This window comes from Euphorbia lathyris, chromosome 2 (assembly GCF_963576675.1).
Source record: "Euphorbia lathyris chromosome 2, ddEupLath1.1, whole genome shotgun sequence".
Taxonomy (NCBI): Eukaryota; Viridiplantae; Streptophyta; class Magnoliopsida; order Malpighiales; family Euphorbiaceae; genus Euphorbia; species Euphorbia lathyris.
The window spans coordinates 131,601,995-131,674,083 of record NC_088911.1 but is presented as its reverse complement, the minus strand read 5'-3'; the positions used below and the strand labels follow the sequence as shown (position 1 = coordinate 131,674,083).

The following is a 72,089-nucleotide window of genomic DNA, read 5'->3' as shown; positions in this document are numbered from 1 at the left end:
TTTATCTCAGTTTCAGGGATTAATGTTCACATTAATGGCACTTAATTTTAAGAGGAATTAGTTTAGAAGTGTTAAAATCATCAAAAACAGTCCCAATTTTACCCAGATTTTTTAAAATCTCAGTTGAGACAGCGGAGGAAAATTTTTCAGCAAAATTTCGCCCCTCTCCCTACTTGCTGTCGCGACTGAGATTTTGAAAATCTCAGTCGCGACTTGCGACCTGCAGGTGCGGGATTGGGCGAAATTTCACCCTCTTTTCCTATTCCTACTCTATTTACTACCTATTCACCTATCCTAATCAATACCTATTACTTACACCTATTTATATCACCTATTTTTACACCAATCAATCATCTTTTCTTTTCCCAATACCAAGATTCACTCCTCTTCCCCATAAATATTTACCCTATTCATCTTCTTCTTCCCTAATTCACCACCATTATCTTTTACTCTTACCTTCATCCTTTCATATTTTCTTCATATCATTCACCAATTTCACTAAATAAAAATATGCCTAGACAAAAGACCGTTGCAAACAAAGCCAAGGCCACCGAGATCAATAGATTACGGGTTCAATATGGAGCACCGTTCGATATTACGACGAAAGCCGAAGGACGCAAATATCGCCGATTTTCTAATGTCCTAATAGAGTTCGTCGACATGCTTTTTCTTGACACCGACACGGTAAATACTCTTTCTTTTACCGAGCGTATTGATGAATTTCTTACCGTTCTTGGTTGGAAACGATTTGCTAGTATGCGTTTTTCTAGTCTTAAAACGCATATTATTGAGTTTTTGGTTACTCTAACCTATGACAAGAAGAAAGGGGTTATCTCTTTTCGGAGTGATGGAGTTCGTTATGATGTTGGGTATGCGGCCATGAACCGTTGGTTTGGTTTTCCTACTCGAAATTTTTATTCAAAACCAAAGCCTTTTGATTCACACACGGTTTGGCAATCTTTAACCGGTTTAGATGTTTTTAGTCCAAAGAATACATCTAGTAAACTAATTAAGGATGATTGTATCTTCTTCTTTCACAAGTTTTTTTATCATTTTCCTTATTTGGTCGGGTTGAAAGTTCAAAAGTGAAAGTTCGTGATTTGGTTGTGTTTGATGCTATTTTTACGGGTTTGACAATTGATAGTATTGAGATGATATTTACTAATTTAGTTCGAGCTTCCAAGTCCCGTAATAAGCAAGTGCCTATGGGTAATTTAATTACCGGCATTGTTTTGGGCGCTCGAGGTGAATTAGCGGATTATCAAAATATGCCTCATGTTGGTTTACCTTCATTGGATCTCACGGCACTTCAAAGGGCCAATTTATTGAAGAAATTGGGACCGCCCGCTTTTATCTCTTATGCGGATCGCACAAGACGTGTTTTTGCTACCATGAGTAGTGAAGCCTCGGGTTCTCAAGGTTTAGGTGCCCACGATGATGATGAGGAGGATGAAGAGGAATTTGATGAAGAAGAAGAGGAGGAGGAGAATGTTGATGTTAATACCACCGAGCAAGCAAATGTGGAACCAAATGAAGAAGAACAAGTTGGATGGCAACGTGTTTTGACACAAATGAACGAGCATAACCGTCACATGAATTTGCGGTTAGATGAAGTTGTTGCCAATAATGCCGAAATGAGTTCAAGGATCACTACGTTGAGTCGTGAGCACAAGTCTACTCGTCGCCAGTTGCTCTCTTTCTTCCGACGCCAAGGAGTTGAGACTACGCCTTCTCCATCACCTTCACCTTGATAGGTTTTATCCTTTCTATCTTTAACTCATTTTCGTTATTTTTATGTCTTGTTCAATTTGGTACAATATTTAAAATTATGTTTGGTACAATTTTCTTTATTATTATGTTTGAATGTTATGGTATTCTATTTTTCATTTCTAATTCGTATGATTTAATTTCGTACTATTTTTCGTGTTTTATCGCTTTTTGCACCAATGAGGACATGGTCCAAATTAAGTGTGGGATGAGATATTTCATATTCGTTTTAAAATTTTAAGTACGAATGAATGCAACGAATGATAATGAATGCTATTTATTTAAGTATAAATGCATGTTGTTATTCAATTTTAAGTAAAATATAATATGCAACATTTTCACACAAGAAATGCAACATTTTTATATAATGTGCAACATTTTTATATAATGTGCAACATTTTTTTTTAAAATATTAGAAATTTTTCATAAACATATATTTATGATTTCATATGTTTTCAAACATTTTAACTTTCAAAATAATGTTAAGCATATTTTAAGGTTATCATTATTGATAGAAACAATATTTCTATACGGGCTATATTTTTACAAATATTTTTACAAATCTCCGATACGATTTTATCAAAAACGTCTCGAGTGAATGTATATAAGTAAAATTTCTTTAGTTTCAAATCTCTACTTTATATCATGAATTCACGATAAATATAAATCTTATTTTCAATTTTCAATTAGGTTTATAGGCATAAATCAAACTAACAAATTTAGCTTTTTAGCTCGATATTATTTTTCGTCTTACATTAAAAACCAATTGAAGTTTTTAAGGAAACTTTAGCCATAATACATGTTGAATTTCAAGTCAATATAGGATGAATGTGCTATTTTCTTTCCCAATTTTATTTTCATATTAATTAAATCAAGTAGTCGTATTCTTAACTTTTGGCCACGATTGAGACCAACCTTATCACAATCGAGGTATGAAAGGGAAGAACATTAAAGCACCGTTTACTTTTGGCCACGATTGCGACCACCCTTATCACGGTCGAGGTATGAAAGGAACGTTAAAAAATTAGAGCAAAAATTAAACGTGTTTAAAGTTTTAAGTAACGACTGCGTCCACCAATGGCATGGTCGGTACCTCTTAAACGAACACGAAAGCAAATGCGTATAAAGTTACGATCGAGACCACCCTTATCTTGGGCGTAACTAAGCAAATATATTAAACTTAAGTCTTTAATAAATCCATATTTGTAATAGTTTAGGTTTGGGAAAGGAAATTTTGTGCTTAGAAATGCCTTGAGACGAAAGATTCGGAAACATGCGTGCTTACACCGTCCCAAATACTTCAATATAAAAATTGAGATACAAGACGAGTGATATATCTCTTTTCTACTAGCTAGTTTGATACTTTGTGTATAAATTTACCATGAAAGTTTATCTTTCGGTTTAACTAATTCAAAGAGGAATATATGGATATATGTTCTATTTATAAAGAGATTGATTAAAGAATAAATTCAGTGAAATTTTGCTCGGGACTAGCAAAAGCTTAAGTGTGGGAGTTCGTTAAGCCCAAAATATACCTAAAATATCATATATAAATACGTCGAATTTACATTAAAATCGTGTTAATTATATTCATTTGGAATACTTTTACGTCTTTATTTACTTCTTTGATGCAAGGTACTTAAATATTTGGTAAAATCCAAATAGGAGCAAAAACGAAGCTAAAACGGAGCTAAAATGGAGGAAAAACCTTAAAAATGTACCGAGAATGCATATCAGCCAGAAGAACGCTCAAGGAGGATGAAAAGCAATCGAGAGACGGGGAAACATCTCTCTGTCGCGACTGAGATTTTGAGAATCTCAGTCGCGACTTGCGGAGGTCAGCTCGGGAGAAAAACGAAGTTTTTAACTTGCCCCTATACCCCCTGTCGCGACTGAGATTTTCAGAATCTCAATCGCGACAGCGAACCCTTCTGCATACAAAACACATGTTTAAATCGGAAAAACGCGTCTGTTCGTTCGGATAAAAGCAACCCTTCACCAGCAGACACGATCCATCATTTACAACCCTTCAACAACTATAAATAAGTGATCCATTTCAGAATTGACCAGGTTGGAAAAGTTAGAGAAATTAGAGAAGAAAGTTGTTATGTTGAGTTTCTGATTCAGAAAAGAATCAAAAAGTTAGATTTCATTTCTGTAAACAATCGTGCTGTACACGAATTGTATTTAGATTAGTTATAAACACAGTATTAGTTTAGTTTTCATTCTGATAGTGGACAAGATCAGTCTCTATTCCGAAGATCCAGCGAGAAGAATTGACGGCTGAAGCGCATGAGGTTTGACGAACCTACGGAGTTTGAGAGAAAGATTGACGACCCGGATCTCAAAGTTTTCGTTGCAATGCTATCCAAGTTTCTACTTCTCTGTTAACTTGTGAAAATTCATGTTTCATTAATGATATACTTATTTATTCAATACATTCTTACTGTTGTTATTTTGATATTGTTCTGACAAAATGATTTTCAAAATGATAAATTGGTGTTTTTATTAAAACGTTCTATTCCATCTTATTCATATAAGAACTTTGTTGAACACTTAACAGATTTAGTTTTTATGGATGACATGATCGCTGATCGCGGCTTATCAGAAATAAAACACTAGTTTGATTAAGGTAGGAATCACCTCAACATCAGGGGGGTTTCTATGGTTCGAAGCCATTTAATTGAGTATATCGCTATATTGTTACATGTCCATAATCTCACAAAGTTAAAGTTGCCTTCTTTGCTTTATGAAAATAAGTTCTATTTTATTCCAATTACGGAAGTATCTGTTTTATAATCAAAATTCCAAAACAGAACTGTTCTCTAAACTCGATATAATCCTTCTATCTAATCCTAATTTACCAAAACCAATTCCATCAACTAAACGTATTTCTTTTATTAAACCTAAACACGTGATTAAACCGAATTAAATAAAGTTTTAGTTAAAAAGCGTTCCCTGTGGGTTCGATATCTTTTATTACTACAAGCGTATACCGTGCACTTGCGGAAATCGCTCAACATTAAACTTAAGGAGTAACCGATGGTTGATATTATAGCTAGATCTACAGAAAAAATCGCTTTTAAAATAGTGGTACGTCCACGGTGTATCAATTGTTCGATAAGTTTTTATTATTTTATTATTTATGTACTATCTATTTAATTGAACAAAATTAAGTTTGACATTTTGCATTTTTTAGAAGAGAAGGTTGTTAAGAAATGCTCTATGTCGAATGAGAGCTATACAAAGATATGTAGGTTTCTCTCTAGATTTCTAGAAAAAATGTTGCATGCATTTATCCAAAAATGATTGCAACAAACAAGATAAGTTTTCACTCTTTCTTGTTCGATTTTAATTAAAGAAATATGTAATGTACTACTTTTTGTGAAGGGTTAAGAATGTTATATATAATATTATGATAATAAATGTGATATTAACAATTATGAAGCTTAAATTAATCATGTTGTATAGGTGTAAATTTTTGAATCTACAATGATGGATCTTCATGAATTTTTCATGCATATTATGCATCACCTTTATGCATAATAGTTGTAATATGTCTTTATCATAGGATTGAAACAAAATGATGATATAGTCACACATTAGTTACACCTTATATTATAATGATTATCATCCAAATACATAAACTATTAGTCGTAGCACAGTTCATTATAAGATGTGAAAGTTATATCATGTTAATTTCATTCTTTGGCACTAGAAGGAGTGTCAATTCAGTTTGATCTGAATAAGTATATTGGGGTCTTAGACCTTATTCTTTTTGACTGAAATTAAATTAAATTAATTTAACTGAAATTAAATTAACTGAATTGAACTGAACTGAATACTACTGAACTGAACTGAATTGAAGTTAACTTAACTGAACTTAACTGAACTTAACTGAACTTAACTTAACTTAACTTAACTTAACTGCATCAAATAATTATAATTATAATAAATTATACATAATGATATATTTTATATATAAATAATTATAATTACAATAAATAATGATAAATTATATATAAAACATTATAATTATAATAAAAAATTATAAATTATATATAAGTAATTATAATTATAATAAATAATGATGAATTATATAAAAATTATAATAAATAATAATACATTATATATAAATAATTATAATTATAATAAGTAATGATGAATTATATATAAATTATATTAAATTATAAATTATATATCAATTATAATAAATAATAATACATTATTTATAAATAATGATGAACTATATATAAATAATACTAAATTATATTAAATTATATATAAATACTTATAATTATAACAAATAATGATAAATATAAATAATATTAAATTATAAATTATAATAAATAATAATAAATTATATTATAATTATAATAAATAATGATGAATTATATATAAATAATACTAAATTATAAATTATATATAAATAAAAATAAATTATATATAAATAATTATAATTATAATAAATAATATAATTATTGAAATTAAATTAACTGAACTGAACTGAATGTTGCTGAACTGAACTGAACTGAACTGAACTTACTTATGCTGAAATTAAGTCAAAAAGAACAAGGCCTTACTATAGTTACTTTTAAAGATTTTATATATTAAGATAAGGAGAAAATTTAATGTACGCCTGACATACCACCTAAAAAATTGATGTGGTATGCCAGACCACTAAGATTAAGATAACTCAGAGCCGGTCCTGATAATTTATGGGCCCTAGGCGAAATAATAAACAAAGGCCCCTTTAATACAAAAATATTTTACGTAAAAAAATTAAAATATATTTCAATACATGATAAATAAAACAATATTTTATTAGTAATTATACGGTACGTATTATTACGTTCATTAAATACAATTGTTTATAAAAAAAAAGATGTTTCACAATTTTATTATTTGGTTAATGTGGTATTATCTGATAATATTTACTTCTTGGAGTTTTTGGCTAAAAAAAAACTAACCGATTTGTTAAATTGTTTGCCAATAATTTTTTTATTTTATTTTTCTATATATACTTAATACGTGGATAAATGAGAAAAAAATTAATCCCTTATTTATCTATGTATTAAATTTATATAGTAAAAAATTAAATCAATTGCCGCGTGTATATATCGAGTGTCAAAAATTGTGTCATGTGGTAAAAATAATGTCACTTATGGAACAGAAAAATGTTACTAAATGATATGATAAAATTTTGGATACCATAAAGGTCAAATATGAATGTAATTCTTAAACTAACCTTCAATATATATTCAAAAACCTGTATATGAATAGGAACTAGAAAGGGACTAGAAGGGAAGAAATTAACCGCTCTCTACTCTTCCTTTGTCTGCTAGCTCTCCCCTTTGATCTGGATTCACTATGGATTCCTCTGAATTGTCTGAATCAAACAATTTCTCAACAAAAGTCGTTAGGCCTCCCACCAATAGTAAAGGGCTTAAACCCCCTGAAATTTAAATAGACCAAAGCCCTCTTGGACCTTTTTTGAGTTTAAAATATTAATTATTTAGACCCTTTAAAACCTAAATAATTTATACAGTTTATATGAATATTACAATTGGTTACAAAATTACAATTAAATCATTTCATCAAAATTACTTTTCAATATGCCATTGTTTTTTTTATATAAGAGCTAAAGTATGATTTTATATTTTAATTTAAAAAAATTAGTTCCCAATTCATAAATTCTAAGTATATTCACTAATTTTAATATTCACTGTGGGAATGTCTAAAACATTATGCTCATATAAAAAAAATATGCTCTTACTAGGAATCAAACACACCAACCTTTGGTTAGAGAGCGGGAGCTTTACCACTAGAACACTCATCTACTTTGATACAAATTGTTTTCTATGCTTTATATATACTTGGATACCTAATAAAATATTTGGGACCCCCTACGGGCTTGGGCCCTAGGCCGGCGCGCCTAGGCCGAGGGCCGGCCTTGAGATAACTGTTAACAAAATTTAAAAGCTCAACAACATAATTAAATTAATTATAAAAAAATCATCAAAAATCTTCTGTTGCCGCCTCTTCTCCTCCACATCTCTTCTTCTTCTTCATATTTCTTCTTCATCTGTAGAAAGTAGATCGACAAGCTCTTCTAACTTGACTGAGGTAATATCTGTTCCCAAAACCAAATCTCTCTTATCTTCTCCAAAACAGCATCGATCGCCAGTCCTCGATTTTCACCGGTAGTTACCACCATTTTTCTGTTCGTCCTCCTCCACTACCACCTATGTTCGCCCTTTTCCGTCCATCGCCTGAACCATGTATGATCGGCGAGACAAGAAAAATAAGCAATTTCCGGTGGTTACTATTATGGTTTAACTGAAATTTGGATAAATTTTTTGTTTATCATTTCTCTTGTATCTTCAACTTATTCCTAAATTTTTTATAAGCATTTACAAAATTAAGTAATCATTTGGAGTTTAATTACTATGAGCCATAAATTTTTGTTGCCATTCTTCACATTGGAGGAAAAAGAAAAAAAAAGATCAGAAATTTTTGTATCTTCAACTTATGAACCTCTTATATTTCAATACTTTTTGTTTTTGTCATGTATACACATGGACACATAGTTAAGGTTATGATATATTGCAAACTCTGTTGAGATTAAACTAAAGCTGATGGTTTGTTTATATAAAGTTTTAGTTGTGTTAAAAGGGGAACATCTTCTAATGGGTTTGATTTCATCCAAATTCAAGTGATTTTTAATCAGTTTGCAAGAGTAATAAAAGAGTTTAAAAAGTCATTCATCCATGAGGAAAGAAAAACAAAAGATAAGTTCTATTTTCTTGCTTTTAGTCAAATGCAATATATTTTTTATGATTGATCGAATACGATGGGATTCAAATGAAAATGTGTTGCGGTGCTACTTTGATTAATTCATAATAGTCTGTAAACTCCTAAGGAATAATGTAATTGCCTTAGATTATGTTTTAATCTTTCCTTTTCTGTTTAGGATTTTGTTTCGGTGCGGTGCATTACACGTCCTCGCTTACCACAAGGGTGTACTGGGGGCAAGGCTTCCCTTGTATTTTTTCTTTTGGCAAGAGTCGAACCCGTGACCGCTCCTAAGACTCGAACCCGTGACCTTCGGTCACACGACAACAACGTTTTACCGTTACGCCAAGACCCGCCCTCAGGACCGGTTTTTTTATATTTTAATAAAATGTTTTCTATTTTCAAAATTATCTAAATTTTGAAGGTTATTGATAGAGAATCGTGTGTGATTCAACAATTAGTAACAAACTTTTTTGGATTTTGCTGCGTCAATTTGGATTCTGGTGTCTATAAGAGAAGACGTACATAGAAATAATGAGATAAAACAAACTCCTAAGAAATAAAGTAATTGCTTTATAATATTTTTTAGTCTTTCCTTTTCGGTTTAGGATTTTGTTTTAGGATTTTACTATTTAAAACATTATTCTTGGTTGTAAGGGGGCAGTTTTTGATATTTTACTAGAACATTTTCTATTTTCCAAACTTCTCTAAATTTTTAAGGTTATTGATAGGCAATAATACGCGATTCAACTATTAGTAATGACCTTTTTTGAATTCTGATGCGTTAGTCTGGATTCCAGTATTGCCAGATTTCCATCAACCTTTTGAGTTACATTTTGATGCTTCCAAAATGGAAAATAAGGATGTTTTGAGTCAAAATAGCAGGCCAATGATGTATTTCAGTGATAAGTCATCAGGTGCCAAGTTGTGTTAATATATCACTTATGATGTTGAATTCTATTTATGGTTCAGGCTATTAAACATTGTCCACATTACTTGTTTCAGTGGGAGTTTATCTTGTATACATATCATGAGGCTTTGAAGCATTTGCATATTCAGATAAAGTTTTTGCTAAGCATGCAACTTGGGTTGCTTACCTTCATCGGTTCACTTTCATGGTGAAACATAAGTCATGGGCAACTAACGGGGTGGCTGATGCTTTGAGAAGGCGAAATGGGAAATTAACTCGACTCTCTATAAAGGTACTTAGTTTTGATTCTTTTGCTGAATTACTTGAAACTGGTCCCTATTTTCTAGTATATTGGCAAAGGTTCAAGTAGAAAAAAGGATAAACTTCCATTTGCATGATGGATTTCTGTTCAAGGGAAAACAACTATATATTCCATATTGTAGATTGTGGGTGAAGCTTATTAAGGAGCTGCATGGTGAAGGGCATGTGGGTAGAGACTAGACTTTGCAGTTGGTGCAATCTAATTACGTTTGGGATGTTATTCGAAAGGATATTGAGAAACTAGTGCAACAGTGTCGGTTCTGCTAAGTCTCTAAAGGAAGAACAACAAATGCAGGCTTATATATGCCATTACCGGTTCCATCATAACCATGGGTGGACATTATTATGGATTTTGTGCTTGGATTATTGCGTACACATCGAGGTAATGATTCTATTTATGTGGTAGTTGATCGATTTTATAAAATGGTGCACTTTATTCCATATAAGAAAATCATAGGTAATGTTCGGGTTGCTCAGTTATTATATAAAGAAGTTTATAGACTATATAGAATGCCAGTGTATATTGTGTTTGATTGAGATACTAGGTTTCTTATCCATTTTTGGTGTATCCTGTGGAAGATGGTGAACACACAATTGAATTTTAGCAGTACCTACCACCCACAAACGGATGGGCAGACTGAAGTAGTGTGTGCTAAAAGACATCCTATAGAATCGTTGGCGGCTGAAAGATAGAACTTAAGTGGCACTTTATCCTTCGCGCGGCACCAACACTAGAGGCTTGCTCAATTTTTTTTCTCTTTTCGCAATTCACTGCTTTGTGGTGGGAGAAGCCCTAAACTGAAGAAAGGAGAATGAGGCCCAGACTAAGAATGTCTATGGTGTTTGAAATTTGAGATCTCACGCTTTTACTAGATTTTTAGTTCAGTGAACTTTCTCGAGTCTACGATATAAAGCTTTTGGTAACAGTTCAATCGTTCTCAAGTTCTATTAGGTTGTTCTTTAAGGATGAGTTCTCTGCTCGGCAAGCAGACTTCTACTTTATGTGTAGATAGCCTGACCTTTCTGCAAGGTTCTATCTAATGTATCTTAAAAGGAGTTGTGCTTTGTTAAAATCTTATATGAAGTTGTGCTTTGGAAGGTTCTTTCTTTTATCTTTATTCAATTTTAAATAATTATACATTAATTTTAAAAACAATAATTATTGATAAAAAAAATTTGATTTTTTTTTTAAAAAAACAAAACAGAATAACCTTCATTAATGATCCAAAAGAAGTATATAAAAAATAAAAGAACATGGAGAATCCACTCAGTCCCAAGAACCAGCCTAAGAATAGGCTGCTCTAGATAGACAGTGGGCAACCCAATTCGCTAATATCCTCATAAAAGAAACACTATACGATCTAAAAGATTTAACAGTGACCTACGATTGTCTAACATGATCCCAACATACGAGTCAAATGAAGTTATTGTGGAACGCTTCAACAAGCATTTAAGAATTCGTCTAAAAAAGAATATTGTCTATATTGTAGTATTTGAACCAGCTAAGAGCTTCTCTAAATTCTGTTGGGATCATTAAATGGTCGGGCAAGTCAAGAAGATATAAATTATGGGCACGACAAGTTATCATCCCTAAGGACTATGATTTAGTTCACCTATCAAAAAACAAAACTACCATTATACAACAATTAAAATGGAAAACATTTGCTAAGGATACAACCAAATCTTCTACTACCTTGTGTGATTAGTAAGTTTACATATGATTAATTACTAATCTAGCCCATTAATATATTTCCCTTTCATTTACCAAATTAGACACTTTCATTCATTCTGGACAAAAATACCCTAACCTCCCCCAACCTCTTTCTCCTTTTCATTTCTTTCCAATTCTTACAACAAAATTCAATAATTCAACCCAAGATCAAAGCATATCCATACACTATTCAAATTCATGTAAGTATTCTTTCTTCATTTACATACATATTATTCAAGTACGCAGTTGATTAGTTGAATGTTTTTCGTTGAACCCGTCATTTCCGATTTGCTCTATTTTTGTCTCACTGATAATTGCTCCTGTCCCATTTGCGACGAAAGTTGTTGAATTTGCTACAGGAGCAACTATTGTCGCAAATGAGACAGGAGCAATTTTGTCGCAAATGCAACAACTGTTGTCACAAATGCAACATCTTTCATCGTAAATGTGAGAGGAGCAACTACCGATATGCCAAAAATGGAAGAAATTGGAAATTACGAATTCAACGAGAAAGCATTCAATTAACGAACCGCGTACTTGAATAATGTGTATGTAAAATGAAGAACAAAGAAGATGGAGAAGGGAGTGAAAAAGATAAGATGAAACAAAGAGAGGGTGAAGAAGACGTTTGAGAGTCTGGGGAAGAAAGTGAATTAAAATAAGAGTATTCTTGTCCAAAGTGGATGAAAATGTTTAGATCTGTAAAATGAAAGAGAAATATGTCAAATATGTTAATGAACCATTTCAAATGGGCTAGATTAATAATTAACCCGTTTACATGTGACTAAGTTGCTTAATGCTTACTACATCTACAAAAACACTTGCGAAACGATATAGGTAGTAACTAGTTTTTACCCCGTGCGATGCACGGATTCATCTTAATATATAAATATTAATAAAAATATAATCTAATAATTACAATTAATGATATAAAGGTGCTATATAAATTAAATATTATTATTTTATTTTCACATTTACTTTAAATAATCTTTTATAAATAAATATAATAATATAATTAAAATTAAAATATTATGTATTATATTATATTTTTTATCAGTAAAAAAGGAGGAAGTGACACCTCAGTTCCATCGTTACTGTTTTATATTATATATAGATAATAAGGAAAAAGAACATTTAAGGTCCCTAATTTTTTCAATTTGACATATTAAGCCTTTGATCAATTATAATTGTACACATTAAGCCTTTAACAGTGAGAAAAATAGTTTGTTGAGAAAAATAGTTTTAAATATATAACTCAGTTATTAAGTCGTTTATTTATTTCACTTTCATTCAAAATTTGCATTATTAAGAGTAACTTTATTTATGTTGATGTACTCATAAAAGAAACTGCAGGGACCATATTTCCAACAGGTTGAAAATACAACTTCACATATCGATGACATGAGTAACGATCTTTTAACTGAATAACGATCTTTTAACTGAATTAGATATTCAAATCTAACTAATTTGGCAAACATAGGCTTAATATGCGTGTGTTCATAAGAACTCAATGTGTCAAATTAAAAAACCAGGAACTCAATCAATAAAAACCGAACAGATTAAAGGCTTACGATGCTTTCCTTTTTCTATGGTAAAACAAAATTAAAGAGACATAAGATTTGCAAACAAGATTAAATTCATACCTAGGAAACACCATTACAAGTTCTCAAGTATGAGTGCGGGTGCATATGCGGCAAACGACATTTTTAAAAATACGAGACATGAGTAGACGGGAACACACCATAAATAACATTCACTAGTCATTATAAACCATAAATAACATCAATAATAAGTGATTAATTCATAAAAAAAAATTAATACTCATACTATTTAAACTACAAAAAAGAGGCCGACTGTCATATTCTTTTCATTAGATTTTGATTTCTTTATCTTTTATTAGGGTCATTCCATTTTATTTTTGTATATCTCAACTCATCTTTTTTGTAAGATTATTAAAAAAAATACCCCTATATTCTACTTAATTAACTTAGAATCCATGTCTCGGAAATGTTCCGGAAGTGTCCCGTTAAAAAAGAAATGAAAAAGAGGGGACACTTATTTTGGAGTGTCAGGCTCGTGTCCCCGGAGTGTCGAAGTGTCCGACACTAGTACATGAACCTCCTAGAAGTTTCAGTGCTTCCTAGATCCATTCTCTAGGATTGATGCAAGCATCTAGTAATTTCCACTCCTCACTTCCCTCTTCAGGTTTCTGTATGCCAAACAAAGAAAAACCTTCCAGTTTAAGCTTATTTCACATAGCAGCAGAATATAAAAACAAAATGCCTGTTTTGTGTAAACTTACATGGTCATATTCCCATCTTGCACTCAGCGGTAGAGAAACAAGAACAGTTTCGATCCGACCTCCTGACTTTAGCCCGAACTTCGTGCCTCCGTCATAAACCTTCGAATCGAAAAAAGTCAAGCAAAATGGCATTCAAACAATGATCTTAACAAGCTTTTTAAGTTCTTAGAAAAAGATCAATTTACGATACCAAGTTAAACTCTACAAAGCGTCCTCGCCGCAGCTGTTGCCAAGCTTTATGGTGTTCTTCAAAAGGCATATCTTTTCTTTTTTCTATAATGGGAAAGTATGCAGGCACCACAGAGTTTGCACATTCTGCAATGTAACTTCCACATGAAAACATGTTTGTCTCTTAAGAAACGTCATCGAAGAAGATGTATCACAATAATCTAACAATTAATTACCAGTGACGAACGAAAGAAGCATCTCTTGATCATAGTCATTTACATCGTCGAAAAAAATCCCCCCCAATCCTCGCCTCTCACCTCGATGCTGCATAAACAATTACACAGATATATAATAGACAATAGTGTAGGAATAACTAAACACTCCGGGGAACAATGGACAAAAATATGTTAAAAGCTAGAGACTTTTGCGGGACTAAGCATCTGCAACGGCTACTTCCCCCGCAAACTCTGTAACTAATGCTAAATGCGTTTCAAATTCTGAATATGCAGTAATTACCAACGGAAATTTTACATTTAGAAACGGAAATAGCTATTGTGATTAAATTTTTTCTTTAGCGGGGACGCGTAGTGTACCGGGCCGCCCTTTATCTTTTATAAAAAAAAAATAAAAAAAATAAAATAATGTATATGTATCTGAAGTATTACATAGTAGTATGATCAAAGGTCTACCTATACCAAGTCTGCAGTAATTCTCTATCACATATCATTAATGGGACTAAGCATCTGTAACGGCTACTTCCCCCGCAAACTCTGTACTAATGGTAAATGCGTTGCAAATTCTGAATATGCTATAATTACAGGGAATTTTTACATTTACGACGGAAATAGCTATCGTGATTAATTTTTTTTCTTTATTTTCCCCAAAGTTGGGGTCAACGGACGGATCCTCCTGACCTCCTGTAAATCCGCACCATATAATAGGGGAATTTCTAAGAAAAGCTTGAATAATAGTAATGTAAATGTATCCGAAGCATTACGTAGTAGTATGATCAAAGGTCTAACAAGATGCATACCTTAATATAGAAATAGTCGTCACACCACTTCTTGAACCGGGGATAAAAAGCAGGATCGAATTTGTCACAGACTTTCTTCTGAGTCTACAGCATAAGATAAATCTCAGTTTCATTATAGGCTAAGGGTGGCAACAAAACCGAATTTCAAATACAGGAAAACATAAATAGCTATGTAATTTGAGAGTTTACTGAATGGAAATGCTTCACATCTTCCTCAAAGATGTAAGCCGGAGTCAAATCAGTCCCGCCACCAAACCACCATTGTCTAGGTGCTCCAGGAACATCTGCATATCATGGTATTATTGAATCACACAACATTAATACGTCTTTTGTTCTTTTATTTTAGAATCTTTCTCTCTCGGTCTCTCTCTCTCTTTAATTCTTCTCTAAATGGACAAATTCATTAGTTTGAATCATTGCATAAAAATATATATATGCCCTAAAGCTTAATACTAGGCAGCTATTTTTCAATAGTGCTTCTGCGTTTCAAACACGTCTAATTCCATGCAAATAGCTGGGAATGTTGCACGGAAACAGAAACGGACACAGAAACGTTCTTTCTAAGCAAATTTAGCTAGGAAACAGTTACGGAAACGGAAACAGACACGAAACGCTAATGAAGAAGAGTTTCCGTGCAACATAGTTGGGAAGTAATGGCAGAGTAAGCATAAACAGCTTGATTTTAAGCCTCCTGATGAAAGTTGCTCTTATAAAGTTATCAATATCATTAACATCATTCATTGCATGAAAAGATGTCAAAAAGTAAGCATAATGCTATCTGGGTAGCTCCTAATACAGGTTCCAGAAAAGGGAGAAAATGTAAGAATTTCAACCATCCAATTCAACATAAGGCATGTGCAACGTTTAGGAATTGAATCAGATCGAGTATTTGATTAAACAAATTTAATAAGCGGAAAGATATTTCAAGCTAACTCAAAACAAAATCTTCACATAGTCGGACTAACTTTACTTACATCCACAAATACTCAAGAAAACCCTTTGAATTACACTCAATCCAAACAAGGCCTTAGGCTCCATGAAGTCCCAAGTTCTTAAAAGTTATAATCAGATAGTAATTAGAAAGTATAAACAAAACAGAAATCAAACTAATTTTCGGTGGAATAGGACGGAATTTCCATCGCTGCCAATGAACTCCCCGATCTGAATGACTTATGAGTATCCTAAAACTTATCCGTATAACTGATCCATTGTGTTTTCAAATTGCGCAATTAGGCAAGCGCTACTCATATACATTAAGGCATATGAAATGTAAGAATTCAGATTATCCAATCAGGCAGGAATTACTCAAATGCATAGAGAAGATTGAAGATCACATAAGATAGTACCTTTTGGAGCATCAGTATCGAAATAACGATAATTAAAATGCAGTGTTGGTGCAAACGGGTTCTTTGGATGCAGCGCCTATGGAAAATAAATAAATAAATAAATAAATTGAAAAAAAAAATAAAAACTCGGTTGAAACGAAGAACTTACAGAACTGATTCCAGCAGCGAAAAAACGAATAGGTACAGGTTTCTGATCGGAAGAAGAAGAAGCCTTAGTAGCTCTATTAGCTTCAGGCGGCACAGCTCCATAAACGATGGAGACATTGACTCCAACCTTCTCCCAAACGGCGCCGTCTTGCAATACTCTGCTGATTCCGCCCCCACCTCCCGGTCTAGACCAGACGTCCTCCTTGAACTTTCCGATTTTATCAATAGCCTCAATAGATTCGCAAATACTATCCTGCGCTTTTCTTATCATCTTCTCGAACCGGGATCGGATATCACCATCTTCCGATCCGCGGAGAAATGTGATGGGACGCTCGGTCTGCGGCATTTCTTTTTCAATAACGGCGGAAGGGCCCATGAGAGTGGATCGATTCGGCGATTGGATTTTGAGTGGTGAAAGGAAAATGCAATTTGATTTGATTGGGGAATTTAGCAGGAAAACAGAAGGAAGAAGACGAAGGAGAAGGAGAGGTGAAAGAAGATGATGAGGCGGAGAGAGTGGAACGGCATTTGCTTGTAATTCAGTTGAAGAATTTTGAATTAGACTCGGATGGGGATAAGAGATATAGAGGAATTCGACGATCGGAACACCATAGATACCGGTTACTGCAATACCGAGAAATCCCACCGGAAATCCCTTTGCCAAATCTATGGTTTTATTTTCTTATAGCGATGAACTGTTAATTTTGTTGCCTATGCAGTCGGAAGAAATTTAATTTTAACATTATATCAATTTTTTTTATATAAATTGAGACCGTTTGATGCATTTTGTTTGAGAGTTTTAATAGCATAATAAACAATTTAGTCAAAAAAAAAAAAAAATTGTGACTAGTTGAAGGTTGTAAAAAATTACAGGTGGTAGTCGGGCGGATAAGATCCTCGAGGATTAATCAAAGATTAATCGAAATTGTATTTTTGTACTTTATTTTGTTAATTAACATATTATTATATATATTATACTGTCTTTCCGTACCACATTCTTCCCTCCTTCTTTGCCTACTCTGAGAATGACTGGTTCTCCAATGGGGTTAAAGGTAGGTTAATGGCTAGCATGGAGCAGGGAGACATTTTATTTGCTATTATCTGCCACCACCTTTGGAAGTGGAGAAACGAGGAGATCTTTAGTGAGAAGACTGTTTTTATTCAGAACTTACCCGAGTTCTTCTCTAAAAAGCTCCTTACCATTACGGGGAGCTTCAAAGGGGACCCCTTTGCCAATTCTACCCAGAATAAAGAGGTTCAACTCGTGTAGGCCGAAGGATGGGGTGGTTAAGTTGAACACGGATGGCTCATGTCTCAACAATGGAAAGATCGCGGCTGGAGGCGTGCTCAGGGACGCGGGAGGTGCCTGGTTGTTTGGATTCACCCATAACCTGGGTTTGGGCTCATCCTTTTCAGCGGAACTTTGGGGTATTCTTTCTGGAGTCAAGCTTGCCAGAAATCTGGGTATTAAAAGGCTTGCTGTGGAGTCTGATAATATGGAGGCTATTAGTATGATCTCTAATAATCATGCTTTTTGTCTTAGTAGCCAGAACCTTATCAAAGCAATAAGAAGTCTTGGCTCCTCCTTTGAGTCCTTAGAGTTCAGCCACATCTACAGAGAACAAAATCGAATTGCGGATCGCTTGGTGGCGGCTGGGCACGAGGGGATGTTAGGTGTTTCCACCCTTTCTGATCCTCCTATCTATCTTTCTTCTCTCCTTTTAGAGGACAGAGTTGGGGTTAGCTTTTGTCTCGGTGTTGGTTTGTTTTCTTTCCTGTTTCTAACAAAAAAATATATATATTATACTATCTAACAATAATAACATAAAATTATTTAATATAGAAAAACAGATATATTTGTAATGTAAACATCAACATTTCAACAACAATATTATAGAAACAATTCAAAAATGAATTATAATAAAGTAAAAAGTAAATTCACAATAAAAAAATGTTTTCGCTTAGGCGTCGCCTAAGGCGGCCAAGGCGGAACCTAAGTGGATAAAAATCGGCTAGGAGCCAAAAAATGTTTAGAGAGACTAATCAGAGAAAATCGGAGCGAATTCTCTATTTCAAATGCCTAGACGGCCTTGGTTTTGAACAATGGATTAACTTATATTTGATAAACTTATATATTGACATTTTGATAAATAAATATTTTAGACATTAATGTAAATGTCATTGTAATTTACATAACTAACCATCCATCTCACACTTAGTAGTTAGTGATAATTCTTTAACTCTAACCACGTTTAAAGACGTGAAAAATGATTCTCATGATAATTCTAAAGATCAAGGTAACTGTTATATCTAAGGCTATAATAGTTGCCCATTTAATGTTATTGAGTTGGATTTTGAGAAAGAAAATGAGAACTACGTAATTACTAGATTTAATGACTTTAGCATTAAAGTGTTTGCGAGAAGAACATAATTCCCATAATGTAATAGATACATCCACTAAGGAAGATATGGAAAGTCAACCATCATTTTTGAGGAACAACAACTGTCCATCTCAAGATTAAAACGTTTATCTTTGAGCTCGTCAAGCTTTCAACTATCAATCTTCCCTTTACAAATTCTACTAAATAGCCTACAACAGTTGGACGCCATCTATAGGAAAACGATCATAAAGCCATCATTTTGCCTCTCTTTTCTTAATCCAAATAAATCTTAAGTTCAACACTCTCCGATGACCTTTAATCTAGATGAAGGGAATACACAACATGATACAAGTTGAGACCAACTTGGAACATCAGGAAATGTTCCACCTAGCCTTCCCTCAACCGAATACAAAGCTCTGAAAAAGAAGTTCGATGAAAATAATAGCAAGCTAGAAGAATTGATGCTTTTTGTTCAACAAAATTAACATTTCATCATAGTGGGCTCCCTCTGAATTTCCAAAACATAAGAATACGTTTTGAAGATCAATCACGGGCAAATGAAATATCAAATCCTTATCCTAGCAACTTGGAAGGTTATGAGAGACGAAACTGTAAAATAAGTGAAGTATTTACAACTACTGAAGGAAACACCCCTTTTGACCATGGTAGAGTTAGTGAAGTCGTTATTTGTATACTCAGGCGTAAAAAATTGGCCCTAAGTGCAGTCTTATTGAGAAGAGAAGGAACAATTGATAAACTTTTCTATTACGTTAGTAAAGTACTGAGGAACCTCGATACCCTTTTGCTAACAACTTGCACTTACACTAGCAACAACATCCCAAAAATTAAGACTCCATTTCCAAACTTATTCAATCAATAGGGGTTTTGACTAATCAACATGTACAATAAATACTATAGAATCCCGAGTGTTCTAGACGTCTTACTAAATGGGATATTGAGTTGGGAAAATATAACATCAGTTTTGAGCCTAGGCAAACAATCAAAGGACAAGCCTAAGGTGACTTTATTCTAAAGGAAAGAAATGAGCATACATGGAAGTTGTTCGTTGACAGAGTGCCAAATACGATAAGGAGTGGAGATGTAATAGTGTTAATAGGGATGTAATGGGGCGGGACGGATGGGGATTACTTTCCTTATGCTGGCTCCCTAACCTATTAGGGATTCTTCGACCCCGAAACTTAAACAATGAAAATCTTATCCCTGTCCCAGCCTCGTGAGGAATCTCCATCCATGCAGGGATTCTCATTCTCCATTTCATTATGTTTTTTATTCTATTTTTTCTCTATCTTCTTAGCATTTGACATTGTACAATGATAAAGAATAAGATTAAATTTGAGTTGAGGGTGGAAAGGAAAATGAAATTAACCTAATCTAATAACTTTAAAAAGAATCATAAAAAATGTATAGAAAAAAGATGAAATAAAATTGACCTAACCTACTAACTCTAAAAAGAATCACAAAAAATATATAGAAAAAAGATAAAATAAAAATAAATGTTAAACAAGGAATTAATCGGAGGAATCCGCGCGGATCTTAGTAGGCAGGGGTGGAGCTAGCCCAGGGCTTGGGGAGGCCGGAGCCCCCCGGCCACCGGCTCCGCCCTTGAGTACTGGTCGATTTGTCATCTGTAGCCCCCTAAAATTAGTATATATTGACTCTATGTGATATTATTTCAATGTTTAAAGGTAGATGAGATGGTTCAACTCTCTCCAACCTCATTTTCTTTTAGAAAGTTTTGATTCGCAATTGGTAGTTAAACAGTTTCATGGAGAATATGAAGCAAATGAGCCAAACTGTATTCAGTATGTTCTCGTAAGGTCAAATTATTAACTTTCTATGAATTGAGATAGAAAAGAAGAGAAAGGATTTCTATTATTGAATCAATTGAAAACAGAGATTACAAGTATTTATATGCTAAACCTAGCAACTTGACTTTCATACAATGACAATAATACCCCCATTTATTTCTGCATATTACTAACTGAATATATCAGTATGTAATTCAACAGTCCTCCCTCAAGTTGAAATACTTGACAATTTTCAACTTGATCACTTTGAATTTCATATGCAGTTTGCTTCTGCTGCAACTTCATAAGTGTACAACTGCATTCTATGTAATGATGATGCCATTTGAGCACCTGTCAAAGGCTTTGTTAACAAATCCGCTAACTGTTGTGATGTACTGACATAAGGTGTACTTATAAAACCTGATTCCATGTGTTGCCTGACTATGTGACAGTCAATCTCTACATGTTTCATCTGTTCATGGAACACAGGGTTGGCTGCTATATGTATTGCGGCTTGGTTATCACAGAATAAAAGGATAGGCGGCTGTGGTTGATACTGAAATTCATTCAGCAAATATGATAACCACTTGAGCTCACATGATGCAGTGGACAAGGCTCTATATTCCGCTTCTGCAGAACTTTTGCTCACTGTGCGCTGCTTTTTGGACTTCCATGAAACTAAATTCTGACCAATAAGTACACAATACCCTGTCACAGACTTTCGTGTCAGTTTGCATCTTCCCCAATCAGAGTCACAATAAGCCTCCATGTGTGTCAAATCACCATCACTCTTGTAAAACAACCCTGTATAAATTGAACCTTTTAAATATCGGACCACGTGCATTGCTGCTTCCATTTGCAAGGTTGTTGGAGCATTCATATACTGAGATAATTGTTGTGTAGCATATGCTATATCTGGTCTAGTGAAACCCAGATATAGTAATCTACCAACAAGCCTTCTGAATCTTTCTGGCTCATGACATGGAGGAGATCCATCTTCCAGCTTAATTCCACTCTGAAAAGGACTGCTCACACTATTAGCTTTGTTCATTCCTGTGTCTTCAATCAAGTCTTTTATGTACTTAGATTGTGAAATCATGAGCCCCTTGTCTGATCTAGCTAGCTCAATTCCAAGAAAGAATTTTACTTCTCCCATATCCTTTATAGTAAAGGATTCATCCAGTGCCTTTTTAGTTTCATCGATTAGCTTCATTGAAGTGCCAGTGATTAAAACATCATCAACATAAACTATTAAAGCTACGAAATGATTGTCTGTTGTTCGTTTTGTGAACAAACAATAGTCATGAATAGATTTCACATACCCCAATTGTAAAAGCTTGTCCGTGAAGGCCTTATTCCACTGCCTTCCAGCTTGCTTGAGGCCATACAAAGATTTCTCCAATTTGCACACCATACCCTGACTGTCATATCCTTCTGGTGCTTCCATATAAAGTTCTTCCTCAATAAAACCATGCAAGTATGCCTTGTTTATATCAATTTGCTGAATTGGCCAATTGTTTGAAGTAGCCACTGCAAGAAATACTCTGACAGTTGTGACTTTTGTCATTGGAGAATAACTGTCATGATAATCTATTCCAAACCTCTGGTTGTAACCCCTAGCCACAAGTCTGGCTTTATACCTGGAAACAGTTCCATCTGCATCATATTTCACTTTAAAAATCCATCTTGAGGTAATGGTCATCTTCCCTTCTGGAAGTGGAACTAATTTCCATGTTTTATTTTTTTCTAATGCCGCTATCTCTTTAGCCATTGCTTGTTCCCATTTAGGATTCCCTTTTGCTTCAACATAGTTTTTAGGCTCATGTTCCTTATGTAATTCAGCCAAATAAGCAGACTGTGTTGTACTCATTAATAAGGAACTTTGCCCTTCATGTGATACATGATTAACCACGAAGTCCTTCATCCAGATAGGTTGAGAGTGCTGCCTAATAGATCTTCTACCTTGTGTATTATTTGATGCATTAATTCTTTCTGTTTCAGAATTGTGCACATCGTGTTCCTCCATACGATCTATCTCATCAACTGCCTCTGAAAGTTGATTATTATCAGAAGATTCTGATAATATATTTGGTGTTGCATGGTGATGTTGAACGTCATCATCATCTGGAACAACACCTGGTTTAACTCTTATTAAAGGTGATTGAATTGTCTGCATGGATGTGGGAGTATCCTGCAAAATGGAAATGTTAGTTGCATAGGGAAAACATGCTTCATTAAACTTCACATCCCTGGATGTGCACAATTTGTTTGTGATTGGATTATACATCTTCCATCCCTTCTGTCCTGTAGAATACCCCAGATATATACAAGGTATTGATCTATCATCAAATTTCCCCTTGTTTGGATTTACATTGAGCACATATCCTTTGCAGGCAAAAATCTTAAGATCAGCATAATTTGGCTCTTTGCCATACAAAACCTGGAATGGTGATTTCCAATTCAAAACCTTGGTAGGGGATATGTTGAGCAGTGTTGTGGCATGTAACATAGCCTCCCCCCAAAACCTGGTTGGTAAAGCACTCTCTTTCAATAATGCCCTTGCAACAGATGTCAAACTTTTATGTCTCCTCTCTACCACTCCGTTTTGCTGAGGTGTGTATACACAAGATTTTTGATGTAGAACTCCATTTTTGTGTAGTACTGATTGGGTTGCTTGACTTATAAATTCTGTACCATTATCAGTTCTTATGCATTTGACTGTTTTCTGAAATTGTGTGTTGATCATGATCAAGAAATTGTCAATTAACACACTCACTTGATCCTTGTGTTTGAACAAAATTGTCCACATTGCCCTACTATGATCATCCACAATAGTCAATATATATCTGTCACCGCTTAAGGATACCTGTTTATAAGGCCCCCAACAATCAAGATGTAACAAATCAAAAGCATTTATTGACTTCACTGTGCTATTACAAAATGGCATCCTTGTTTGTTTAGCCCTTAAACAAACATCACACTGACTAAAACATTGAGGATCAACAAATTGAAAAACATGAGACAATTTCTCCACAGACATATGTCCTAATCTCTTATGCCATAACTGCATTTTGAGATTCTTCTTTTACAGATAACACTGTAAAATCATTATTCAAACTACAAATTTGCATTATTACATTTTGCTTAAAAGATTCTTCTCAGATAGTATAATCCATTCCTCAATCTCCCCAATGCTATGACATTCTCACATTTCTGGTCCTGCAAAATACAGTATTTAGCCCAGAATTTTACTGTAATCTTCTGATCAATCATCAATCTGCTAATTGATAATAGATTTTGCTGAAAATTTGACACATATAACACATTTTTCAAATGAAATCCTTGCTGAAAATGTACTTCACCTTTGTGATTTACCACATGTACTTCACCAGTTGGCAAAAATATTCTTATAGGATGATATAATTTACAATATTACTCATAATTGCTAAATTAGAGGTCATATGTGTTGTTGCCCCTGAATCTATTATCCATTCAATATGTGTGATATGACCATTAGGGAGAGAACTACCTGCACAGGCACCTGCAAATCCAGCAAAAGTAGAGAATTTTTGTGGCTGTTTAGGCTGTTTCCCCTTCAATGCTCTTTGAACCTCCTTTTGCATGATCTCTAACCGTTGTAACATATCCTGCATTGAGTCTTTCCTGTACATCTCACTACTTTCATTAAAATCATTGTTAGACAAAGGATTTTCAAGATCAGATGATTGCTCTTGAGTCATATTAGCTTGATGTTTGGCAGGTCCAGTTATTGTTTTCCCTTTGAACCAATCTGGATATCCTTTGATCCTAAAACAATCTGCACGTTCATGTCCTTCCTTTCTACAATATGAACAAAACTTATCTGACTTGTTTTTGGTTCCATAACTACCTTTTCCACCAGCATGATTATTGCCAAAACTTTGCTTTTTACCAGTAGACATATTCACAAATTCAATTGAATTATTATTAGAACTTCCACTCCTTTGTTTCTCAATGCGAGAAAGCATAGAGAATGCCTTATTAACGGAAAGCAAAGGCTCCATTATCAAGATTTGATCACGCACATGATCAAATTCAACATTTAGACCAGAAAGAAACTGCATTAACTGTTCATCCTCAATCTGAGTTTGAGCAAGTTTTCTTGATTCTCCACAAGTACAGTTTTCAATAGGCTTCAAAATTGCATACTCATCCCACAACATTTTCATTTTATTGAAAAAATCAACCAATGACATACCTCCTTGAGTGAGACTGCAAATCTCCTTGCGAAGTTGAAAAATCAGCGGTCCATTGCTTTCTCCGTACCGTTGCTCTATCTCTTTCCACATTCCTCTAACAGATTTACATGTATAAACACTGCAGCTAAATCTTTGGTGAGAGAGTTTAGAATCCAGGAAAATACAAGATCATCTGTTTCTTTCCACTTTAAATGTGCTGCTGAGGTTCGATCTGTTGGTTCTTCATCATGTAAGATGAAATTTGACCGTCGCTTTGCACTTATGGCCAACAACAGTGCTCTTTTCCATAGATTGTAATTCTTGCCATCGAGAATGATGTTTACAATCATCAAACATGGATTATCATTGCTCTGATTGTTCGAAGTATTCATTGTCGTTTCTGAAATCAAATTATCAGAATTGATGTTGTCTGAGATGCAATTATCAGTATCGCGGTCGTCTCCATCTTTATCTTGAGACTCTGAATCATTTGATTCTTGCGTTTCTTCACGGCTTGCATTCAACACATCAACATATGATCTGTACTGTAGTTTCTTCTTTCTCATTCTCTGGCGATCTCAATTCTAGGTCATCGGATCGGATCCGCCACATTGCTCTGATACCATATTAACTTTCTATGAATTGAGATAGAAAAGAAGAGAAAGGATTTCTATTATTGAATCAATTGAAAACAGAGATTACAAGTATTTATATGCTAAACCTAGCAACTTGACTTTCATACAATGACAATAATACCCCCATTTATTTCTGCATATTACTAACTGAATATATCAGTATGTAATTCAACACAAATCCTTATATCGAGAGTTTTAAGACTTCCGGTTGCTATAAATCAATATAACCTCTAACACCCATATCCAAGCTTGCATCATCAATGGAAACAAAAAAAAAAAAAAAAAAAAAGGAAGAATGTTGCATTCGGAGGAACTTAAAAAGTCAAGTATAGAGGAGAAAATTGTAGCATATATTGAAGAATTATAATATTGGAGAACTCCTTTCATAAAATTCTTAAAAACATGGGAGCTTCGAGTGAAAGTTATAGAAGCAAAAAAAAAGTTGAGGATGGGGGAAGCTCGAAGCTCGCTTACCTTGATAGGGACATTCTACATAAGAAGGGATTTTCAATGCCATTTATCGAATGTGGGTTCATGAGAAGCAGATTATGCTCTACCTGAGATACATGAACGAGTATGTGGGCAATATTTGGGAGCAAGAGCATTGACAACTAAGGTGCTTTGTTTCTCTGTTCAATTTTTTGCAGGACTGGCAACATGCACAAACTCATGCTCATTTGGTTTAGCTGCGGTTTGTTTTCAGTTGTTGTTTATTGTTGCTATTTAACATTTGTTGTTGGAAATTTGCAAACACAATCTTCTGAATTCCTTTTGTCTTCTACTTGGCATCAAACATTTTTCTTCTTTGTAGATGCAGGAGTTAAGGAACAATGTCATATTTCATTTTGGATGTTGCTATTTACCGCTCTCAAATTACTTATCACCACTCTCATTTGGACAATTTTACCCTTTTCATAAAAAAATTCAAAATTGAAAATTTTGAATTTAAAAAAAAACGCGAAATTTAGCCTAGGCGGATGCCGGATACGCCCAGCCAATGAGTTGGGCGGATCCAGCACCCACCTAGCCAATGGGTTGGGCCCAACCCATTGGCTGGGTGGGTGCTGGATCCGCCCAACCCATTGTTCTATTTTTAGCGACGAAAAATGTAAAATCGTCCAAAAAATATGCATTATTTTCATGATTTTTTTGACTAAAAAACGTAAATTTTAATGTTTATAACTCGTAATCATCCATTTCTGGGATTTAGGTTGTCACACATTAATTATTTTCATAATTTCAATTATTATTGTTTGGGCTTATGATTTTGAAGAGAGAATTTTTAGTTTTTAATCAAAATTATAAGGACAAAAATGTCCAAATGGAAGCGGTAACTAGTAAAAAGGGACAGTATTTAACAATTCACTTCATTTTTTAGGTGTGTTCTGCTCAATGAAGATGGAAATTGGATTTGGTTATAACCACTGTTGGGCGCGAGTTTTATAGAAGCACCTACAATACAATTCGCGAGGCTTTATCATGGGCAAAGTTTCGTGGTTTGCGTAGTTTAACTATTTACTGGGATTGTTAAGTGGTGGTGAATTCTATCAATTCAATGACCCAACTCTTTCTCTTTTGGGCATCATGGTTTCCAATTGTAAAAAACTTGTATAGGAGCTTTACAATGTTTATGTTTTTTTTTTTTTTTTAAATTACGATGGTGTTGTTCATGCTTTAGCTAAAGTAGTAATTTCTAAAGTGAACTGCTATATACCGCACCCAAATTCCGATCCACCGCCTATTTGTGACATGTTTGCCCTCCTCACTTTTTGAAACAAGAAAGTGGAATTTTCTCACATCCTCTCTACCTTCTTTGCATTTTCTCTCCAAAATCATAAACCTAAACAACAATAATTAAAATTATGAAAATAATTGATATGTGACAATTCGAACCTCGAAAATGGATGATTACGAGTCGGAAACATTAAGATTTATATTTTTTTATCAAAGAACTCATGAAAATAATACATATTTTTCATGACGATTTTGCATTTTTCGTCACAAAAAATAGGAGAATTTTTAATTTTTCGTCACAAAAAATTGAATGATTTAGTATTTTTCGTCACTAAAAATTTTACGATTTTGTATATTTCAAAATTTGGCCTAAACGGATGCGTCATACCACCCGACCCATGGCGGGAACGGATGCGGCATACCACCCGACCCATGGCGGAACGAATGCCGCATTCGTTCCCACCATGGCGGGAACGGATGCCGCATACCATCTGACCCATGGCGGGAACGGATGCGGCATACCGCCCGACCCATGGCGGGAACGGAAGCCGCATCCGTTCCGACCATGGGTCGGACGATATGCCGCAGCTTAGGCTAAATTTTAAATTTTCTCTCAAAAATTTGTTTTCTTAATTTTGACAAAAATTTTATGGCAAGGGAAAAATTGTCCAATGGAGGCAGTGATTAGGAATTTGGGTGCGGTATATAGCAATACCCATTTCTAAAACATAAATTGTGTTTTGGAACAAATAATTTTTATGAGAATGAGAACTATATTCGATATACTTACCATTTTATTCCTTTACTCCTTTTGCGATTTAATCACGTGACATAATGCGTTTCGCTACGTCCTCGTCATAAGGGTGTCTCTGTTTATATAGGAGCATCGGGGTTCAAGTATAATTAAGTTTAGGGTAAAGTTCAAATAAAACCCATGTGGTTTCACTAATTTTCAAATAAAAGATTGTGGTTTACTTTTTGTCAAAACGAGGACTGAGGTTTTCAACTTTAGCAAAATAAGGACTTTTTCGATTGATACTATTAAAATCACCCTTAAGAACTTCAAAAATGACATATTTTAAGAACTACTAATATTCTAAGCAACTTTAATTCTTCAACTTTTTTATTTCAAGATTATTTAGATAATGTTTGATAAAGAGAGAAAGTTAATGTTTAGAGAGAGAAAGTTCCAAAAAAGATGATTTTCTAAAATCGAAAATGTAGTTCCATAGAAAATATGACATTGAACAACTTTAATTCTTGAAAATTTTCATTTTCAGGTCGTTAAAGATAGTTTTAATAACATTATTAAAAGTGTGAAACCTCAGTCATCGTTTTGACAAAAAGTAAACCACAATCCTTTATCTGAAAATTAGTGAAACCACATGGGTTTTATTTGAACTTTCCCCTTAAGTTTATTATAATCTCCATTTATGCTGTCCAGCTACAACACAAACACCAGAACCACATATATATATATTCACTGCTGAAACATGATTTTCTTACAACTCTAATCCCCTCCGTGACCAGATTACACAAATTCTCTATACATTAATTTACATTGTAATCAAAACATAACTAAAAAAACAAAATATTATTAACCAACAAATTTCTTCATTGCCATCAAAACTGGGATAAGGTATAACTTTATCTTCCTTTTGCTCTTCATTTCGCGGTATGATCACAAATAAAAAACAGCGTAATATTAGGCCCAACGTTACAGATAGTTTAATTTTGAACATTACTAACGGAATTGAATAAATAGTCGCTATTAGCGATTAAGAGGGTCGTTTGTTCTATTCCGTTATTAATGTCCAAAAGATTACGCTGTTTTTTTTACATTAGAGTTGATAAATAAATTGTTTGCCTCCAAAAACATTAGGCATAATTATACCTTAACTCTCTTCGGATCATACTTAACCCTTTCAGAGAGGTATCCATCCCTGTCATAGAAAGGAAACAGTGAAGAAAATGAAACCAAAATTAATGAGATATGTGAAATTAAAGATGACAATGTTATATACTATACGCGAATACAACACGAACTCAATATAAAAATGCGGGTTAATGTTTTATAAATATATTTTAAGGTTGAATTAGGGTTGACCTGCATGCATATCTTTTAATCGGGTTTAAATTGATATGCTAACCCGTAAAATAATACACGACATATGAACATGATAATAAACTAGCGGATCAATGTTTTGTTAAATAGATGTTGGGTTAACTTGATAATAATGACACAACTTTTTTTTATTGAGTTAAGGTTAACTCATTGAATACTTACTTGATATATGAATCCAATACTTCTTTTTCCTGATTTTTGTGGGTCTGAGTTTCCTAGAATGACCCGTCTTTAAGGGTCGGTCTGTTTTTGGTGTTTCCTCAGGGTTAGCCCCTCCATTGTAACAAAAAAAAAAGGATCTGTTGCCTCTGTATTTGGTCCAAAACTTCAAATGTCCCTGAACTTTTAAGAGTTACAAATGCTATTCTTGTCCAATTGCATTCAGTAACTACCTATTCTTATCCAATTGCATTCATTAACCTCTTATCCTTGTCTTATTGCATTCAATAATCTCAAAATTTCAACAGCCCGTGAACTTTCAAAAGTTTCTAATTATTTGTCTATTTGACATTTTCTTTCTGACACGTGGCGATCACTTTGACACGCGACGGAGCGTGTCTCCCATTTTATGGGTCCAACAAATTCTATTGAGAAATATGGAAATATAATTGGACAAAAACAGGGGTCATTTGGAACTTTTGAAAATTTAAGGGGGAATTGAAATTTTGGGCCAAGTACAAGGGCAACAGATGTATTAGACCAATATATAATTATTACTATATTCTTCTATATTTTTACATGTTAACCCTAATTGAGAAAGTAAAATTACATGTGACATGCGAACATGACACAAGCCCAACACGAAATTAGCAGGTAAGTGTTTTGTCAAATAGATTTTAGGGTCAAATTTGGGTTAATTTTTAGGTCAAATTAGGGTTAACTCATTGAACACTGACTTGACAGTCGACATGACACGAACACGACACACAAACCATTTACAAGAATTTTCACCCCTATATGAAATGAACATACCTTGATTACTCCTTTCTCTGTTCCACATAAAACAATGTCATTAGCAGTGAGAAGACTTGTTATTTTGCTGCCTGCTGATATCCTCCCAACATTCTGCTGTGTCTCTCTCAACCAAATCTACTTTCAAACAAGGTAAATCAAAGTGAAAAAAAAAAGAAGGAAAAAGAAATCTATGTTCTACAAGAAAAATCTTTGGTACACAACTGAGCTCTACAGTCATAGGTAAGCTCTCAACCAACTGAGCTTCACCACTTGTTCAATTAGTTATATAAACATCTAATTCACTTAAAGGATCATTACTCATTTCATCTGCATCTGAATTTGTAGTTTTCTCTATAGCAATATCAGACAGATAGAAAACTGTTTTCAAACTGTTAAAAATGAAAAATTTGAATGCAGATGAAATGAATAATATAATGCTCTCGTAACTGAGTTTTATGTTCACAATTATCAGAGGCTTCATGTATGCCGTTATAATTAATTAAGGGCTTAATCAACAAAAAATCGAAAAGATGAAGGGATAATATGTGTACCTGAAGAGTGCTAGTTGATGAATTGCAATTCAAGTATATGAAGTCTTCAACTACTCCCATTGATACTATATTTCTTCCTTTCTCGGTTACAATGGAGATTTGAGGCTTGTATTGTGTTCTCCATTCCTATTTAGCCACAAAAATTACTGATTTATCTTGATTAACCAAGTTTAAATTGAAGTGTTTTTGTTAATTTATCCTACATTTTCTTAATTACCTTAATTTTTGAACCCTCAACGACTGAAGTTGCACTATAGAGCCAATCTTTGTGCAAAACAATTGAATTGATGGGCTTGTTTTGCAGCCTCCAACTCTTTAATGGAGGTTTGATCTCTCTTTCCCTATTGTTTACCGTGGAAAACTCCTGCAAATTCAATGGTGTCATGTACTTATTTCAACAGAAGGTTAATGGGGATTATCAATTTTATCTTTATCATACAAAATATCCTAATATTGCCGCTAAAATAGAAATCCTTATTTAATTTTTACCCTTTCTAAATAAATACCGACGGAAATTACAACGGAATTTCTTAAGAAAAGGTAAAATTGAGCTAAAGTTTCAACCATGGAGGCAATATTAAACCATACAATACAATAAATTTGATCTTCCTCATTATCGTCTTTGAACATGTTTATGGGTCGGGTTGGGCCTGGCTCCACAGGCTTTAGCCTAAGCCCAACAAAGTCCGCTATCAATTTAACCAGCTCGACTTGTCGGGCTGACCGGCCCTATTTTAATAAATTCCAAGCTTGGCATAAAAATAGACGGGCCAGAGCTGAGCCAACCTGATATCCTTTTCTCCCATCCAAGCACTGAGCCATTGGACACAGCCCTGGATGGACCGGGCAGGTACCCAAGCTCATGAACATGTCTAAATTCCCCTTCAACATCCAGGACATAAAAACTAACCTGTATGCTAGAATCCATGCAGCCTATGTACAGCTTTCCTTGGACTGGTATGATACACTTCACCTTCTTACTCTTGCATACATCCTTTATCACTCTAGATGAATCAAACATCTTCAATCCATGGTTTTGAGTGATTACATAAATTGTTTGGCCATATGTTTCTAACTTTTGAACTGCTTCTTTCATTGGTAAAACTTCAACACACTCCAATTTCTGATGGACCATTTGCCAAACCTGCAATAGGATAAGGATTATTCCATTTTCTACATCAATATTGTGGTAAGGGAGTTTCTGCATACCCTAATGGTTTTATCAGCAGATCCACTTAGCAGGCTCTCCCCTGGTTCATATAGTGAAAAACATGTCACTGCTTTTTTGTGTTCTTTAATGTCCCATAGAAGAGTGGCTGACTGCTGTTTGATTTCCCATACCTATTAAGAATTCATAGCATTAGAATCTTTCACATTCCATAGGCAAAATGCATATTCGAGCCCTTGATCAGGTCAATTTTTACTAATTAAGTTCATGATCTTTTAAATGGATACACTAAGCATTGATCAGTTATTTTGAACACATTACGCCCTTAGTGGACGGCTTAGTTATGTATGCGATTCAAACTTTGTTTAGTCAGTAATGCGAGTGAAAACCTCAACATATCAATGTTCCCCTAAAGTAAAACAGTAAAATTAAATGTAGTAAGGTTATTTTAGGGATTGACATGATATGCTAGAAAAAAGTACCTAATGTGGCGATCTATGTCAAGTGACGTGTTAAACAATGATATACTAGCATTTCCACGAGCGCTAAATGGAGTTTGAATCATACACATAACTGGGTCATCTAAGAAGGGCTTAATGTGTTAAACAATAATTGTTCCGTGGCTTAATATAACCATTTAAAAGATTAAATGCAATTTTAGCAAAACGGTATTATTACTAACCTTGATTGAACCATCAGAATAGCCACTGAAAAGCAGTCCTCTGTAGTATATAAGTGCAGTTACAGCTCCACTGCTGCTGCTTGGCTTTGCCTCTAGAATTTGTGTATGCACACATGATATTCTCTGTTATGTCCATTACAAGAGTTCAAGTTAGAAAGTGTAAAGAATCATGATTTATCAGCCACTGAATGTATGTGGAGATCATCTTACCGATCTGTTAGGCACATAAAATTCTGCTACTCTATGTAGTTCATCAGCCATCCAGGTCACACCTGAAAACCGTCTCAGCGATTCTCGTACACCTTCCGAGAAATGGATGAGTTTCTGCAGACCTGCATATAGAACATTGATCAAGGAGGTAAATAACTTTCTTACTCATTTCTGAAACATCTAAGCACAAAGCTATGTTGCACGGAAACTCCTCTTCATTAGAGTTTCTGTGTTTCGTGTCATTTCCGCTTCAGTTCATAGCACAAGTTTTGATTCAGATATACTGCTTTCTATAGTGAATACAAGGAACACTTGATTACCTCTTCCCGAAGTATAGTTATAGATGCAGAGACATGCTAGAAGTCTCTCATCGAGGTCGATTCCAGGGTGCAAATATTGCTCAATTCCATTAACCAAAATATCACAGGCAGAATTCCTTAAGCCACTTGGATACTTAGCCATTTCACATCCAATCCAAGCAATTGCCGTAAGAGAATCGCGAGAAATCCTCTTTGTCTTACTTCTTAGACCTTTCGCTAACACCTCGAAAACAGGTTTCCCTATGTTTATGATTCCTTTTGCAATCTTGCTGCTAGACGAATCAATTCCTGCATCCTACATTTCATTCAATCTTTTCTAAGTTTTTTCGATTTCGATATGTAGATTACTCGAAAGCAAATGATTCCTTTTCAATTTATTTTTTGTTGTTCCATCTTACCTGTAGGCTTTGGTCTGACCAGTCGAAGTCTCGTATCAGATTTCGGTGATGCAAAGAGGTCAAGCCTGCCTTTTTCACCAGCAATGCCACTGTGTATGGCTCCCCTGTCCAGGTATAAGTTCCTCCGATATTTGCCAGCAGGAAAGTAGATAGTTTTTGCAAAGAAGAGTTTTCTTCTGAAGCTATGAACTTAAGGATAATCTGTATGGCCTCTTCCATGAACACACTCTTATCAGATGAATGTTCCTGCATATATAATTCAGATATCATCTCCTGTTTTTAAGCTACTATATATCCGACCTGTTTCCTCAATTTAGCTTCCAAGTTATAGAACTAACCAATGCATCTAATTGCAACAATAAATTTGCAGCCAGAAGTTGGTAATCAGGTTGAAGTTGTTGAATACACTGCATCAATAAATGCATAATGTCATTGCTTCCTTCTTTTCGTATCTGCTGCAACAGGTGAATCGCCGATGACCTGAAAAAACGAGATCAAATTGATGTTGAAAATGAGTTTTCAGCGAAACAATTTTCGAACAGAGCTAAAATGTGAGAAAATGGAAAAAAACTCACACCTTGGCATGAAGAGTAACTCATGGAAAAACTGAAGTGCAGTGAATATGGCACGTTTCTCTTGACTTTGTAGGAGACGTTTAAATGGAGCCATAGGAGTAGATTGAGATAGATGTTTTCTACATTGTCCATCATACTGCATACATTTGATTAGAATCTTAGCCATGGAGATGCATTCTTCCAGATTATTATCTCTAGCAAAATCTAGTAGCCTGCTAAGAATTTGGGGAGAAATGATTGCGGCCAAGTGCATATTGTTCGTAGCAGAGTCGAATGCAGTTACGAGCACTTCGATGATCATCAACGATGCTGCAGGCGGTGTCAACAGCGGTGAAGCTGGTTTTCCCATGCTGTAGCTGTTTGAAGTACTGCAGACTACATCCATCAATGCTGGCAGAAGTTCTAGTGTTTTAATTTCAGTTGGAGGCGGATTTATCAGATAGATAAGTGTAGCTGCTTCGTGCACGTTTCGCTTCAGAGCAGTTGCTAAATCATACAGCCGTAATCCTTTCTTCTTGATGTCTTCTATTGCTGACTTGTTCACTGATACAATAGTTGTAAGTATCGACATTGATGCCCTTAGAACTCTTTCCTCTTTCGAGCTCGAAATAGCTGCTAGTAACTGATCTAAAATAACATCTTTTAAGATTGTGTATTTGGTTCCTTTTTTGTTGTTCAACATTTCATAAATTGCTGTCACTTGAACAGCATACTCTTCCTCAGATTTTGCTAATCCTTCCGAAAAGCATAGTTTCGATATTGCTTTCTCAAGTATCACTATTAAATCGGTATTCGAATCTTTTCCAGAATGCATTTGAACTTCATTCTTCTGCTTATGCAAGTTCCGTTTTCCCCTTCTGTGGCGATCCTTCTGAGTGAGCCTATCATTCGTGGATGTTACTTGATCCATGTTGCGTGGCCATGACAGTGCCCGAGCTGAACTGTCTTCTACGATGTCCGTTTTACTGTTTCTAAGCTCCGAAATGGATAGATCGAAATTGGTGATATGATTGGCGAATCTGCAAGAAGAGAAGTTACTATTGTTCACTTCATCGGCTTGCATCATTTGTTGAGAACCAGAATGCAGAACCATCTTTCTGCACATTTGATCCAATGTGAATAAAGGAGAAGATTGCAGCTTCCTGCACATAAAAAGTAAGTGAGATTTCAGTGTCAAACTCTCTATATGAACCCTGTAATTATGATTCAGAACATAACTGTGCACAAGCTTTTGGTTGCAGATCATCTGAACCTCTGATTCTTGTTGAGCATTTAGAATAGTCCTTATTTACCTAGAGAAAACATTGAACAAATTAATACTATTCTCAAAGAAAATTCCAGTAGTAACGCGGGTGAAATACACCGATGGCCCCTTAACGTTCGCGTTACTAATAAGATGACTCCTAAACTTCAAAACCAGTTATCAAAGTTCTTGAACTTTGACATATACTAACATAAAAATCCAAATGGCTATTGACCACGTGAAATGTTGGTAAATCATACTCCTCGAGAGGCCATCGTGTTAGTAACCTCAAAGTTAAGGGGTCATTGTACCAGCATTTCACATGATCAACCGGTATTTACATTGGTCAATGGTCATTTAGGCTATATATCAAAGTTCAGTAACTTTTATGTTCGGTTTTGAAGGGTCACAAGTGTTGTTTAAGCCGTAATAATATTATGGAACTCGGAAATTTACCTCTGTAGTATCTTCTGAAGTTGTGGAATCCGACTGGGATTCCATCAGTACTTCCTGAAGGCGTTTGGCTTTTGAACTTCTTTCATTGTTCTTTTCAGCCTGATTCCAAGAACTGAGAAGAACTTTAGTATAATCTTCAACTTCTTGAATTTCCAGGCACGGCTTGTGTGTATCTATTGTATCAAGAGGATAAATCTTCTCATACTGCACCAATGTTCATCACAAACAACACTTTTATTAGGCCTTACCAAATGCAGATATGTGATTTTTGGGTTGACACATAAATGTTGAATTGGGTTAGATTTTAACTGTTAACTCTAGAATGACACGAAAATTTAAAATTATAATTATATCCTCTCGTATTTTTGCATATTATCCTAATAAAACTAATAAGATTACAACTGTCATCCACAAACGAGATACAAATTTCATATATTTTTGCATGTAAAAGTTGTTGTTGTGTGACGGGGAGGTCATGGATTCGAATTTTAGGAGCGGAAGGCGGAGGAAGGCTTGCATTGCACCCAATACACCCTTATTGTGGGACCCCTCTCCGGACTCTCACTTAGCGAGGACGGGTAGTGCACGGGGCTGCCCTTATACGGTAAAATTATACATTGACTTGCGAATATTTTACACAAACCAATGAATATAAGCTATTTTCAGGATCAACAAAAATTACATAAATATTTATAAGGATTACCTGATTGAATTGACACTATTATGATTAAAAAAAATGGTAGGTTAAAATTAACTGATGATAATTAATACCACACCAACATGATCCACCTATGATTTGTAAATTCAATATCATTTTTTTGGAACGTTGATATGAATTCTGAATGAAATTTCACAAGCTTGCCTTTTCTATTCGTCCGCCATGGGCTTGTTCAACTGAATTCGAAGATTCACTGCTATAATTAGTAGCTTGCCTGCAACAGTAAAATTGTTTACCACTAAATTTCAAACTACAAAGTTAATTTAATTAAATTCTGTTCGTTTCCTTCTTAAATTGAGAGAAAACGTTACCAGAAACACAGCGATTCATCATCCAAGGACGAAACGTTTCTGCTGCTACTGCAATTCCATTGAGGAGTTTCACCATACAGCATGACTTGATAATACATTAACCAGTGTTTATATCTCCTCGCAGCCTCCCTAATTCCGTCGTTCGTATTGGCTTCGTCGAGAAAATCCGTCACAGATTCCTTCCCTTTGTTTCCATTAATCACTTCAATTTCAGAAACAAACCTCGACGGAAAGAGATTTTCGCAGAGTTCTGCCGCAAGCTCAGTTCGAACAAACCTCGGCGAGACCAACAATGCTTGAAAAAAATGAAGAGCAGCCTGAAATTCATCATCCTGAAGCTTCCGAACCAGAGAAAGATAAAAGTACGAGCAACAAATTAAGTAGTGATTTTGAATTCCGGCTGTAATTCCATGTTCATCAACCAATGCCGGCGCCTGCAGCAATTTCTCCGAGTTTCGTAGCTTAGCCGATTTCTCCTCTTCGCATTTTGCCTCAATTGCGGCTTCGATGCTTTCAATTCCCCAATAGAGATTGGAAATGACTGAATGATCGGAGAATTCGAAGAATTTCAGCGTTTTGATGTTTAACTTGGAAATGCATCGAGATTTCAGGGAACTCCATAAATCAGTAGCGGATAAGACATCGGAGAAGTAGTGATTTAGTGCGGTTACAATTTCTTGAATGGAGTGGAGAGCAGGTCTTTCGTAATCCTGGAATTGAGGCGAGGAAGAAAATGAAGAAGTTGAAGCCATTTTGAACAGTTACAGTTCATGAAGAAGAAGAAGGAAGGAACACTAAACAATGGAGGATAAGAGAGAGAAGAGAGTAAAGAGAGTGATATATGACATATGGAATTTTTATTTTTATTATTGATTTTGGCATATTCAGAAATAGTAGAATATAGTATTTTCGTCAAAAAGACGTCAGGTAGTTTATAAAGTTAAAAAAATTGAACAAACGGTATTAATCTTTATTTAATTATCATTACCATGTTAATTTATTGATATAATAACATGTCAATTTGTTAATTTATTTAATATGTTACCTCAGTACCAAAAATTGATAACAGACACTCTATACCAACGGAATAACATCATTCAGAAGCCAAGATGAAATAAGAATGAGAAATTTGCGATAAGAATTTTCACATGAAAGAGATTGTGTTTATGAAATTAAATAAATAAATATTTAAAATTATTTTTTTAAAGCAAAGGAAATTTATAGGCTACCGCAAAATGACAGAAATTTTCACATGCACCTTAATGAGGAAGTGAATTTGCTCATTCATCGTTAGATCTAGGTTTATTAAATCTAAGTCTCAGGATGTTTTGAATCTCCACCATAAGATTCTAATAAGCCTAGATCTAATGGTGAATGAGCAAATTTTGCATACTCATTGAAATGCATGTGATCAAGACTGCGCAAAATGATTAGTAGATAAGAGAGAGATAAGAGTTTGATAGGGATACGGATAAAAAATTCAAAATTCATTTATTATATGTTTGTTTTAGAGATAGAGTGCGGAGATAAGAATTTTATCCTTCAAATCTTATACCTAAGGATGGTGATATAAGGAAGTGAGATAAGCTCCTATAATTTTAATGAGATGAAAAAGTTAATTTTATCACTCAAATCAATATTATATAACTTAAATAAGGTTAATATAGTATGTAAAAAAGTAGAATTAATACAGTAAAATGTATTATTTTATCTTTATCTCTATTCCATAAATAAAATAAACATGGAATGATAATTCTCAATTATTCTATTTTTATCTTATATCAGTATTTATATCTCTATCTCAATATTTATTCCTATAGTGAATACATGATTGATCGGTTAGTGGCCGGTTTTACACGTGCGCATGTAAAAAAATTTTTTTTGCCAAATCGAACTTGTTCAAAAAAATATTCGTATATATACATGTTATAATCTGAGTGATCAGGAACCAATTTTTATACCAATCTAAAACTTCTCAAAATTAAGTTACATTGCGTTTAAGATTCTTAACATGTAAAAATATTGTGACTAATAAAAAAATCGGAACAAGAGAAAAATTAGAAAATTAGATTTAAGAATGGTCTAATAGGCCAAAAAATTAGAATATTAGATTTAGAGATACCTAGCAGACCAACCAAATTTAGAATTTTGGATTTAGAAATGGTAACAAACCTGGATCAATTTTAATTAGCACTCAATTAAAATTTGGGTCAATTACATGATATCATAATTCACTACAAAATTACAATTAAGTCATATCATCAAATTTAATTCTTAATATGTCATTATTCTCTATATATTGTGATTTTACACTATAATTTAAAAATTCTAGACTTCAATTCATAAAACATAACTAAAAAAAATATTCTAAACTCTAATTTATAAATTCTAATCTTTAAAATATAATAAAAGTACTGATTTTACTAATTTGACATAATCCAAAATTATAACTTGACATGGTTGTAAATAGTGAATTTCTGTATAATTTTTCCTTAAAATTTCTTAGAAATAGAGAACCGGAACCACCACAGATTTAAATTTTATGAAAACAGTAGAGACTGAAGCTACTCTGACTATGGTAATTCTGACAGTCGGAGAAACCCAAACCCCATCCCCCTCCTGTCTCGGCCCTATCCCTAACCATCAAATAACAAATGCCTCTCCCATGAAGACGTGAAATTCGGCACAGTTAAATAGTAACATCTGATACCATACCACCTTAATTTCTTCCAAACTCGTAGAACAAATTATAAATATATATTTTGAATATTTGACTGTATAATTGAATTGGTGAGAAAGAAAATGGAAGGTTTAGAAGAAATGCTCGTGACTAATTCCAAAACATGATGGGGCCCTCTCTCTAGTAGATACAGCTTATTAAAGACAGCACATAAACCGTTTGGGTTTTCCATCCATTCAGTTTGAGATATACGTACAACAAAACAAACTTTGCTATCTTCACTTTTCTTTTCTTCCTTTCTACTTTTCCTTTATGCTGCTTTCTCGGTTCAACTTTACAGAGAATCCGGTTCCCAAAAGACCCCCCCGCATATTTTGCAAAATTGAACTGTTTAGTTTAAGCTGCCCGTTTACTGTTGTTATTTTATGTTAGGGCTTGTTATTAGCCCTGTTTGGGAATTAGCTGATTACATTAGATGTTATCTGATTACATTAGCTGATTTGACTAGCTGTTTGTGTAGACCTATTTAGTAAAAATTAGCTGATTGATAATAGCGGTTTGTGCAAAAAGACGAATAAGGGCATTTCTTTTTTTAATACATAAAATAATTAGAGTTAAAGAAGTCCATTAATTTTAATATTGCAAAACGCTAATTGAAAAAGCTCCTAAAAGGAGCTTTTTTTAAATTAGCGTTTTCATCCCAAAACTCTCTCTCAAACCTCTCTCCACCAAACACTCCAATCAGCGGTTTCAGTGGTCAAACCGCTAAAGTTGGTAAAAAAACGCTCTTTTTATCACAAAACGCTCTTTACCAAACAGGGTCATTAGCTGTTTTCCATAAAAAAAAATCATGCTTTTGGAAAAAAAATATATTTTTAATATATAAAAGGTAGTTTTTGCTCTAACCCGAATTATCTCTCTCATCGTGAAATAGACTATCTATTTGAATGTCGAAAATGCATTCACTCCATATGATATTGGGAAAAGTAGCTCACTAATCAAACACCTAAAACTTTTATTTGTAATATGAAAGGATAAATATGAGGAGAAAAGTGAGTAAACAAACATCCCCTTAAAATGCAAAAAGTAGTTCTGAATAGAGCCAAACGAACACTTAGGTTTTTATATCACATTGATGATTTTAATCAGTGTAGTCCGTAAGTCTCATTTTTAATGTAAAAGTTCTTAATTTTGCATCCTCTTAATAAAATCCGTAACTATTTTTTAGAAAAAGGATAATTGCTTCATTCATAGAAAAATAGTATGTATCGAGAAGTACATCAAAGAAATTTGAATTCGCATTTTCAATATCATAGATCGTGATAGAGCAATAGCAAACAGTGTAAGAAATTGTTGTTGGCACAATAATGAGAAACACTCCACTGATAATCGATTTCATGGTCTTTTTATCTATGAATGATTTTATGATAACACGAGAGATATGCACAACCAGACATAAGAGGAGAAAAAACAAAAAAAAAATACAAATAAAGAAGAAATTACACTGGCTCATGGGCTACATGCACGCCACGTGGCAAATTGTGGTCGGAATCCCTAGTCATGATGGTGAGGTTTATTGATCCATACGTTGAACGAAAACTAGAGTTTGAGATTCAAACACTCTCAGTTGAGACTGAAATTCGCTTTAAATCCGAAACAGTATATCCTAAAACGTAAATAACAAGGTTTTCTCTGATTTTGCAACCATTTTACACCAAAAATAGTCCGAAAAACACATACATGCCCAAAAGAACACAAATCTAATATAAAATATTAATCACAACACATAAAAACTATGTTTTCTTTATTTTCGCGGATCAAAACTGACAGAACACGAGATATGTAGCCATGATACCAATGAAGGATTATCCATTAAATGATCCTAATACAAACACAAGTTTAACACTTATGTCTTGTAAAGCAAAACCCGTTGAGTTGATTAGCAACAGAATAGTCGGATTGTCACACCCGACCCTAGACGACCTCAATCGGCATCGGACGTGAAATAGAAAGATCATAATCAATACTTAGAAGTCTCCAATTTATCTAAATATCACTATATTACAATTGCAATACCAAAGTTCTAACCATAATTCCCACAATAAGTAGCCAACTTCCAAACCCCGCCTAAACGGTCGGTAACCTTCTCTATATCCTGTACTTTCTCACCTAAAAACATTAAAACATTTAAAAAGGTGAGACAAAAATCTCAGTAAGAAACTATCAGCTATAAAAACCAATTTTACTTAACATAGCTGTATATATACATTTATAAAGCGATTTAATCAAAACCTTATAAAAGATACTCAAAACTTAAGTTATAATATAGTCAAAGTAGTAAACCAAAACCATAAAAATATATAATCTTGTATCCATTCTTGAGTTCAAAACCTGTAATCAAATAAGTGTTTTATCAAACCAACTCGTATTTAATCAAACGTAAAACCTTATATCAAAATCAATCATAACCGAAAACATAATTCAAATGAACTTAAAACATTGTATCCATCCTCGAGTTTCTCCCCTTAAGTATTAATCCATAACCACATATATAGTCGAGACGCCTCTTAACATTGCATATCCCATATGGTCTTATCCAACACTTCGCTGCCATACCCAATAGGTCTTCACACTGTGTACACAGGCCATGTCCCTCACTGAACATGATCTTCAAATATAAAACCACCGATCCGGATAACTCTCAATGGATATAAAATCATAAAATCATAACGTGCTCAAATTTCCTTTCACAATCAAATTCCAAACTATTTTATAACCATAAATCATTTGGCTTCAAGTAGCCCTTTTGTATCATAAAAATCATATTTGGACTTCAATCCAAAATAATAACAACAATAAACCGCAACAGATTTCTCAATCCAAAAACAATTCGTAAAAAATCATCAAATTCATTTTGTTCAATATAGATATATATTGAAACCAAAAACATATATGTATATATGTAAATCAACCAAATTAAGCTTTAAATCAACATAATCAAGTAAAATCTGAAATTCACATAGAAGCATAATCAATAGCTTCATTTGAACCGTAATTTCACAATAAAAAGCAAAATCGTGAAAAACCTCAATTTTACAAAATTCCCGCATAACCTTAAAATATCAATTTCTGAAACTTCTTTGATTATATATATATATCTGTATATATAAAACTCAAAATATAGTTGATAGTTACTTACCTTGGCTACTAATTGACTCGATCTATTCTTCTCTAAATTCTGTCTAAGACGTTCCAAAACTCAAAAACTCTTCGGTTAGGACTTAGATCTATGCATGAGGATGCTATATTTTAAATTTCAAGTGATTCGGATGGTCGAATCTCCGTAAATCAAAGAAACAGTGGAGAAACGGTTCAGAAAAAATTGATAAATATAAAAGGAATCGAAAAAGAAAAGATATAGATGATGATGGTGATCATCGGATATTCTCTGGAATATTTGAGAAAAGTTTAGAAAATATCACGTTTGATCTTCCATCTTTCTATAATCTTTTAAAAATTATTCTAAACTTTTAATTGACATATAAAACCATCGAATTAACTCCAAACTTTTCCTATAACACCAAATAAAAATCATACACCTAATAATTATAATATATAATAATATCAAAATATAAATTCTAAGAATTTAGACACGGACGTGACACGGATCTACCACGTTTACGTATTTCCCACATAGATATTAAAACAGTGGATCCACGATGATGTGATATTGGTTATGAAAAAGAGATAATAACCAAATCAACAAGTTTTCCCGATCTATCTTAAGGAATTAATAGAATCAAATAACAAACATAAATTGGTGATAACAAACCAATCCCAAAGAATTAAAGACAATGAAAGGAGATCTGACCTTACACCTTCGAATAATTAAATTGGAACCTGAGTGTTTGGCGATTCACAAGTACCTTACCAAAATACTTGTTCACGATCAGGATAATATTGCAAGAATAATGACCCGGTCTCTCAAGCTCACAATAAAGAATTCAATCCCGGATTGAAAATAATTCCCAAAGGAAAAGAAGAACTTTTGTTCATAAAAATATTGATTTCTGATTGATAAAAATAATGAAGAATACAAGCCTTTATATAGGCTACAAAATAAACCTAAACCTAAACTAAAAAGGAAGTTGAATCCTAGTGCACCAAGGTAAAAGAAATCCTAATTAGACAAGGAAAAACATTAAATTCGTTTTTGTCCTTTAGAGCCCAATTTCAGCCCACTAATTAACATTATTTGGGCCTTTTAATTAGCTAGAAATAAGCCCAATCAAACCTATAAGGTTATAGCATTAATTTTAATGAGTCCCAGTGGGTTTTGCACATGCCAAACACATGCAAGTCCAAAGCTTCTCTTAAAATATGATCAACCTTTTTACATATCACTATTATGGGCTTGGGCTTGGATACAACACAAAAACACACCATCTTTAATGACTTCGCTAGAATTCATTCCTTGTTTAAAGAAGCTCAAGATGAGTCCATTAAGCATTTGTTGGTCTTTCTTTGCACGATTCTTCGTCATAGGTCCAATTGACAGCTCCAATGGATCCCTCATGCTTTTACTAGGCTCCTTAACTCCAAGCTCCTTTGTTCCATGCTCTTGTGCTTTTGATATCACATCATTCCCTCTCTCTTGAAAAGGATTTGTCCTCAAATCTTCATCTCCTACATCAAACAAAGATAAATCAGCCACATTAAAAGTTGCATGCACACTATACTCACCTGGCAAGTCGAGCTTGTAGGCATTATCCCCAATTCGTGCAACTACTTGAAATGGACCATCGCCTCTAGGATGTAGCTTTGATTTTCTCTGAGCGGGGAACATTTCCTTGCGCATATGCAACCACACCCAATCACCGGGTTCAAATAGAACACATTGTCGACCCTTGTTAGCTTGCTTTGCATAATGCTCATTCTTCTTCTCCAGTTGTTGTTTCACTTGTTCATGTAACTTAAGCACCATTTCTGCCTTTTTCTTTCCATCTAAACTTTTCCTTTCATCAACAGGCAAAGGGATCAAGTCTAATGGTGTCAAAGGATTAAAACCATAAACAATTTCAAATGGTGAGAAGTTAGTAGATGAATGTATAGCCCTATTATAAGCGAACTCAATAAATGGTAGGCATTCTTCCCATGACTTAAGATTCTTTTGAATAACTGCCCTAAGAAGTTGTCCTAAAGTTCTATTTACTACTTCGGTTTGACCATCAGTTTGAGGGTGACAAGAAGTAGAAAACAACAGTTTAGTCCCCAATTTATTCCACAAAGTCTTCCAAAAATAGCTTAAAAACTTAGGATCTCTATCACTAACTATACTCTTTGGCATCCCATGCAGACGAACAACCTCTCTAAAGAACAAGTTAGCAATATTAATAGCATCATCAGTTTTATGGCATGGTATGAAATGTGCCATCTTAGAAAAGCGATCTACAACCACAAATATGGAATCATTACCTCTCTTAGACCTAGGTAAAGCCATCACAAAATCCATGGATATAGCAGTCCAAGGTTCATTCGGCACAGGTAATGGAGTGTATAAACCATGAGGCATAACTCTAGACTTAGCTTTCTTACAATTAATACAACTAGCACATATTCTTTCCACATCACGTTTCATATGAGGCCAAAAGAAATGTTCAGAAATCATGTCCAAAGTCTTAGCAACCCCAAAATGCCCCATCAAGCCTCCACCGTGGGCTTCCCTCACAAGAAATTCTCTATGTGAACATTTAGGCATGCATAATCGATTATCTCTAAATAAGTAGCCCTCATGTCTATAAAATTTTCCAAAAGCAGTAAGTTCACAAGCTTTATAAATAGATGCAAAGTCTAGATCATCAACATATAATTCTTTGATATACTCAAATCCTAAACACTTAGCATGCATCACATTCAATAAGCTAACTCTCCTACTTAATGCATCAGCAACTACGTTTTCCTTCCCTTGCTTATACTTAATCACATAAGGAAACGTCTCTATAAATTCCACCCACTTGGCATGTCTTCGGTTCAATTTTTGTTGACCCTTAAGATGTTTCAAGGATTCATGATCGGTGTGGATCACAAACTCTTTAGGCCATAAATAATGTTGCCACATTTGCAAAGCCCTAACTAATGCATAGAGTTCTTTATCATAAGTGGGATAGTTTAAGGTTGCACCACTAAGTTTTTCACTAAAGAAGGCTATAGGTCGACCCTCTTGCATTAAAACAGCACCAATCCCTACTCCCGACGCATCACACTCAATTTCAAACGATTTATCAAAGTTTGGAAGTGCTAAAACGGGGGTAGAAGTTAGTCTTGCCTTAAGCATCTCAAAAGCATCCTCTTGTGCTTTGCCCCACTTAAAGCCAACATTCTTTTTTATTACCTCGGTTAGTGGTGCGGCAATGGTACTGAAGTTCTTCACAAACCTCCTATAGAAACTCGCCAAGCCATGAAAGCTCCTCACCTCGGTAACTGAATTTGGCGTTGGCCACTCTTGAATGGCTTTCACCTTTTCAATATCAACAGAAACTCCTTGTGCTGAAACAATAAAACCCAAAAACACAACTTTCTCCATGCAAAATGAGCACTTAGAAAGGTTAGCGTATAATTTCTGTTCTCTCAAAACATCTAATACAACCTTAACATGTTCTATGTGTTCTGCCTCAGATTTAGAATAGATAAGAATGTCATCAAAATAAACAACAACAAATTTACCTATAAACTCTCTCAAAACATGATTCATTAATTTCATGAAAGTACTAGGTGCATTTGTTAAACCGAAAGGCATAACTAACCACTCATATAAACCATGCTTAGTCTTAAAAGCCGTTTTCTATTCATCTCCTAATGACATGCGAATCTGATGGTACCCACTCTTAAGATCTATTTTAGTGAAAATAACAGCCCCATTTAATTCATCCAACATATCATCTAACCTAGGGATAGGATGACGATACTTTACCGTGATTTTATTGACGGCTCTACAATCGATGCACATCCGCCAAGTTCCATCTTTCTTTGGTACTAGGATGACTGGTACAGCACACGGACTCATAGATTCACGAATCAACCCTTTTGCCATTAGTTCCTCGACTTGCCTTTGTAGTTCTTTTGTCTCCTCAGGGTTACTTCTATAGGCTGGTCGATTTGGAATTTGTGCTCCGGGAACAAAGTCAATTTGATGCTCAATTCCTCGAATCGGGGGTAACTTATTAGGCATCTCTTCGGGGAATAAATCCTTGAATTCCTGCAAAAGAGGGGAAATACTAGAAGGAAGGTTAGACTGACTTACAGAAGATAAACAAAAACTCTTACAATAAAATAATAATAAATTTTTGTTTTCAAAATCAGCTTGCTTTACATCCCTCAATTTAGCATATAAAGATAGATTTTGGCTTTTGTTAATGCTCCTCTCTTTTTCTCTCCTCTCACCCTCATTTCTCGACCTCACTAATGCCTTTTCACTCACCTCTTCTCTCTTCACACCCTCACTGATTTTATCACTCTTATTTTCTCTCGCCTTAACCTTTTCCCTTCTCACAGATTGTTCTTGTAACATTCTTTGCATGTAGAGCTGATCTTCAAACACTTCAGCAGGTGATAAAGGTGGCAAAATATACTTCTTCCCATCCTTAGCAATAGTAAATTTATTTGTTCGACCATGATGTAGTGCTGATCGATCGAATTGCCAAGGCCTCCCCAATAACACATGACATGCTTGCATAGGTACTACATCACATAATACCTCATCAGAAAAAGAACCAATAGAAAAGTTCAGAAGCACCTGTTTAGTAACTTTGAGTTCGTTACTATCATTCAACCATTGTAACCGATAAGGATTGGGATGTGGAATTGTTGATATCCCTAATCGGCTTGCTAACACATTGCTTACCACGTTGCAACAACTTCCTCCATCAATAATTAGTAAGCATGTTTTTCCAAGTATGTTGCAATGAGCATGAAAGATGTGCTCTCGTTGCTCAATGTCACCACTCACTCCCATCTTCAATGTTCTACGAGTGACTAAGTTAACTCCATGTCCTCCTTTACTATCCACCTCTTCTATATCACTACAATCTTCTAAGGTGGGCATATCATCTGATTCATGTTCGGACTCACTTTCGGATATTAACTCACCATGCTTCATAACCATCGCCTTTTGATTCGAACACTCTCTTGCATAGTGCCCTCTCCCTTGGCACTTAAAACACACAATTTCACGAGTTCTTGTGGGTTTTTCAGTAGTTTTGTATTTTGGAGTAGTTCCACCAATTTGCAATTTCCCAAATGCTTTTGAATCAACCTGAGGCGTTTGGTCACTTTTAGAGCTAAATTCAGATTTAGTTTTGAAATTACCTCTTGGATCTGACTTCCATGGAGTGGAAGTAGTGCCTTTGAACTTTGATCTCCCTTTCTCAACCTCTTGAAGTTGTCTCTCAATTTTTATCGCTTTATGGAGCATCTCGTCCATGTGGAAATAAGTTTGTAGCTCAAGAGGGTTGCGAATCTCCCTCTTCATTCCCATGAGAAATCTAACCATGGTAGCTTCCTCATCTTCTTGTATATCAGCTCGGATTAGTGCCATCTCCAATTGTTTGTGATAATCTTCAACAGATTGGTTACCTTGAGACATGGATTGGAGTTCTTTCAACAACTCCTTATAATAGTGAGCCGGCACAAATCTCTTTTTCATGACCTTCTTCAATTCACCCCATGTTCTTATGGGTTCATCACCATCTCTTTTTCTTGTGCGCTTTAATTGGTCCCACCAAACAGCCGCATATTCAGTTAGTTCGGATACTACAAGTTTCACCTTCTTCTCCTCGGAATACTCATGTATGTCAAAGATTGTTTCAACCTTTCGTACCCAATCAAGATACGCCTCTGGGTCACTAGCTCCTCGAAAAGTAGGCATTTTAAGTTTGATAGCATTAAGATTACTATCTTTTCGATCGTTACCCCTTTTTCGGTATCCAAACTGCTCCTCCTCTTCAGACTCGGATAGTTCATCATCAAAATTCAATCTCCCGCGTCCTCCTTTCTTTTGGCTTGATTTCTTTTGGTTTGAAACCAAATCAGCCACAATAGCCCCTAACCTCTTCATCTCACCTACAATAGCTTGTTGCCATTCTTTAGAATCAACATCGTTAACGTTGTCCTTTTTAGGTTCGTTAGACATGACAAAATATATAAAGAATGAAAGAAAAGTGAAATCTAGTCTAAAGCAAGAAAAGAAGAAAAAGAAAGTAAAAGAAGTACCTCACAACCGGTTCAATCACTCTTTTATATTATCTTGATAGATCACAAGGATTATCTCGGGTAATATAAATGCCAATGAAGCAAAAGAATGACAAAATAAAGTAGAGCAGAAACTAGAAGCAAAGAAGACTAATATTGTAACGATAACCAAAGTTTAGCACACTAAGAATAGAATAAAAGACGATTTTCGAAGAAGAGACAAATGTTTGAAAGAAATTTTAAGAATGTGTGTTTAGCATGCAAATTCTAGAAAACTTGTAATTTTAGTACAAACAATGAGCCGATTTTTTTTTTTTTCCTTTTTTTTCCTTTTTTTTCCTCTTTTTTTTTTTCCTTTTTTTTTTCCTTTTTTTTTTCTTTTTTTTTTCTTTTTTTTTAAACTAGATTGGAATTGATTAACAAATTAAACTTGCACTAATGATTTAGCATGCAAAAAAAAAATTGAAGAAATTCACACACATAAATGGGTTTGGCTAGTAAGAATAGAATCCAAAAATAATCAGTTCGCTACAACTAAGAACCTAAATAACTAGATGCAAAGATATGAGGAACTCGATCAATAATTAAAGACTCTAGATTGGGGTAATTTTTTTTTTTTTTTAATTTCGACAAACAAAACAAAAACAACAAATTCCTTAAGAGCCAAAGCTCTGATACCAATTGATGTGATATTGGTTATGAAAAAGAGATAATAACCAAATCAACAAGTTTTCCCGATCTATCTTAAGGAATTAATAGAATCAAATAACAAACATAAATTGGTGATAACAAACCAATCCCAAAGAATTAAAGACAATGAAAGGAGATCTGACCTTACACCTTCGAATAATTAAATTGGAACCTGAGTGTTTGGCGATTCACAAGTACCTTACCAAAATACTTGTTCACGATCAGGATAATATTGCAAGAATGATGACCCGGTCTCTCAAGCTCACAATAAAGAATTCAATCCCGGATTGAAAATAATTCCCAAAGGAAAAGAAGAACTTTTGTTCATAAAAATATTGATTTCTGATTGATAAAAATAATGAAGAATACAAGCCTTTATATAGGCTACAAAATAAACCTAAACCTAAACTAAAAAGGAAGTTGAATCCTAGTGCACCAAGGTAAAAGAAATCCTAATTAGACAAGGAAAAACATTAAATTCGTTTTTGTCCTTTAGAGCCCAATTTCAGCCCACTAATTAACATTATTTGGGCCTTTTAATTAGCTAGAAATAAGCCCAATCAAACCTATAAGGTTATAGCATTAATTTTAATGAGTCCCAATGGGTTTTGCACATGCCAAACACATGCAAGTCCAAAGCTTCTCTTAAAATATGATCAACCTTTTTACATATCACTATTATGGGCTTGGGCTTGGATACAACACAAAAACACACCATCTTTAATGATTTCGCTAGAATTCATTCCTTGTTTAAAGAAGCTCAAGATGAGTCCATTAAGCATTTGTTGGTCTTTCTTTGCACGATTTTTCGTCATAGGTCCAATTGACAGCTCCAATGGATCCCTCATGCTTCTACTAGGCTCCTTAACTCCAAGCTCCTTTGTTCCATGCTCTTGTGCTTTTGATATCACATCACACGAACTAAAGCAGACTTATGAGACGAAAAGAGGCACGTAAAGAGAATGTTGCAGAGGCGAATTGTGTATTCAGCTCTTCATCAACTCTTGATTAAGGTTAGATGAGTATCTATTTATAGTCTATGTTTAGCTTATAAAACCCTACTCCTAATCCTCCATTTTTTTCTATAGGCTTGACCCGTTTCACTTACGAACGGATTAATATTCAGCACATAACCCGAATATTCCTAAAATATTTAACATTGATAAAATTACTTTTTTTATTTCACAAAACATTTTAACTTTATTCGTATCTCTATACTATAGTTGCAAAAAGAACAAGATCTTAATCTATTCAATAAATTAATATTTTAATTTTTATTTAATTATTTAGATTGCTTGTGTATTACAATATTTATTTTTATGATTAATTTGTTTTAAAGTTATTTATTAATTAATTTAAAATATGTCTAAATTAAACACTTTGCATATTAAAAACAACTGTTCTTTTCAAAAAAAAAAAAACAACTGTTTTAATTATAATTTTATAGAACATTAATAACTAATGAGCTAATGGTCCTGTTTGGTAAAGAGATTTTTGAGGCAAAATTAGAGGTTTGAGCTAATTTAAAGGTTTTGACTAGTTAAACCTCTAATAATAGTGTTTGGTGGAGAAATGTTTGAAAGAGCCAATTGAGTCCAAAAAACTAATTTTGAAAAGGCTCATTTCATGAGCCTTTTCAATTAACTTATTACTCCATATCTTTTGCATGACATTTTTACTCATATTTACTATCCTCTTACTCCAAATAAAGATTTTACCATGTACTTATTTATCATTTTACACAAACAGCTATTAACAATCAGCTAAGTTTTACCGAACAAGTTTACACAATTAGCTAGTCAAATCAGCTAACAAAAAAAAAAGTAATCAACTAACAGCTAATGTAATTAGATACTCCCCCTCATTCCCTTATATAAATAATTTTAGGGTATTTCACACAAATTAAGAAATATATTGGTTAACTAAAAACAATTCTCTCTTATGTTACTATTGGGAATAAATATTGGAATATTAAAAAAGAAATGTACCAGTACAAAAAAAAATTAATATTTAGACCAAAAAACTAAACTAAAAGTTTTTGGAATCCTAGAATGACTTATTTTTAGAGAAAAAAACTAATTTGCTAGAACGACAAATATAAGGGAATGAATGGAGTATCAGCTAACAGCTATTTGCTAAACAATGCCATTAACAAATAACTAACAGTAACAATAAACAACTAACCGCAACAACAAACAGCTAACAACAATAATAACACTGCAGTTAGAAATTGTATTATAAACCGAGTATACACAGAATCCTACCAAATAAAAAGGAAATGCATTATTATAGAAACAGACATTATATTGTGTAACGTCCTGTCAATAATGATCCTAGTATTCTTCTGAGCAGAAAGAAAGCAAGAAATACTTTTCACAATAATTGCATTCATGGAGAAATCTGATATCAATCAAAAGATTTAGCTGTATGAGTTTTGGATTATGTTGAATTAGTCATGGGTTTAGTTGTTAATTATCATGATTAATTAATTATTGTACTACTCCTACAATTGTTTCTTTTCATTAAATATTAACAAGATTCTGTCTTTTGTCTCTCTTTTTTTAATTATGTGAGTGGACTTTGCATTATTAATTAATCATACTGCTTTCCTAAATAGTAGATCCTAATCTTAATTAATACAAACAACATCTATTCAATACACCTAGTAATTAACCAAAATCTTTTTCTTTATGAAAAGCACCTTTTCAAACTTTTGAGGGGAGGTGTTATTGCATTAGTATGGATTTGATTACACTCACACTTATATAATGTAATCACCCGGTTCGGAGTGGGTGGCACCGAGATAGAAGGTCTGAGCAAGGAGCGGTCCTAAGGGGTGACGATGAAGATAGGAATGGACTGAATACCACGTCGGAAATGGAGAGAGAGCGATTGAGACTTATTAGTAAGATGGACATTTAATACATGCAAACACGTTTTAAAGCCGTGAGTCCCAAGATGTTGGATTTAGACCAAAGCGGAGAATATCTACATGGTATTGAACCATGGTGTTACATGTAAGTATTAAGATCATGTTTGATTCGACTGATGTTGTTAATTAATTGTTGTTAGCAATTTACTATTTGTTAAAAATTGTTTACATTTGACAGCCACGTGTCGTATATCGATTATTGGTGAAAATTGATTACCGTCATGTCACTCTTTTGGTGTATTTTTTGCTCTTAAAGTCGCTGAAGTGATTTTATCAAGACAAAATTCAAAACTGAATTATTTTATTAAAACAAATTGAAATTGAGTAACCATAAGTAGTAGATATAAGTAGACATGTTCATGATCCTGTCATGCTCAAGCCTGCTAGAGCTACCCCTAAGAGTGTGCAGAAGTTCGATCGCACAGGACCTTTAAATAGTAGACACCACTATAACAATTCTTGTGATGTTGATAGTCAAGATTTATTTTAAGAGTTAAAAAAATTATGAACTATATTACCAAAAGAGACAAAATGCAAAATGATTTGTAAAGTTATTTAAATCATATTTATATTTATGATTAATCATGCTACAATAAAGATTAAATGAATTAGCTTTATCATCTAACGAACATGATTTGTTTGAGGATATTGCTTATAAGAGTCTAATTAGCATTTTGGTTTAAAAAATGCAAAAAGAACTATTTTTATTTTGTTTTTTATATAAATTTTAAAATATTGTATATTTCGTTTATAGTTGGACATTTTACTTTAATTTTCACACAAGGCATGAGAAATATCAGAACTGGGTAAGTGTGTCTATTATGGGTTGTGCTTGAACATGTATATCAAAGAAAATCGGATTGACTTTCCGATTTTAGATGTTTAGACGGTATTTAAATGGATTTCTTGAACAGTAACGTGACTAACTTTCCGATTTTAGATGTTTAGACGGTATTTAAACGGATTTCTTGAACAGTAACGTGACTAAATATAATATAAGTATAATAATTGTATCAATTAAATCGTGTTTGGCGAATTATCTGTCAATCAAAGAGTGGTCTTAGAAATTGAAACCAATACTAAATAGAAACAGTTTATTAAAAAGAAAAGTAAAAAAAAAAAAAAGGAAAAAACCAACCAATTGAATGCTTGAAACACAGTATAGAATGATGAGAATATCATAAACATTACATCACTCTAATTAATTCATAAATACTTCAATAAATGCATCTTTTTAAGCACATAAATAGGTGTATTTATTTCATATAAAATAATTACCAGTTACTGCATAGTTTTTACTCTTTTTCCCAGACATGATTTTCTTGTATGCATGCAGCAGCTGGCAGGACCACTGCTTATATTGACTTCACAGAACAACCTCATAATAATATTAATAATAACACTCAGGAATGTAGCCCCCCTCAAAATTCACTTTTCTCTTTGATGAAACGGTACAATATGATGAAACGGTACAATGAAAGTAAGAGCTGTTAGAGAGGAATGGTCATCTCACGAAGTCATTCTGATATTTAAGTTAGTGTTGAACCATAAAAACAATAAAAAGTCTATAGTTAATTTTTAGAGTAAGGTAAAATGAAAGAAGACTAATAATAATAAAATATATATGGCCAGGCTTCCCGCAGGGCGTGTGGAATAGCTACACGACATGTGATCGAGTCCCTATTCTAAAAATGTTTAATGCACACGACGTGTGGCTAATCCGCACGTCGTACGAGACAATTTTTCAGCACCAAGGCAAGCCACACACCGTGTGGCTTATATTTTCAGCAGACATTGTTTCGGTTCAATGAGTCCGACTTCTCCAACGCACACCGAAAACTAACCCATGAAACCTAACACCCTACTCACACCCATATCTAGTCCTAAACTATTTTTTACTATAAATTAGTTGGATGAGGTGACATAGAAGTTACGGAAGTTGAGGGAAGTTAGGAAGGAGTTAGTGGAAGTTAGAGAAAGTTATGGACGTTAGTGAGGTGTCAAATTATGGTGAAAATCTGAGAGAAAAATTAGGGGTAGTGGTGTGGTTAATTACCTCAAATACCCTCACCAAAATACTATAATAGTATTGTTCTTCTTAATTATTAGTTTCAATTCCCTTTTCCTAGCTTCTTTAGCTTCAATTCAAGTTCTTTCCATTTAATTTATCATTCACAAGCTTAGAGTCATCAATTCATTAGTTAGAATCACATTCCAAATTATTTTTTCTAGATTTTAGTACAATTTGCCCAGTAATTTTCCAAGTCCGTTTCAGTCTATTTAAAGTCTGTTTTGCTTTCAATTCTTTCTAAACATTTGTTTCTGACTTCCTGAAGTTAAATTTAGCATTTCGTTTTGCCCGATTCTGATCCAGAAACTCAGTTTACAAGTCAATCTTTGCACCTCAATTCTTTTTTACATTTCTGTTTTCAGCTTTTCATCACAATCTGCCCCATTTTTCACTTTTAAGTTTCCGAGCATCTACAGTTCATTCATGTCCCAGATTTTTATATGAGCTTATTCTTGACTCCCTGAACTTGTGACCTTTTACTTTACTCAATTTCATGTTCGTAATCTCTCATACGAGTCCTCTAAAGTCAAGGTCAAATCTGCCTCATACTTACCTACTACAATCAAAGATTTACTAGATCAATTTCATTCTTGCCAACTGACCGCGATGCTCGTAGATCTCAAGCCGACATCGAATTCAACGCCTCGCCGAGATAGCTATTATGGCTCTGAGTTTGTCGTTGAATTTCATTTTTTTATTATTGCCTTTCAATTCATATGTATTAATTTGTTTTTCCCAATTATCTATATGTTGATATAGAAATATTTCAATTGTAATCATTTTTATTATTTACTTTAAACACACATATGTACTCATCAACATTTATATCAATAAATATCTATTTTTCATCAAATCTCGTGTCAATCTCGCACTTTTAGGGCCCGTTTGTTTTACCTACTGTTTGCTGTTTGCTGTTACGGTTTGCTGTTTGCTGTTGGAAAAAGCTGCTTTTCCAAAAAGCAGAGATTCTCTGTTTTTGCAAAATACTACTTTTCAGGTGTAAAAGGCAAACAAGAGGTCACTAACCAAACACTTAATGCTACTTTTCAACTGTAAAAGGCAAACAGGAGAAATCTAACCAAACACCTCAAACTCTGTCTTTTAAAATGAAAAGGCAAACAGGAGGTGAAAAGTAGGTAAACAAACACCCCCTTTATCTAGCAAAGTTTCTATAACGGCGCGCTAAAGGTCCAAGAGGGACATTTCAATCCTTGCGTCCCTCGCTAATTGCTTCGTTTAGATTTCAAGTTTTGGTGCGTAAATTCCATAAATTTAACCCATTTTAATTGAGAAATAACCACACGCGACAAGGTTGAAGATTAACATATTTGCAAAATATCCCTAACAGTTACTCCCTCCATTCCATTATATAAGTCATTCTAGGGTATTTCACACAAATTAAGAAATATATTGGTTAACTAAAAAAAAATTCTCTCCCATGTCACTATTGGGCAATAAGCATTGGAATATTAAAAAACACATGTATCAATACAAAAAATAATTCTCTCTCATGTCACTGTTGGGCAATAAGCATTAGAATCCCAGAATGACTTATATTTAGGGAAAAAACCAATTTGCTAGAATGACCTATATAATGGAATGGAGGGAGTAGTAAATATTGAAAATTGGTTGAAGAGAATAGGAATATTGGTAGCAGTGATATTTACATATTTTTTGTTGATTGATAAAACTTTATCCATATATAGTGGCTGTTAGACGAGGTGCCGCGGCCTAATCTTCCGGGCGGACCGGGGGGTGGACAACCTCATGGCGACGTAAGCGGTGATTGGCGCCGAAAGCAACCAATCGCGGAATCAAGCTGCTCGGCAAGACCGGAGCTCGGAGATATGGAAGAGTCGCCACCCACGAATGGGAAAATGAACACCGATCCCTTGCGGGAGACCGGTGTGGGTTCGGGAAACTTAGGTACGAGCCGAGAAGGCTAGCTCCTTTCCGGAGAAAGGCTACTAGGCACCCCGACATCGCCCGGTTATGAACCACCGGCCTCCTACTCAGCATGTTAGGCGATAACGGACTAATCGTATACTTCTTTAAGTTTAAAATTCATTTGAAACCCTTTTCTTTCTCTTTTTGGAAACCGTTTTGAGCATATGATATTGAAAAGCCACACCAGTAAAGAATCACCCATTTATGTTTATACATACACAGAGAGGGGGAAGAAAGAAGTGGTTTATTTACAACCGTGTTAAATATTATGTCGTGTGTTTATTCTACATTAACTTATTTCCCCAAAACGGATTTATTTACATGGTTCGCACCTTAATCGCCGTTGGAACGATTAGGGTGCGTTTCAAAACCCCGTTTGATGAAGTTCACTCGAATCGCCGTTGGAACGACTCGAATATTTGAAAACGTTTGAGATAAAAACCTTTAATGAGAAAACGCGGTTAAACATACAAGTCAATTTTACTTTGTACAAATTCTTTAAGGAAATGGTTTAAAACTCTATTATTTACCGAGAAAACGATTTTAATTACAATGTTCGCTTAATCCGTCGTTGGAACGGGCTAAGGTTTTAAAACGTGGTGTTTTGAAGACGATTTGCAATATCAATCAAAATGACTCTATTTATCTACATTAGAGATTTAAGAAAGCTCATTAGCTTAAATAATTTAATTGAAAACTCTCTTTTTGTGACTTATTTTCCCCACTTATTTAATGGACTCTCTAACTATTATAATTACATCAATAAACACATTTAGGCCCAAAATTTAATTTTTCCAAGTGAAGCCCATTTGAAACATGGACTTATAAATGACCAAAAGAAATAAAGAAAATAATATAGATATATATTTACACATTTTAGCCCAAAAGACATAAAATAAGAGTAAAAGAAAATATACTATCTAATACATATATAAGAAAGAATAATGAAAATAATATATTTATACTTTAAACATAAGAAAATAGTGAATGAAATTCATAAATAAGAAAATAGCATTTATTACTCAAAATAATTTTATTTAACAATAATTAAGACAACCCAAATATACCCCAAAACTATATATATACATAACTAATATAATCCTAATGTCAAAAAGACTATATGTTCATCCCCCAATATCTACTAATTATCTCCCAAAATGCCCAAGTAAATAACATTTAAAATAGAATTTAATGTAATTTAAATGAATAATAATAAAAAAGAAAGTAATATGTACATATATAAAAAATTAGAATAAAAATGGAATACCAATCTCCTAAAATAATTATATATGTTAAAGTTTTAAAACAATTTGAAAAGAATATATTACATAATTATATATATATACTAAGGATTAAAAGTCTAAAAGTTAAGAAAAAGGGACCGAAATGACATTTTTTACATTTTGGCAGATTTACCGACGGAACATCCGTCGGTAAACAGCATTTAGTGACAGAATTGGCAAATTACAGCAGCACTCCAATATTTTTTAGATTTATTCAAAAGCTTTAAATTAAATCTAATTCAATCGTTTTGGACTTCCGAACTACCAAAGATGGATCATAGTCGAAAACGGAAGTTCCTAAAACGATGTTTTTATTTTAAAACGTTATTTGAAAACCTCTTTTAAATTAAAAACTTATAATTACAACATTTTCGATACCCGAACTACCTTTTTATCGGATCACGGTTCGTATTGGGATATCCAAAACGAGGTTTTTATTTTAAAACAAAACCCGAGTTTTATTTAACACGAAACGAAAATTAAATAAATACGTTAATTAAATAAAACGTGACAAAATAAATAAATAACTAAAGGAATAAAAACTATAGCATAAAAAAATAAATAGAAAGAGAGAATAAATTAAATAAAATAAAGAGTCTAGTCCTCGGATAATACCTTTGATTCGGTATCTGACAGTCGAAGCCGATTGATTCCGCGAACCGCGAGCTCCCGATATTAATAAAAATTTAGTAAAAATTGAACTTAGGAAATTTGGAATTTTTGAGAAAAAAAAATATTTTTCTCAAAAAAATCCACTCTCTCTCTCTCTAAAAATGTTTAGAGTGAGAAAGTTTTCCCCCCAAAAAAAGCCTCTTTTGTCTTCACCTTGGGATCCGTGCCCTTATATAGGGAAACGGATCCCGGAACAATGGGCGACGCCCAAAAAAAATTGGGCGTCGCCCATTGTGGTTGGGCGGCCGCACAACAATGTTGGGCGATCGCCCAACGGCGTTGGGCAAGCGCCCAACGCGAGGTTGGGCGCCCGCGCCCAACCCTCGTCGGGCGTCCGCCCGACGTGGTTGGGTGCCCGCCCGGCGACCCCCGGGGCGTGTCCCGCGCCGTCGGACGCGTGCACTCCGTGGCCGCCGAGCGCGCGTTCCGCGCAGCTAGACGCTCGCGCGTCGCGGCCGCCGAACGCGCGCCTCGCGCCCCCAGGCACGTGTGCTCAACGGCCCACGAGGGCAGGCACCGCCAGCGGTCCCAGGCATTGCCCCGGGCGTCGAGAGCGTGCCACTCGCGGTGCGTCCGACGGACGCCGCGCGCACGTCTCGAGCCGTCAAGCGGGCGTTCGACCATCGTCGTCCGCGTGCGGGATGCCGTTGCGTGCCCGCGCCGTGCCGTTAGTTTTCCTCAGCTTATTATTCTTTATATATTTTTCAAAACTTCCGGAATCAATCGCTTCGACCGTCTTGTTTCAGGTTTTCGTCACAGGTCCTCCGACTCGGTGTGTACAGTGGCTATCATGAGTAATTGTAGTAATTCTAAAAATGTGCCCTAATGACTTGCCGAACACGTGTCAGTCTTTGGTTGGCTCTACAACCTTCAGACTGCAATGACGTCAAGTGGTGCGGCTTGCCTTATAGCAAGTTTTCTGCCATGTGTCATCGTTATATTGGGCCTTCGGATCGTTATGACGTCAGGCAACGACTCTTAGGACCGGCCCTGGGCCTAGGCCCGGGGTGCGCCGGTCTAAGGCCCATGGCTGGAGGGGGCCCAAAAATAATTTTAGAGTTATAAATAAATACATTATATTTTAAGTACAATAAATAAATTCAAAGTAGCAAAATGGTGTTACCTTGTTCCTCAATTAGAGAGGGTATGAGTTTGATTCTCACCTATGTAGTCTTTTTTAATATATTTTTAATATATATATGGATAGTTAAGGGTAAAAAGATAAGTTTTTTTAAAAAAGTTTCATTTTATTATCTTAATTTAATTAAATTTGAAAATTAAAAATAATGACATGAATAAAAAATTAATTTAAAATTTAATAATAAAAAACAACAAAAACAATATCAATGATAATCATAAATCTAATAATAATACCGTTGTAAATAATTAGAGAAAAGGTTTTCTAAAATAAGGAGAAAAAATAAATACATAAACTATATATTATTAGTTAACTCCTACAAATAAATACGTAGGAGAAATTATTTGTAGGTGAGTTATGTAGGAATCTTCTCTCTAAAAAAATCCTATAACATTTTACGTTTTATAGGAGATTCCTACAGAACATATTTATAGGAGAAAGTGTAGTTGTTTCCTATATTTCCTATAGGGGTCCTAAATTGTAAATTTTATATTAAAGGAGTCCTTACTACTTATTTTGCCTAGGACCCCTAAATTGTCAGGACCGGCCCTGATGACTCTGTCACATATCCGATGTCTTTTGTGTAACCGAATTTTTTTTTATGATCTAGATACTCTCTTTCCTTCACCATCCGATACTGGAAAAGACAGTGGATATCAATCTACGTGGTCAGAAGGTATTGTTCGCATCTCCAGAGTTCCTTCAGATCAGATGGTTCCTGTGAATCTTTCTAATATGAAAAGTGACATTGATCCACATATAACTGATATTTTCATGGAATATTCCTTAGGATATAACTCTCGTACCAATCTCAAATATTTTGAGGGTTCTTTAAATGTATGAGTGTTTAATTAATATTTTAAGAGTGTTTTTCTTTCAAGAAGAAAATGAAAGTATGGTACACAACTTTTATAGAGTTTTTCGATATTTTTTAATAATCAGTTGGTATTAAGCCTCCGACCCTTAAATTTGTCCCCGCCAACCAAATAATTGGCTTTATTTATAATAGAATAAAGGGTAAATTACATCCATGACATTTGCCCTTATCAACATTATATTAATTCAACTTCAAAAACTAACATAAAAGTCATTCAATTTTATCATTTACTAATAAATATGGTTCTTTTAAGCGTCTTCAAAATAATGATTGACGATATCAAAATTAAAATGTTCAAGAATTAAAATTATTTAGAGTAAGAGTTGTAAATCATGAGCGGTTCGAACTATGGTTCGATAGAAGTTTGATCGTGTTCAACTCAATTTATAAATGTGTCGAGGTTGGATGGTGCCAAATTCAAAAAGCTCGCGAGCAAGCTCAATTATAAGCTTGTGAGTAAACTCGATTTCAATGTACATGAACAAGTTCGATTATAATATCCATAAACAAGCTCGTAACTTAGTTCAATTATTTTGTAATGATAATAGTTTTATAATGCAAAACTACGTAGTTTTGTGTGAAACTTTGTAGGTTTCAAAACTACGTAACTTAGTTCAATTATTTTGTAATGATAATAGTTTTATAATGCAAAACTACGTAGTTTTGTGTGAAACTTTATAGGTTTCAAAACTACGTAGCTTATGAATATAATTAATGAATTGTTCATGATCAAAATTGAAGAACAAAATTAATAAGATGCTCACAAGTAAAACACGTGAATAAATAAGCGAGATGCTCGCCAACAGCTCAATCATATAATTTTTTTTAAGTAATTATTTTGGCCTCCGAATTTGGCGAAATTATAACTTTTAACACTGAACTTTATGCTCTTTGAAATTTAGCTCTTAAAGGGCGAAATCATCATGCTTGAATACCGTGCGTCATGACTCCACTTGCAGAATGACAAAAATAAATGTCCATACATTAAAAAAGTACATTTGATATCATGCCAAGCGTGACAATTTTGTTTATAAAAGTTAATTCTTAAAAAAAAAAAGTTTAGGTATCAAATCTCACCAAATCAAAATTGAGAAGCCAAAAATCAAAATTTAGTCAATTTTTGCCTATTTCACTAGGTTGGGAAATATATGTTTTGCCTATAAGAGCATCTCCAATAAAGGGTGCCCAAAAGAGTGCCAACTGATGTGGTATCAGTTTTGTCAACTTTTAAAGGGTGTCCACTATTGGAGTGATTGTGGGTGCCAAGGAAAAGTTGCCAATTTTTGGCAACCTTTTGGCAACCTTGTTTATTATTTTTTTAATATGAAATAGGTGGTCCCTCTCCTAGAAATAATAAAATCTGTAGCCTTTTATTTTAATATTTTTAATAAAATAATAATTTGTAGGATTATAATGGCAACTTTTCAAGCAACCTCTATTGGAGCATTTTTTAAATAAAGGTTGCCAAAAGTGATGTGGATGAAAGAGACAATAAAATATTATATTTTGAAATTATGTGTCAAGTTTTGGCACTCTTTTGGGCATCCTCTATTAGAGATGCTCTAAGAGCAAAATGTTAATGCTAGTAATTGTTGTGTTAAATACCCCATTAATATTCTAAAATAAATTACAGAAGAATGAAAATTTTAGACTGCCAATTAAGGTTCACTTGAGTGGTTAATGATCTGTTTGTTTCATATGTTCTTGTTTGTTGTTTGTTGCTGTTATTAGTTGTTTGCTGAGGTAACAAATATTAGTTGATTTTTCTGTAAAAAGTACTTGCTTCGGATTTTTACCAAACGTTTTTTTTTTGTCTCATGTTTAATCTTAAACAAACGGTCACTAAGAACATCAAATCGCTTAAACTAGATCTCGAGTTCAATTCTCAGTATATGTATAATGTAATACTACTTCAGCATGTAGCATAAATTAATGTATCAAGTTCTGATCAACTAGATCCTTTTATGAAGCCATAACTAAATAATCCGGATAATAGATAAAAATTTAGTAAGAAATGAAAAAAATAATTAGGAATTAATAATCAGTGACAGAAAAAAACCTGTCAACTCCGCCAGGACGTCAAACTTGTGATAAATTTCAAAAATAACTAAATTATTGATAGAATTTTAATGTTTCGAAGGAAATTTTTGTGGGTAAGTATAGTTTTTGTTATTTTCTTCTCAAAATCAAATAATCAAGAAACTACGGAGAATTTCTACTATACATCAGATGCAATACATCCGACCAATTAAAAGAGAAATACATATCAATTAATAAAAAATGATTGGTGTTAAGATATAAATACGTATAAGTAACATTATTTATTTGGACGAATATATTATACCGAGAACATGGTAGAATTTCTCTTCAACTCCTGGATGGGGTCCACTTAGACACTGAATATAGCTAAACTGATATCATAAGTTAGCCTCTCTTTTTGTGTGTGAGATGAAAGAAAAAGATGATTAAATATATAGTTTATATATTTATTTGAATTTGATGATAAAAGTTGTAATGAAAGGGACATAAGCAAAAAGAAGAGTAGAAGCCAATGGTAGAGTTCCTAACCCCCAAAAATGAAAAAGGGTTTTTGCCAATTGCCAGCAAATAAAATATGACATGAGAGTAGAGTTTCTATTTCCAAGTTTGTACCCATCACAGACCTCACACTCTGTAAATCAACTTGTAACTTTCACATCCTTAACTAGACACTTTTTTGTATTCCTATATACATATAGTGTTATATCAATATTACCTACACATATCCTATCTTTTCCCTATATTATATAGGTTTCAAAAATAATAAAGACGAAGATGCATTTCTCACTCTGTTCCCAATAGATGCATAGAACCGTTGTTAAAATTAAAAATTAAGTTTTGTTATCAATTAGTATATGTGATAGTTCGGAAACATTGTCCAAATTAAGTTAATAGAGCATTCAAGGATAGATATTGGCTCGTGTTTGTTGGATGCGTGATCTGGACGGTAAAACCTTGAGCATATAAAAATATTGTTCTAAACATCATTAGTCTGTTATTGTCGTGGGAATGATGGTGAACTAAATACTAGTATGTGGTATAGGTTTAACGTCTAGACCATCAATTTGTGGAAATCTCCATCACCTCCATAGTCTGTTCAATTCTTTAACAAACTCTTGAACTAGTTCAGTCACAATACCATTGCCCAACGTTGGCCTCCCCCAAGAGCCCACTAACAAATTGTAAACAACTATGTTCCCATTCAACGAGCACCGTCCGAGCATGCCTAGTGGCATTCTTGGGGCTAGGATTCCAGGTAGTCGGTAAAAAAATGGAGAATCCTTGCACACTATAAAGAATTTATCCCTCCAGTTATGCAACTTCTCTTTATATCTCTATGAAAAGTTTTGTTAGTAGCCTTCTGCATCTTCCAACAAATATGACAACATTTCGAATTCTGGGAGGAATGCCAAAATTGCCTAAAGATAGTAGCAGTGTCAGTCTATGCCCATTCCGACGGCAAAAATGATAAAAAATTTTTTTAACTAAAATGATGATTTTGAAAAATAAAAGATTTGGTTCCATAATAAATATGATACTAAATAATTTTAATTCTGGAAAAATATATATATCATATAAAACAGTAACGATGGAGTTGAGGTGTCATTTCATTATTTTTTACTGATAAAAAATATAATATATTAATTTTAATCATATTATTATATTTATCTATAAAAAGATTATTTAAATTAAATATGAAAATAAAATAATAATATTGAATTTATATAGCATCTTTATATAATTAATTGTGAAGCTGAATACTGATGGTTCCTACCTCAGTAACGGTAAGATTGCGGCTGGAGGTGTGCTTAGAGATGTAGGGGGCGTCTGGCTTTCTGGGTTCTCCCAGAATTTAGGGTTGGGTTCTTCCTTTTCTGCGGAGCTCTGGGCTATTCTTACTGGAATCAATCTTGCTAAAAGGCTGGGTGTTAAGAGGCTCTCTGTGGAGTCTGATAATTTGGAAGCAATCAAAATGATTTCTGAGAATCATTCTATGGGTCTTAACAATCGCAACCTCATCAAAGCTATTATAAGGCTTTGCTCCTCCTTTGAGTTCGTAGAGTTCAGACACATTTTTAGAGAGCAGAATCGTGTTGCTGATCGCTTGGCGGCGGCGGGCCATGAAGGGACGTTAGGCGTTACTACCATTCCTGTTTCCCCTAGTTTCATCTCTCATCTTCTCTTAGAAGATAGGATTGGGGTTAGCTTCCCTAGGCTAATTCCTGGGTAGTTTGTTGTTATTCGTTTTTCTTTTCCTTTTCTACCAAAAAAAAAAATTGTAATTATTAAATTATATTTTTATTAATATTTATTTATTAAGATGAATCCATGCATCGCACCGGTCAAAAACTAGTTTCATTTTAAAATCGTTATCAGTTAAATTTGGTAAAATCAATCTAAAATGGCTAATAACATCAATTATAGAGTTTGTTAATAAAAAAAATTTATAGATACGGATCTGGAAAAAACATCAAAACTTTTTATTTGCAATTAATGTTTTCTTTTTTCACTAGTTGCAGAATAATGTAATGTATATATTCAGAAAACATGAATTAATACTATCTAACTACTCAATATTCAATTTTTTATTCTGCCTTGTTCAACCTTCACGTTGAAATTTTTAATTTTAATTTTTATTTTGTTGAACCACTCTTAGGCACCCGTGCAGGATGAGGTGGGGATTAAAAAAAAAAAAAAATAAATTTCAAATAAAACCCACGTGGTTTCACTAATTTTCAGATAAAGGACTGTGGTTTAATTTTTGTCAAGACGGGGACTGAGGTTTTCAATTTTAGCAAAATAATGACTTTTTCGATTGATACTATTAAAATCATCATTGACAACTTCAAAAATGACATATTTTAAGAACTACTAATATTCTAAGCAACTTTAATTCTTCAACTTTTTTATTTCGAGATTATTTAGATGATGTTTGGTAAAGAGAGAGAAAGTTAATGTTTAGAGAGAGAAAGTTCCAAAAAAGATGATTTTCTAAAATCGAAATGTAGTTCCATAGCAAATATGACATTGAACAACTTTAATTCTTGAAAATTTTCATTTTCAGGTCGTTAAAGATAGTTTTAATAGCATTATTAAAAGTGTGAAACCTCAATCCTCGTTTTGACAAAAAGTAAATCACAGTCCTTTATGTGAAAATTAGTGAAACCACAGGAGTTTTATTTGAAATTTACCCTAAAAAATCCTCCAATATTTGTTTTTTATTTTCCGAAATTGTTCCCGTAACCATTAGGATGAAATGGAAAATGCATCTTCGTTTCCACTCTGCCTATTGCCACCTCTACTTAACGGTGTAAGTTAAAATGATTTATTTTTTTTATAAAATATCATATATCATTTCAGTAGATGAAAAAGTATAAATATAATATGAAAATCGGGAGGAATAAAACCTCGTATCCGTACAGATAACAATAAAAACCGTAATAAAACAGATTATTCTCATAAGTCAAATTGCATTGAAAGACCGTTGCAATCAATTCTTCGTCATTAGGTTCATCCGGACATTTGGATCTGACTACTTTATTTTTTTTGTTACTATGCAGATCTATAGATCTATGGACAAGATGAAACTTTTTTGATCTTGCTAAGACCGAAAAAAGTGTAAATGAAAGAAATATAACTAACAAATGTAGATCTAACGGTAAAAGAACTTGGATAAGATATATATATTTCAAACCAACAAGAAAATATAAAATATGAAGCAAAAACTAAAACTAAAACTAAAACATAAATGAGAGGAAAAATGAAGACAAACTTCCTCAAAGAAACCTAGTTAGATCATGTTTTTTGTCACTTATTTTCAATATCAGTTCAGTTCAGTTTAATAGCATTCAGTGATTTAGTATTATTTATTATAATTATACGACAACAACAACAACAAAGCCTTAGTTTCGAAATGATTGGGGATCGGCTAACATGAACCATCATATAAAACCGTGCAATCAAGTCGTGTCAGCGACACAAATTCTCTCCCTCCACTCTGTCCTATCCACTACCATATTCTCCTCAATCCCTAATAAACTCATATCACTCTCGATCACCCTCCTCCAAGTTTGCTTAGGTCTTCCCTTACCCCTCACCACTACATCCATTTGCCACTCTTTAGTCCTCCTAACCGTCGCATCAAGCGTTCTTCGTCTTACATGACCAAACCACCTTAGTCGGTTTTCCCTCATTTTATTCTTAATAGATGTAACCCTTACTTTTGTCCTAATTATTTCATTACTCACATTATCCTTTCTCGTATTACCACACATCCATCTCAACATACGCATCTCCGCCACCGATATCTTATAAATGTGACAGTGTTTCACTATCCAACACTCCGTACCATATTATAATTATAATTATTTATATATAATTTATTATAATATATATAATTTATAATTTAGTATTATTTATATATCTTATAAATGTGACAATGTTTCACTATCCCACTTGTTCTTCGCTGACGATGTGATGATCTTTGTGGAAGGGAATGAGGAGCAAATTGGTGTGGTCATTAATATCCTGGAGTGCTTTTGCGTTGCTTCTGGCCAGAAGATCAATGTCCACAAGTCCCGGATGCTTTGCTCTAAGAACATGGATAGAAGCCTCTGTAATAAGCTTAGCGATCTTTCGGGTATCCCTCTTACCCAATCCTTGGGAAAGTATCTTGGGATCCCCCTTCATAGTGACAGAGTTTCCAAAGCCTCCTTTAAGGAGACTCTGGACAAAACTAATGGGTTGTGTGCTAGTTGGAAGGCCAATTCTCTTTCCTTGGCTGACCGTCTAACCTTAATTCAGTCTGTCAACTGCGCAGCTCCCAATCATATCATGCAAGCATGTAAGTTGCCTGAGCCGGTTCTCAATGAGCTTGATAAAATCAACCGGCGTTTTCTTTGGGGTGAGTCTGGAGAGGGTAGGAAGATTCACCTAGTCCCTTGGAAGGAGGTCTGCCAGCCTAAAAGTAGGGGGGTCTTGGCATCAGACAAGCTAAAGATAATAATAAGGTCTTGTTGATGAAGCTCCTCTGGAGATTGTGGCAGAACCCTTCTTCTCTTTGGGTTCGATTGCTTTGTGGCAAGTATCGAAAGGACAAAATCTTTGGGGGCCCTAAAGAAAGGATTGGCAATTGTTCTTTCCTTTGGAAAGGGCTCAGTGCTGTGTTTGCTGAGTTCTGCACTGGGGTTGGCCTGGAGGTGGGTAATGGTAAGTCCATAAGCTTCTGGTATGACACCTGGATCGGAGATAAACCTCTTATAGAGGTTTGCTGCTCTCCCCCGCCTAGCAATTTCCGCAACTGGAGGATTGCCGATGTGGTGGACTCTGATGGGGACTGGATTTGGTCTATGTTTGATTCCTTCTTGAGCCTTGATTCTCTCCTTAGAATCAGGGGAGTGAAGATTAGTAACCTTGAGGAGGACAAGGATAGGCATTGCTAGGCCCTGACAAAAAATGGAGCTTACTCTTGCAAGTCTGCCTTTGAAACTTTTACTCTTGACAGATCCGACCCTCTTTCGAACACTTGGAAATCCATTTGGGCTCTGAAAATCCCTTACCAAATGAGGAGCTTCCTGTGGCTTGGAGTCAAGGACAGGTTGCTGACTAATTCGGATAGACATAGACGTCACTTGGCGGATTCAGGTGCTTGCAGTAGATGCAGAGGCCAAGTTGAATCTTTGTGCCATGCCCTTAGGGACTGCCCTAAGAGTAAGGAGGTTTGACAGAAAGTTCTTCCGCACCACATTCTCACCTCTTTCTTTGCCTACCCTGAGAATGACTGGTTCTCCAATGGGGTTAAAGGTAGGTTAATGGCTAGCATGGAGCATGGAGACATTTTATTTGCTATTATCTGCCACCACCTTTGGAAGTGGAGAAACGAGGAGATCTTTGGTGAGAAGACTGTTTTTATTCAGAACTTACCCGAGTTCTTCTCTAAAAAGCTCATTACCATTACGGGGAGCTTCAAAGGGGACCCCCTTGCCAATTCTACCCAGAATAAAGAGGTTCAACTCGTTGGGTGGTGTAGGCCGTAGGATGGGGTGGTTAAATTGAACACGGATGGCTCATGTCTCAACAATGGAAAGATCGCGGCTGGAGGCGTGCTCAAGGACGCGGGAGGTGCCTGGTTGTCTGGATTCACCCATAACCTGGGTTTGGGCTCATCATTTTCAGCGGAACTTTGGGGTATTCTTTCTGGAGTCAAGCTTGCCAGAAATCTGGGTATTAAAAGGCTTGCTGTGGAGTCTGATAATATGGAGGCTATTAGTATGATCTCTAATAATCATGCTTTTTGTCTTAGTAGCCAGAACCTTATCAAAGCAATAAGAAGTCTTGGCTCCTCCTTTGAGTCCTTGAAGTTCAGCCACATCTACAGAGAACAAAATCGAATTGCGGATCGCTTGGCGGTGGCTGGGCACGAGGGGATGTTAGGTGTTTCCACCATTTCTGATCCTCCTATCTATCTTTCTTCTCTCCTTTTAGAGGACAGAGTTGGGGTTAGCTTTCTTAGGCTGATTCCAGGTTAGCTTTTGTCTCGGTGTTGGTTTGTTTTCTTTCCTGTTTCTATCAAAAAAAATTAAAATAAAATTACACTTAAGAAAATATTAAATAAATAATGGATGCAAAGCTGTAATATAATATAATTAATGAGTATTAAACTATATTGAAGGGTCAAGATTGAAATCCCAAAGTGGGGCCCAAGTAAAATAAGATCCAATGGGATAGATTGCAAGGTGGTGTTTCACGAGCTAACAGGATACGTTGGATCATATTCACATGCGATCAATCAAGACAATATGAGTTCCTATGCAATCCACCACCACGGGTGCTACATAACACATCAACTGAATCAATGTTATCGGAACCGGACGGGACATCAAACCGAATTGATGACTGGATCACGGGTCATTTAGTCGGATCGGATAGTTCGGATTGATCGCACCGAATAACGTAATAAATAAATAAATAATATTTATATACATTAAATATATATAATTAATTTAAAATTATTTTTATACATTATATATATCCAAAATAAATTATAAACAATTTTGATTTGTTATTTTTTGTTAATTTGAGTTTTTAAATATATAACGAATAAATTAAATTCAGAATAAATTGAAATATATCAACGTATTCTATGCCATAAGATCTTTTTAAAAATATATTATAAACTCAAAACGGACAAATGATGAGTGAGAAATTGATGCTCAAAGTAAACCATTTGAAATGGGTTTGGAAGAAGATAAAATGAAATTAAACATTTACATCCCACATAGGAAAGAAATGAGAAACTTAACTAGTTTATAAGTAAATGGGCTTTACAAGCCTTTAACCAATTACTAGGGAAAAGGCTCTCTCACGCGTAGGGGTGCAATCGATTAACCATCGGGTTAGGGGCGCACCTGCACGACGTGGACGACGCGAATGCCGCACCATTTTTTATTCCACCAGCCCGCCCGCCATATACTTATTCAAATTCCAAAAATACCCGATCCGAGCCTGATAAGAATAACATGATATTCCTGTATGAGAATAACATGCCTAGACTAGTCGGGATTCCTATCGCCATTCTCCGACTAGTTGGGAATTCCTATCTCCATTTCTGCAAGTTAAACAATGACACATTAATCCTCTTCTTGATCCTGTAGGATTTTTATTTTCTATTTCTCGAAAAATCATCGTGTTTAAAAAAATTAATAAAAGCTAAAAAATTTAAGAAGCAACATCTAATAATACCAAAATTCAACAACTATTCTCAAATTTTCAAACCATGACAAACTAAAATCTGAAAACAACAAATCTCCTAATTAAAATGTACTTCAATTATATATAAAAAAAAATCAATTAAGAAACTACTGAAATACATAAAAAAAAATTCATGCATTCATTCATTCTTTCTCCAACACTAAAATTATAAACATAATAAAAATTATAAATTCAATTATAACAGAGAATAATTATGTATCTTTCGGAGATCCCCATCGAGGATTAACCGAGTAGAGAGAAGGATGCTTTTCCCTATCTCCACCATGGGGGACAAAATTATTCCATCCTCGCCCTATTTACATTCCTAAACATGCCTCATTTAATGTTTCATTTATTGCAAATTGAAGATAATCTAAGTTCCGTTTGTTTGTTGGAAAATATTTTGCAAAAAAATATTTTTCTGATTTTTTCGGTTTTGTTAACTTAGAAAAATAAGTTAAGGAAAAATTGTAAGTTAACTAATAGAAAAATATTTTAACCATTTGAAAAGAGTAAAATATTTTTCTAAACTTTTTGGACCCATATTCTCCATTTTTTTTACCCTGTTAAGAGTCAGTTTGACATTACTTTTCCACAGCCTAAAAGCACATTTCTTAGCTAAAAACAAGATTTGTTACATGCAAAACTGTTGTCTTTAAATACTGGAAACTAATTAAAAAAAGCTACAATTTGAAACTTTTGGGGGAAGCACCTTTCACAACTTATCAGAAAAACTGATATTAATTTTTTTTTAAATAAAAATAGCCATAACTTTCAATATAACAGAATATATATATATATATATATATAGTTTTAATTTTTTATTTCGTGACTTTTAGAACTTCTATCGTATATTCATCAAACACTTATCATCTTTTCTCCATAAATATTTTCTCACAACACTAATAGGGTGACATGGCTCTCTACATTATGAAATTTAGCTAGTCATTTAAAAAGTGAGGTATCCATTAAAATATATAACTAACAATTCTCACTAGTTAAATTTGATTAGTTTTTTTGATTAGCTATTTATATTTTTTTATTCATTATGTCTCTTTCTTATTTGTTTCTCTGTTATATAATTAAATAGAGAGTCAACTAATTAATATGGTTGAAGTAAAATATAAATTTGGCTAGTTAAATTTTGGTTAGCTAATATTTTATAATAATTCAAAGAGCAAAATAGCTAACGATTGTTGGAGATACTCTTATCAATCGAAAAAATCCTTATTTTGCTAAAGTTGAAAACCTTAGTCCTTACTTTGAAAAATAGTAAATCACAGTCATTTATCTGAGAATTAGTGAAACCACAAGAGTTTTATTTGAAATTTACCCAATTACTAATAATGCGGTGTATAATACTGTCACGTGTAAATAAAAGGTTAACAGTGACAATTTAAGCAAATTAAAAGATTGGAAATTTTGTAAAGGTCATTGAGCGTTTGAGTACAAATTCAAATAATTGGATATGCATTGTGTCAGATATTAATATAAGATTTACAATTGAGTCTTAACTATTAGTTCAAGCTTTTAGTTCAAACGGTTCCATGACATGGTATCAGAGCCGCTTGTACCAAATGGTCGATGATTCGAGTCCTGACAATCTCATTAATTTGTGAAATTAAATCACATGGCGAATTGGGTTTGCGTTGTGCACGCTGCAAGCCCAAGGGACATTGCGTGTGGAGGTGTGTACTTGAAGTGAATAGGAATAAAATTAAGAACTGAATTAACCCAAAGATGTGGTGGAGCGGTAGGGTTGTTCTGTCCTTAATTAA

General features: G+C 34.1%; 2 protein-coding genes across 3 annotated transcripts; both read right to left on the bottom strand.

Annotated features, from left to right (window-relative positions):
• Positions 1–13,358: 13,358 nt before the first annotated feature.
• On the bottom strand, positions 13,359–17,018 carry LOC136216867 (coproporphyrinogen-III oxidase 1, chloroplastic-like). Its single transcript, XM_066003414.1, has 8 exons — positions 16,502–17,018; positions 16,354–16,429; positions 15,197–15,291; positions 15,008–15,091; positions 14,211–14,298; positions 13,997–14,121; positions 13,807–13,905; positions 13,359–13,713 (listed from the first exon to the last, which is right to left on the bottom strand). The coding sequence occupies exons 1-8, from the start codon at positions 16,874–16,876 to the stop codon at positions 13,645–13,647; spliced, it is 1,011 nt and encodes a 336-aa protein (XP_065859486.1). The 5' UTR covers positions 16,877–17,018; the 3' UTR covers positions 13,359–13,644.
• An 11,702-nt stretch (positions 17,019–28,720) lies between these two features.
• LOC136219973 (putative E3 ubiquitin-protein ligase LIN-1) lies at positions 28,721–37,818 on the bottom strand. Of its 2 annotated transcripts, XM_066007600.1 has the most exons (17): positions 36,987–37,818; positions 36,820–36,889; positions 35,958–36,161; positions 35,477–35,550; positions 34,261–35,400; positions 34,022–34,163; positions 33,684–33,929; positions 33,286–33,580; positions 32,966–33,087; positions 32,756–32,878; positions 32,115–32,246; positions 31,816–32,049; positions 31,123–31,269; positions 30,906–31,031; positions 30,373–30,489; positions 29,170–29,218; positions 28,721–28,938 (listed from the first exon to the last, which is right to left on the bottom strand). In XM_066007600.1, exons 1-16 carry the CDS (start codon positions 37,736–37,738, stop codon positions 29,201–29,203), a joined length of 3,942 nt encoding a protein of 1,313 aa, XP_065863672.1. In that variant the 5' UTR covers positions 37,739–37,818; the 3' UTR covers positions 28,721–28,938; positions 29,170–29,200. The 2 variants fall into 2 exon arrangements, with proteins under 2 accessions (XP_065863672.1, XP_065863671.1); XM_066007599.1 differs by having other exon boundaries at positions 28,721–29,218; positions 36,987–37,817.
• Between the last annotated feature and the right edge of the window lie 34,271 nt (positions 37,819–72,089).

What these genes read in the sequence shown, in the direction of transcription:
- LOC136219973 (XM_066007600.1), bottom strand. Translation starts at nt 37,738, where the DNA reads ATGGCTTCAACTTCTTCATTTTCTTCCTCGCCTCAATTCCAGGATTAC. An exon ending in TAACTATACTTCGGGAAGAG is followed by an intron (nt 33,088 to 33,285) that starts GTAATCAAGTGT and finishes TTCTATATGCAG; the next exon opens with GTCTGCAGAAACTCATCCAT. An exon ending in TTTATGTGCCTAACAGATCG is followed by an intron (nt 32,879 to 32,965) that starts GTAAGATGATCT and finishes TGGACATAACAG; the next exon opens with AGAATATCATGTGTGCATAC.
- LOC136216867 (XM_066003414.1), bottom strand. Translation starts at nt 16,876, where the DNA reads ATGGGCCCTTCCGCCGTTATTGAAAAAGAAATGCCGCAGACCGAGCGT. An exon ending in TCGCTGCTGGAATCAGTTCT is followed by an intron (nt 16,430 to 16,501) that starts GTAAGTTCTTCG and finishes TATTTTCCATAG; the next exon opens with GCGCTGCATCCAAAGAACCC. An exon ending in GCTTTGTAGAGTTTAACTTG is followed by an intron (nt 13,906 to 13,996) that starts GTATCGTAAATT and finishes TTCGATTCGAAG; the next exon opens with GTTTATGACGGAGGCACGAA.